Below are 72,089 nucleotides of genomic sequence, written 5' to 3'. Positions count from 1 at the left end.
AGAACAGTAAAGGCACAACTTACAGTTTAAATGGTTGTGAAACAATCGTGGTGCACCCACAGGACTTGAAAGTTGCGTGAAATCTTTCACGGTCCTATATTTGTACTATGAATTGTTTCAGAGGAAGTGAGATTGCAAAGAGGAAGGAACCCTTATATATCATACTTTCGGCTCAGCAGTCACTGATGAACCACAAACCTTGTCTCGCACTTGAATAACAATGTCAGAAAATGTTGATGCCTTAACTCACAGGCCCCACACATAGAGAAAATTTCAGTTTCACCCACAGGCGCATATATGGATATTTAGTGAAGTTAGACAATCCTTGTTTGCAAAGAATCAACCAATTACACGGCAAGGTGGCATCGATTCCCAGCTTGGTTCACTGTTTGCATGGAGTCTGCACATTCTCCCCGTGTCTGCATGGGTTTCCTCTGGGTGCTCTGGTTTCCTCCCACAGTCCGAAAGACGTGCTGGTTAGGTACATTGGCCATGCTACATTCTTCTACAGTGTACCCGAGCAGTCGCTGGAGTTCTCCTGAACTTCTTCTTGTTTGACATCACCGTTCTCTAGGGGAGGTAGCTTGTGAGGCAGATTTTGAATTCTGCAGCCACCCATCATCTTTGCCATTTGGTCATTAGGGCCTTTTTCCAGGTGTGGTCCCATGTTGTCATAATCAGTGGGAAGTTCAACTGTGAGAGGCAGCACAGGAATATCTGACATCAGCAGTCAAGCAGCTTCTATGGCTAATGGCGACTCGATCAGGTCTGGCAGTTGGACAGGGAATAATTCAAATTGCACATAGAATCATAGAATCTCGACAGTGCAGAATGGGCCATTTGGCCCATTGAGTCGACACTGACTCTCTGGCAGATTATCTTACCCAGGCTCTCTCTCCTGCCCTATCCCTGTAACCCCTACACATTTACCATTGCTAATCCATCTAACCTCCATATCCTGGGATACTAAGGGACAATTCAGCATGGCCAATCCATCTAACCTGCACATCTTTGGAGTCTGGGAGGAAACCTGAGCACCTGGAGGAAACCCATGCAAACATGGAGAGAGCATGCAAACTCCACACACAGTCACCCCAGGCCGGAATTGAAGCAGGGCTCCTGGCACTGTAAGGCAGCAGTGCTAATCATTGTGTCACGTGCTGCACCACATCCTTGGATTAAATAAGCCACCTCAGTGGGGATCAGAGGGGCACATTTAACCTTGGCTGGAAATGGAAAATGCCAGCAAAGCAAGATTTTATAATCAGCAACTTTGAAGGGTTGTTGTTCACAGCAACTGACTGATTTCACTATTCACATGCAAGGCCAGTCTATGAGTGCTAAGCTCCCAGTCCGAGCCTTCAACTTTGTGCTCACCCATCTCCCCTGTCCAGTATTGACTTTTGAAATGAGTATTTTACCTCAGTATGAATAAAAATTCTGCAGTCCTAATTACAAACTTATTTCACATCAGAAAAAGAGAATAGCTACCATAGTGATTGTCCCTTCTCATCACTGTATACTTTTCACAGATTATAAGACCATAAGACGTCGGAGCAGAAGTAGGCGATTCAGCTCATTGAGTCTGCTGCACCCCATTCAAAGAGATCATGACTGATCTGATGTGACAATCCTCAACTCCACTTTCCTGCCTTATTCCCATAACCCTTTTTTCTCTTATTGGTTAAAATCTATCTCAGCCTTGAACATACTTAATAACTCACAGCTCTCTGTGATAAAGAGTTCCATGTACTCACTACCCTCTGAGAAAAGAAATTCCTTGTAATCTCTGTCTTAACTGGGTGACTCCTTATTCTGAGCTTAAACACCCCACAAGGGGAAACAACTTCTACCCTTTCAAGGCCCCCCAAGAATCCTATATGTCTCAAAAAGGTCGCCTCTCATTCTTCTATTTTCTCCAACTTCCTCAGAGGTTCCAGAATTCAATTTCCTGAAAAAGAGAGAAGAGCTGCTGCTTGTTTTTCAAATTCAAACTGCAACTGCCTGCGTTCTCTCTCTCTCTCTCTCTGTAAGACTAGCTCCACCCACTCATATGACTTTCTTGTCAATCAACCTAATCAAATCCTCCTCTGAAAACCCAGGGAACAACTCTCATAAGAATAACGCATCAGCCCTGATTAAAGCAAACATCCCAATAATTAGGAGCAATTAACTTTCTGCGTGTTCAGCAGTTGGCTCTGTAATCAGAGTTGAAGAGTAAACACAACCTTTACCGGAAACATGATATAAAATACATTTGTTAAAGGCACAGTATCATCACACAAGCAATGGCCATCTTTAACAAGAGATAATCTAACCATCGCCCCATTCACATTCAATGACATTACCATCACTGAACTCCGCATTATCCACATCCTGGGGATTACCATTGACCAGAAACTGAAGTAGACTAGACAAATCAATGGTGATGGGTACAAGAGCAGGTCAGAGGCCAGGTATTCTGTGGTGAATAAAGCACCTCTTGACTCCCAAAATCCTGTCCACCATCAACAAGGCACAATTCAGGAGTGTGATGCAAAATTCTCCAATTCCCTGGATGAGTGCAGCTCCAAACAACACTGAAGAAGCTCAATGCCATCTTGGCCAAAGCAGCCTACTGGATTTTTACCCTTCCACAAACATTAAGTCCCTCCACCACGATGCACGATGGTAGCAGTGTGTACTATCAACAAGATGCAGTGCAAGAACTTACCAACGCTTCTCAGACAGCACCTTCCAAACCCACGACTGCTACCACCTAGAAGGACAAGGGTAGCAGATACCTGGGAACACCATGTAAGGGACTGAGGAAAATCTGTGGGGAAGACAGTTACCAGTGTTCTTTGTCCCTGGTGGGCTTCAGTGTCCTGTTTGCCGGGTGGGTGCTGTGAACAGGATGCTGTTGGTTGAGTGATGTGGGCTGGGCCAATGGGATTGCTCTGGGGGCAGGAGGAAAAAAAGGCGCCAGGAAGTGAAGCAGTGCAGAGAGAGAGGCAGAGCTGGAGAGGCAGAGAGCTGAAGGTGCAGAGCTGAAGGTGCAGAGCTGAAGAGAGAGAGCTTTTTCCAGGCAGGCAGAATTCGGTTTGGAGTGAGAGGCAGCCAGGCGTTCCCCTGCCTGTTCTTTTCATTACTGCCGAGGAGGACAGCATTCAGCGCACTCGACCTACGTTGCTGCATGGATAGCTCGCGGCATCTCTGCCTCCTGCGGCATCATCTTCCACACGGGTGTCTCTCCTGGACTGTGTGTGGGTGTCGTGAGTAACTGATGGGGACTATACAGTCCAACTGGATCAGTATCTACGAATGTGTTACAGAGGATGAGTTTCCCCATATGTGCACCAACGGTTATAGATCAGAGCTCACTGTTTTATGTCTGTTAATGATATGTGTCATTAAATTTATTTTTGATATTCCGACTTACAGTACTGACATTTATGGGTAAACAGGGAATTCGCCAAATCAACATCAACCGCTAGGAATTCGGGATCCTGTTGATTGAATATTTAAATAGTAGCCTCATATAGTGGTCAGCAGGGGGTTACAACCATCACCTGGAGGTTCCCCTCCAATGCAATCACCTTCCTGCTTTGGAAATATATCGCCGTTCCTTCACTGTCGCTGGGTCAACGTCCAAGAACTTCATCCCCAACAGGGGCGGCACGGTAGCACAGTGGTTAGCACTGCTGCTTCACAGTTCCAGGGTCCTGGGTTCGATTCCCGGCTTGGGTCACTGTCTGTATGGAGTTTGCACATTCTCCTAGTGTCTGCGTGGGTTTCCTCCGGGTGCTCCGGTTTCCTCCCACATTCCAAAGATGTGCGGGTTAGGTTGATTGGCCAGGTTTAAAAAATTGCCCCTTAGAGTCCTGGGATGCGTAGGTTAGAGGGATTAGTGGGTAAGATATGTGGGGGTAGGGCCTGGGTGGGATTGTGGTCGGTGCAGACTCGATGGGCCGAATGGCCTCTTTCTGCACTGTAGGGTTTCTATGATTTCTATTCTATGAGTACACAGACTGCATTGGTCCAAGAAGGCAGCTCATCACCACTCGAGGGCAATTAATGATTGGCAATTAATGCTGGCCTAGCCAGCAAAGTCCATATCCCTTAAATGAATTAACCAAAACTCTGGACAGCAACTCACTCAGTCCCTCTCACAGTCTGCAGTAACTAACTCACTTTGATGCCAGGGGTCCCTGCCCCTGCCTCTACTGCCTAATTGCTCCACTCTGAATACCAGGAACCCACGCCCTGGCACTTGCACATCCCCGAGCCACTGCTCTTTGGCCCCAATGCCCTTGCAGCTCCACTCCCTTGGCCTGGCTCCCAGCCCTCTGCCTCTCTAGCCCCATCCGTGGCTCCTTATTCCTCGGTTTATTAGCCATCCGTGCTGCTGACTAGGTTTATTGGTTCCCTGGCTCTCAAATTCTCAGGTGCTGAACTGACTGGCACTGGTGTCTGCTGCTTCCCCAATCACAGGCATATTCTTTTGCTGCTGATAGGCTTTTGAGCTGATCAACAGCAACTGTGAGAGAGAAACTATTTGTGGGCCGCATCGGCCTTTGCTGGTCTAAACGTTGGTCTAAACTGGTCTAGACATCTCATTCCCACTGCTGAAGCCAGTTTGTTTACTTGGGTTATGGTTAGAATTGGGTTTGTGGTTGGGAAACTGGTTGGGGATGGTTAGCACCGCTGCCTCACCGTGCCAGAGGTGTGGGTTCAATTCCAGCCTGGCTGACTACGGAGTTTGCACATTTTCCCTGTGTCTGCACAGCTTTCCTCTGCATGCTCTGGTTTCCTCCCACGGTCCAAAGATGTGCAGGTTGTGGATTAGCCAGGCTTGAATTATCCCGGTGTGTCCCAAGATGTGTAGGATAGGGGTATAAATATGGGGTTACGGAGATAGGGCCTTCATATGGTGCTCTGTCGAAGCGCTGGTGCAGGCTCAGTGGCACAGTAGTTAGCACTGCTGCCTCACAGCTCCAGGGACATAGATTAGATTCCCGGCTTGGGTCACTGTCTGTGTGGAGTTTGCACATTCTCCCCGTGTCTGCTTGGATTTTCACCGGGTGCTCTGGTTTCCTCCCACAGCCCAAGGATGTGCAAGTTTGGTGGATTAGCCATGCTAAATTGCCCCTTACTAACCTGGGATGCATAGGCTAGAGGGATTAGTGGGGTAAATGTATAGGATGACGGGGATAAGGCCGAGGTGGGATTGTTGTTGGTGCGGACTTGATGGGCCGAATGGCCTCCTTCTGCACTATAGAGTTTCTATGACTCTATTCTGTATTGCAGGGATTGAGGATTGCAGTGGGATCTTGATCAATTTGGCCAGTGGGCTGACGAATGGCAGATGGAGTTTAATTTAGATAAATGCATTTTGGTAGATCGAACCAGGGCAGGACTTACTCAGTTAATGGCAGGGTGTTGGGGGGAGTTATGGAACCAAAGATATTGAGGGGTACAGGTTCATAGCTCCTTGAAAGTGGAGTCACAGGTGGACAGAGTGGTGAAGAAGGCATTCGGCATGCTTGATTTCATTGGTAGCATGAGCTTTCGGAGCGCTGCTCCTTCATCAGGTGACGGAGCAGCGCTCCGAAAGCTCGTGCTACCAAATAAACCCGTTGGACTTTAACCTGGTGTTGTGAGACTACTTACTGTGCCTATCCCAGTCCAACACCGGCAACTCCACATCTTGGTTTCATTGGTCAGAACATTGAATAGAGGAGTTGGGACGTCTTGTTGAAATTGTACAAGACATTGATAAGGCCACTCTTGGAATACTGTGTACAGTTCTGGTCACCCTATTAAAGAAAGGATATTATTAAACTCGAAAGAGTGCAGAAAAGATTTACTAGAATGCTACTGAGACTTGAGTTATGAGGAGAAGCTGGATAGACTGGGACATTTTTTTCTGGAGCGTTGGAGGCTGAGGGTGATCTTATAGAGGTCTATAAAATTATGAGGGCATAGATCAGCTAAATAGTCAATATATTTTCCCAAAGGTAGGGGAGTCTAAAACCAGAGGGTATAGTTTTAAGGTGAGAGGGGAGAGAGACAAAAGGGACCAGAGGGGCAATTGTTTCACACAGTGTGGTGTCTGTGTTGGCCCAGAGGGTAGGATAAGTTCCACCCCCCTTTTCTCATCTGTTTAATGAATTTGTTCCTCTCAGTCATACACTCATTTATCAGGGATTCCGGTAGTCCCCACTGTCCTTGTGCTTGTGATCCCACCATAATACAGATCAGTTTTATACTCACCACTTGGAGCCTTCGATTCTCCCTTCTCGCTCTCCCACTCCTAGGTCGCTCTTATCAGAGTCCGGTGTTACCTGTCAGGGGTGATCAAATCCCTCCGTACCACCGCTTACACTATTAAGCTTACACTATTCCAGTGATCACTCAGACAGTTTCTCTCTCACACAAACAGTTTCTTTCTCACTCACGTCTGAACATCACATATCAGGCAACTTTTCTCCAGTCTTTACACTCACTTGAGAATCCATAACAGACTAATGCCTCCTTGTCCGCATGTGTTCAGCTCAGATGTCTTTCACTCTCACACACACTCACCACATATGCTCAGCCCACTGTAGTTTGACTCACCCTACTAGGTTCAGAACTCTATTCCAGTGCACAGGTTGTGGCCATTCAACCTGGGCCAGCAAACAGAGTCCCACAAACAGATCCGGGGTTTTTCCCGGGTTTCGGCACCAAAATGAAGTCGGAAAATATACCTCTATAGGCTGGTATGAGTCAAAATACAGTCATGCTTTATTCTCATAAGCTTATGGGAGAACTTGACCCCTTGAAAGCGGAAGCCAAAGTTCTCTCTGGACACAAGAAACGTGGATATTTATACATCAGGGTTCCCAATACAAGCCATAAAGCAAAGTCCAGTTAACAGTCCTTGATCGTAAATTATAGTTCCTTTAACAGCTTCTGATAGTCTCTGGATCATGGTTAGAGACCATCTGGTATCCTTGGGTCATAAAGAACAATTCTCCTGGTCGTTGCAGTCAAGGTGTCACCTCTGGTCCCCTGCTCTTCCCGCAGCGTTTCCTTTGAAGTGACTGAGTGACTGAGTGCAACTGTCCCAGTGGGAGTCCTCCTTCAAACGGCCATTCTCGCACTCTACCATTTGGTCGCTGCTTCCTCTGCTTAAATCACAGACAAGCCTCCGGGAAAGAAAGACTAACATCTATATTCAACTGTCTGTTTTATCAGAATGATATAAACAAGCGAGGGAACCATGAACAAATGGCTTTTACTAAAGCAAAAGATGAAAGACATGAACAAATGGCTTGTGCTACTACCAGGAGCAATATAAAAAAGGGATGACTCGCCACAAGGAAACGTTAGGTTTGTGATACATTCCAGGTACAAAGTTCAACCTTTTAGGTACAAAATACATTGAGTACAAAAAACATTAACCCTTTCCCTTCTTCAGTCTGGAACAAGCTGCCAGATGTAGTAGTAGAGATGGGTACAATTGCGTCTTTAAAAAAGCGTTTCGACAGTTCTATGGGTAAGTTGGGTATAGAGGGATATGGGCCAAATGTGTGCAATTGAGACTAGCTTAGTGGTTAAAAATAAAAATGGGCAGCACGGACAAATTGGGCTGAAAGGCCTGTTTCCATGCTGTAAACCTCTATGACTATGATTCTGTGATTCTATGAAAGTGTCAGGGTTACAGTGTTAAATTTGTGATTATGATGTAGCAAAGGAAAGCAGTGTTTACAATGTCACCAAACCTTTCCTTTCTCATTTCATATTTATTTCTTGCTTTGTTTATTCACAAACCTGGTTCATCAAGGAACCTGACTCATTCATGGAACTTTCCTCTCGTCTGATCCCAATTTCCATCCTTTGTTCATATTTCCACATTTCTCACAGAAACACACATCCAGGATCTTAGATCTTAGGATATTTTCACAGGAAAGTTGTTCTGGTTATATTTAGCTATTGAGCTGCCTGCCTTTATGATGATATCCCATCTCCAGGTTCCAGTGCGAGATACTTATCCATTCCCCTCCCTCAAGTCTTCATTGGAGCTGGTTTCAGGAGGGTGACCAGTCCTTGGATTGAATGGCTCTGATTCTCAATGTACAAACGCATTGCAAGTGCTCCCCGGATTGGGTTGGACAGGAATCTCACTCCATTTGTCTTGTTTCTATGACCTTTATCAGTCTCTCCTGAGATCCCACCTATCACTGACCTTCCATTTTGCTCCACTCCCTCGCTTCAACAATAGAAAACCCATCATATTTCTACCTCTCCAGCTCTGATGATGATTCATTAAATTCAAAACATTAATTCTGTTTCTCTCTCCACAGACAATGTCAGACCTGCTGAGGTTTTCCAGTATTTTCTGTTTTCATTTAAATTTAAGGTTATCACTGCCGACCATATCAATCTTCATAGCTGGCAAAAGTTCTGAAATGCAGCAGTTCTCTTACCTTTCCACATTGTGGAATTGTACATTTATTACATATTGCTATGCATAAATATCTGCGCTGTCGTTGCAATGGGAGGGACAAAACTTCCCCCAGATTCAATGAGGCTGCCATTGGTTCCCTCCTGTGTGCAGTAAAGGATAGACCTGGCCAGCGCATGCCAATTGCTTGGAAGAGGAGGAAGCCCAGGCAGATGTGGGAGGAGGGGGTCGCTGAGGTCAACAGGTGTTACCACAGTGAGGAGGATTTAGTCCCAGTGCCACAACAGGTTTAGTAGCCTCATAAGGTTAGTTTCAGGTAGCCGAATCTTTGCCTCTTTACCCATGAGGCAGCATCAATTCATCCGGTGCTTCACTGAAGGTGTCTGGGTTCCCCTGACTCTCGAGGTCTGGCACTGATCTGTCTTCTTCCTGTGGAACCACAGCAGCATGATCCTCTCTGCATCCCCTTCTTCTGCTCACCCTCCTCCTCCACCACCACCTAATTCTTCTTTCCTCCTCACTGGAGGTTGTGTCTCCAACTGAGGCAGCAATCCTTAACTGCCTCAGGCAATTTTCATGCTCACCTCTGTGGAACGGACTGGGATATATTTGATGAAAAGATCCCTCTGAGACAGAGCAGAGTCCTCCTCATGGAAAATGTCCAATAGTTTCCTCTGTCCACTTAAGTGAGCAGTTCCTGTACTCAATAGAGCTTTAACTTCAAAGCTGAGACTCTGTTCTCAGCTACCATTTTCAAATCCTTAAAAACGGAATTCCCAACCTTCCCAAGCTTCACTCGGAAGGTATATTATTGCCTCTGATGGCATTGTTGCAATGTGATGGTTACTTAATAGCCTTTTAGATTGATATTTACATGACAAGGGTGAGTACCCCAACTATATATTAATAATCTAACTAGATTTTGGTGTGTAAGAGAAGGTTTCAAAGTTACAAGCATTGTAAACCGTGAAGACAACAGCGTTGAAATTCAAAAAGATGTACCAAGTTGATGGACAGATGGCTGGCAGATGAAGTTCAAAATGGTTTGAACATAACAGTTTTGACAGAATGAATTTTGGTCGCAAGAATTTAGAGAGAGAGAATATAAAATAAGGGGTGAAATTTTTAAAAGGGTGCAGGAACAAAGGGACCTGCATGTATATGTACATAGATCATTGAAGGTGAAGGTGGAGAGAGGAATTAATAAAGCAGGTATTATTCTTGGCTTTGTTAACAGGGGCATAGACTACAAGAGCAAGAAGGTTAAGCTAAACTTATGCAAGACATTAGTTAGACTCCAGCTATAAGATTGTGTACAGTTCTGTGTGCCTCACTATAGGAAAGATGTGAACACATTGGAGAACGCGCAGAAGAAGTTTCCCAATAATGGTTCCAGGAATGAGAAACTTCAATTATGATGATAGATTGGCGAGGTTGGAACTTTTCTCCTTGGAGAGAAGAAGGCCAAGAGGAGATTTAATAGAAACGTTCCAAATCATGAGGAGGCTGAACAGAGTAGAAAGGAAGAAGCTGTCCCGCTCATAAAAGGATCAAGAATGAGAGGGCATAAATTGAAAGTGATTTGTAAAAGAAGCAAATTTGATGTGAGGAAAAACATTTTCACAGGAGTGGTTCGAGTCTAGAATACGCTGTCTGGAAGTGTGATGGAGGCAGGTTCAATCGAAGCATTGAAGAGCGCATTAGATGATTATTTGAATAGAAACAATGTGCAGGGATATGGAGAAAAGTCAGGAGAATGGCATTAAGTCATGGTGGTTATCTGGAGAGTTGGTGCAGACACGATGGGCCAAATGGCCATCAATTCTGTGATTCTATTTTTTGGAAATTGGTGTGGTGGTGTCATCAATTGCATTGCACCACATAATATGCTCCACAAAGCGAGGAACACTCCCAATCTTGGAGTGTATTATTTAACACTTTTTCTATCTGTGTCAGTTAATGGGAATGATTTTTCTTTATCGACCTTATCTAAACCTGTCATAATATTGTACACCTCTATTAAGTCTTCCCTCAGAAGCCGCTCCAAGCAGAATAACAACATATTCTCCATTCTAACATATTAGCCAAAGTCCTTAATTCCTGGAACACTGAGTAAATCTGCTTTTCACCCTCTCAAAATACCATCACATCCTTCCCAGTGTGGTGACCAAAACTGGATGCTCCAATCATTTTAAATTATTTTATGAAATGTGGGCATCATTGACAAAACCTGTGTTCATTGTTCATTCTTAATTGCCCCTGAGAAGGTGGTGTTGATCTGTCTTCTTTGAACTTCTGCAGTCCCTGTGGTATAGGTACGCCCATGGTGCTGTTCGAGAGGGAGTTCTAGGATCCTGACCCAGCGAAAGTGATGGAACGGCCGATATATTTCCAAGTCAGTGTGGTGAGTGACTTGTCGTGAAATTTCCAGGCGGTGGTGTTACCAGGTATCTGCTGCCCTTGTCCAATCTAGATGGTAGTGAACAAAGAACAAAGAAAATTACAGCACAGGAACAGGCCCTTCGGCCCTCCAAGCCTGCACCGACCATGCTACCCGACTTAACTAAAACCCTCTACCCTTCCGGGGACCATATCCCTTTATTCCCATCCTATTCATATATTTGTCCAGATGCCCCTTAATACACACTATCGCATCCGCTTCCACTACCTCCCCCGGCAACGAGTTCCAGGCACTCACCACGCTCTGTAAAAAACCTGCCTCGTACATCTCCTTTAAACCTTGCCCCTCACACCTTAAAACTATGGCCCCTAGTAATTGACTCTTCCACCCTGGGAAAAAGCTTCGACTAGCCACTCTCCATGCCTCTCATAAATCATAGAATCTCTACAGTGCAGAAACAGGCCATTTGGCCCATCAAGTCTGCACCGACCACAATCCCACCCAGGCCCTATCCCCATATCCCTACACATTTACCCGCTAATCCACGCATCTCAGGACACTAAGGGGCAATTTTAGCATGGCCAATCAACCTAACCCGCACATCTTTGGACTGTGGGAGGAAACCGGAGCACCCGGAGGAAACCCACGCAGACACGAGGAGAATGTGCAAACTCCACACAGACAGTGACCCAAGCTGGGAATCGAACCCAGGTCCCTGGAGCTGTGAAGCAGCAGTGCTAACCATTGTGCTACCGTGCTGCCCTTGTAATCTTGCCGCCCTTGAAATCTTGTAGACTTCTAGCAGGACACCCCACAAACTCCGTCATTCAAGTGAGAACAAACCAAGTTTCTCCAACCTCTCCTCATAGCTAATGCCCTCCATACCAGGCAACATCCTGGTAAATCTTTTCTGTACCTTCTCCAAAGCCTCCACATCCTTCTGGTAGTGCAGCGACCAGAATTGAACACTATATTCCAAGTACGGCCTAACTAAGGTTCTACAAAGCGTCAACATGACTTGCCAATTTTTAAACTCAATGCCCCAGCTGATGAAGGCAAGCATACCATATGTCTTCTTGACTGCCTTCTCTACCTGCGTTGCCACTTTCAGTGACCTATGTATCTGTACACCCAGATCCCTCTGCCTATCAATACTCTTAAGGGTTCTGCCATTGACTGTATATTTCCTGTTTATATTAGACCTTCCAAAATGCATTAGCTCACATTTGTCCGGGCGGCACGGTAGCACAGTGGTTAGCACTGCTGCTTCACAGCTCCAGGGACCTGGTTTCGGTTCCCGGCTTGGGTCACTGTCTGTGTGGAGTTTGCACATTCTCCTCGTGTCTGCATGGGTTTCTTCCGGGTGCTCCGGTTTCCTCCCACAGTCCAAAGATGTGTGGGTTAGGTTGATTGGCCGTGCTAAAATTGCTCCTCAGTGTCCTGAGATGCGTAGGTTAGAGGGATTAGTGGGTAAAATATGTAGGGATATGGGAGTAGGGTCTGGGTGGGATTGTGGTCGGTGCAGACTCGATGGGCCGAATGGCCTCTTTCTGTACTGTGGGGTTTCTATTATTTCTTTCTATGATTAAACTCCATCTGCCACCTCTCCGCCCAATTCTCCAACTGGTCTATATCCTGCTGTATCCTCTGATGGTCCTCATCACTATCTGCAAATCTACCAACCTTTGTGTCGTCCGCAAACTTACTAATCAAACCACTTACATTTTCCTCCAAATCATTTATATATATTACAAACAGCAAAGGTCCCAGCACTGATCCCTGAGGAACGCCACTTGTCACAGCCCTCCATTCCGAAATGCACCCTTCTATTGCTACCCTCTGTTTTCTTTGACTGAGCCAGTTTTGTATCCACCTTGCCAGCTCACCTCTGATCCAATGCAACTTCACCTTCTGCACCAGTCTGCCATGAGGGACTTTGTCAAAGGCCTTACTGAAGTCTATGTAGCCAACATCCACTGCCCTACCCTCATCAATCATCTTCATCACTTCCTCGAAAAACTCAATCAAGTTAGTGAGTCACGACCTCCCCTTCACAAAACCATGTTGCCTCTCACTAATACGTCCACTTATTTCCAAGTGGGAATGAATCCTGTCTGAAGGAATCCTCTCCAATAATTTCCCTACCACTGATGCAAGGCTTACCAGCCTGTAATTACCTGGATTATTCTTGCTACCCTTCTTAAACAAAGGAACAACATTAGCTATTCTCCTCTGGGACCTCCCCTGTAGCCAGTGAGGATACAAAGATTTATCTCAAGGCCCCAGCAATTTCCTCCCTTGCCCCTCTCAGTATTCTGGGGTACATCCCATCAGGCCCTGGGGACTTGTCTACCTTAATGTTTCTCAAGAACCCCAATACCTCCTCCTTTTTGATCTCAACATGACTCAAACTATCTACACACCCTATCCCAGATTCATCATCTACCAAGTCATTCTATTTGGTGAATACTGACGCAAAGTACTCATTTAATACCTTTCCCATTTCCTCTGGCTCCACGCATAGATTCCCTCCATTGTCCTTGAGTGGGCCAACCCTCTCCCTGGCTACCCTCTTGCTCTTTATACATGTATAAAAAGCCTTGGGATTTTCCTTCATCCTGCTGGTCAATGCTTTTTCATAACCCCTTTTAGCCCTCCTTACTCCTTGCTTAAGTTTCTTTCTACTTTCCTTGTATTTCACACGTGCTTTGTGTGTTCTCAGCTTCCTAGTTTTGACAAAGCTTCCTTTTTCTCTTTGACTAGGCTCACAATATCTCTCGTTATCCAAGGTTCCCCAAACTTGCCATACTTATCCTTCATCCTGACAGGAATGTGCTGGTCCTGAATACCTATCAACTTACACTTGAAAGCCTCCCACCTGCCAGATGCTGATTTGCCCTCAAACATCTGCCCCCAATCAACATTCTTCAGTTCCTGCCTAATATTGTTGCAATTAGCCTTCCCCCAATTTAGCACCTTCACTTGAGGACTACACTTATCTTTATCCATCAGTACCTTAAAGCTTACTGAATTGTGGTCACTGTTCCTGAACTGCTCCCCTACTGAAACATCGACCACCTGGCCGGGCTCATTCCCCAATACCAGGTCCAGTATGATAGTCCTAGTTGGACTATCCACATACTCTTTCAAGAAGCCCTCCTGGATGCTCCTTATAAACGCTGCCCCATTCAGGTCCCTAGCACTAAGTGAGTCCCAGTCAATAAAGGGGAAGTAAAAATCTCCCACCACTACAACCCTGTTACTTTTACACCTTGCCAAAATCTGCCTAAATATCTGTTTCTCTATCTCCTGCTGGCAATGGTTGTGGGTTTGAAAGCTGTTGCCTCTCTGTGGTTCAGTCTAACTTCCTGGCTTTTGCATTCAATTGCTGTAGTTGAAGCCCAAGATTCCACATATTTTGCTAAACACTCTTCAAAATGTCAATGATCGATGCAGCTGCACTTCCAGGTTATTCAGTACTTGTGCACTATTTACAACTGTATTCTTTAGAACTGTTATTTTTTAAATCAGCAAGTATTCATGAAGGCCCACCTACTCATCCTTGCCCCTCGCCTGGGGTGTGCTAATCCTCAGGTTAAATCACCACCAGTCAGCTCTCCCCCTTAAAGGGGACAGCAGCCTATGGTGGTCATAGAATCATATAATCCCTACAGTGCAGAAGGAGGTCATTCGGCCCATTGAGTCTGCACTGACCACAGTCCCACCTAGATCCTATTCCCAGAACGCCACATATTTACCCTGCTAATTCTCCGAACACTGAGGTCACTTTAGCATGGCCAATCAACCTAACCCACACATCTTTGGACTGTGACTTTGGACTGGATCTGGGGTTTTATTTTTTTTCTGTTTAACTTTGAAATTGTTGGGTTAATTTTTTGGATTGGGTTAAAATTTCCCCATGCGGGTGAGAATTGCCATGATTTGAAATCCAGTTGCTCTTGTGTATTAATAGAATCCCGACAGTATAGAAGGGGCCATTAGACCCATCTAGTCTGCACCGATTCTCTGACAGAATATCTTTCCCAGGGCCTCTCCCTTCCCCTTATCCCCGCACATTTGCCATGACTACCCCCTGCCCCCCCCCCCCCCCCAGCCCCCGCGTAACCTACACATCTTGGGACACTAAGGGACAATTTAGCATGGCGAATCCACCTAATATGCACATCTTTGGAGTGTGGGAGGAACCCGGAGAATCCTGAGGTATTGTGTTGATCATAATATTACTCATGATCCTTGAAAAAACTATTTTACACACCTATCGCCGGCCCGACAAGCAGACTTTGGACTGTGAGCCAGTCAGCGAGAGAACCACTTGCTAACCAGTGACGGCTCCGCAATTTCTGACTGCGATTGGACGGGAGGGACTCTCACTCACCACTTGTGAGTGAAGCTCAGCTCGCCTTTTTTCACGGAGTCCCAATCTTACCCAGTCGGTCGCTGAGAGGAATGGCAGGCGGAGTGCAAGGAGTGTTTCTGTCGCTTGCGCTGTGTTTCTATCGGGTACAAACAGTTGGTAAGTACCCTGTTCCGGCTGCTTCATTGAATGTCGACCCCGCTGGCTTACCGGGATCATCGACTGCAAGAGGCTTGTGGATCACATCTGATGTTTTCAGGATGGGGGACGGAATAGTCTGTGCTGAACTGAGCTGTGTAACTGAGCGATTTCTGTCAGACTGGTCTGTTGTACACTTGCAGCATTTTCTGTTATTTATCCCAGATTCCGTGTGTGTGTACCTGCTGCCTTTGAGAAAGAATCATTTGGATTCGAAACGTCAGCTCTTTTCTCCCCTTACAGATGCTGCCAGACCTGCTGAGATTTTCCAGCATTTTCTCTCTTGGTTTCAGATTCCAGCATCCGCAGTAATTTGCTTTTATTATGTGTGTACCTGTGCCTGTGTGTGTCCCTGTGTCAGTGTGTGTATGTGTTTATCCTTGCTCCAGGCGTAACACTTGCATTTACTTTTCGCCGACGTCCCAAAGTATTTTACAACTCCATCCCATAAACATTCTTCAGAAAATGTGAAAACGTACCTTACAGGACGGTACAGGTCCTCTGTTGAGTGATTTGCTCTAAACTTCGGGTTCTTTTGGCACACTGGCTTCCGCACCACACTTGCCATTTCATGCTATATTTACAATCTATATTTACATTTCGTGTCAGACATTCTGTGGTGCATGGCGCTGGAAGGGGGTTAAATGCTTTCTCCCTCCTTGTTGTGCGATGGTGGGCGGATCCATTTCGAAGCTTTTTGCAGCCAAAAGCGTGTTATTAAAACTCACTCGTTGTTGTAATGTGAATAAAAACTCAGCAACTAATTGGCTCACCAGAACCGATGACTAACAATTAACCAACAGCCAGATTTGAATGGCGCCGGCTGACACTCGTGTGTTTATATATATATACTTTTCAATGCCTGGGCAAAGTTTTTTGAACAGTTTTGGTCATCCTTGAAGTGTTAAGACACTTCTCAATCTTCTCCAAATGTATTGCTGACGCTCGTGTGTTTTTATATTTGGGGGTGCGAATGGCCCAGAACCATAGAAAAGTTACAGCACAGAAGAGGCCATTCGTCCCATCTTGTCCATACCAGCCCGAATACACCCAGGTGCCCTTTCTAACACCACCTTCCCGCACCTGGCCAAAGTTTATAGCACTTAAAAAGTTAGTTGGATCCTCACCTGAAGATCTTAAGGTTTCTCCCTCCATTCCCAATTCGGGCAACAAATTCCAGAACTCACCACCCTCTGTGTAAAAACGTTCTTCCCCATGTCCCCTCGACACCTACTGCCACAGATCTTGAATCTATGTTCCTGGTCCTAGAATTCTTGACAAAGGCAAACAATTTTATCCTAGCCACTCTATTTCTTCCCCTCATAATTTTGTACACCTCTATCAAGTCTTTGTTCCAAGGGAAACGACTCCAACCTCTCCAGTCTCTCCTTATAGCTAGCCCTGGCAACATTCTTGTAAACTGTGTCATATTAAATACCAGTGTATCACCAGTTCCAGTGACTGGGGTGAGGGAGGAGGGGTTACATGTGGTGAAGGTGATATTAAAGGACCCGCGCAGCACAAGGGCTCCCTCTCCTTCACACCTGGGTGGGAGAGACACGGTAACCACTTTGAAATGCACGATTTCCTAGAAACATAAGGGCAGCACAGTGCACAGTGGTTAGCATTGCTGCCTCATAGCACCAGGGTCCCGGGTTCAATTCCAGCCTTGGATCACTGACTGTGCAGAGTTTGCACATTCTCCTCGTGTCTGCGTGGGTTTCCTCCGGGTGCTCCGGTTTCCTCCCACAGTCCAAAGATGTGCGGGTTAGGTGTATTGGCCATGCTAAATTGACCCTAGTGTCAGGGGGATTAGCAGGGTAAATATGTATGGTGACGTGAATAGGACTTGAGTGTGATTGTGATCTGTACAGACGCGATGGGCCGAATGGCCTCCTTCTGCCCTGTAGGGATTCTATAGAAGATAGGAGAAGGAAGAGGCCATTTGGCCCTGCTGCGCCATTCATCACGATCATGGATGATCGTCCAACTCAATAGCCTAATCTTGCTTTCTCCCCATAACGTTTGATTCCATTTGCCCCAAGTGCTATATCTAGCCCGCCTCTTGAATACATTCAACTACTTCCTGTGGTAATGAATTGCACAGGCTCACTACTCTTTGGGTGAGGAAATTTCTCCTCATCTCCGTCCTAAATGGTCAATCCCGGATCTTCAGACTGTGAGCCCTGGATCTGGACAGAACCACCATCGGAAACATCCTCCCTGCATCTACCATGTCTAGTCCTGTTAGAATTTTATAAGTCTCTATGAGATTCCCCCCTCATTCATCTGAACTCCAAAGAAAACAATCCTAACCAAGTCAATCTCTCATCATACATCAGTCCTGCCATCCCAGAATCAGCCTGGTAAAACGAAGCTGCACTTCCTTGACAGCAAGAACATCTTTCCTCAGAAAAGGAGACCAAAACTGCACACAATATTCTTGGTATTTCCAACAGCTTCACAAACTAGGGGCTTTGGAAAACCCATGCATTCCAGTTAAAATTAATCAGTAATAATTTTCAGTTCAACTCAAGACACTGCATTATTTTAAGCAGGGAATGTTATCTCCATGGGGCTGTTTGCATTTCATATAATTCTAACTTTGAAACTACCCAAATGTTTTCGTCGACTGTGGTCTCATTGACTGGGATTAAGAATTAGCATGATTTTATTTCTCTCTCAAAGGGTGAATCGACCCTAAACCCACTCCCACCTTCCCACCTATGTAGCACATCTTGAAGAATTATTACTTCCCCAGGGTAGTATTGAACCTGAAACTTTTCAATGCCTGTGCAATGTTTTTTGAACACAGTTTTGGTCATCCTTTAAGTGTTAAGACACTTCTCAATCTTCTCCAAATGTAATGTGGGTGTGATCCGTGGCTAGCCTCAAATGCAAGTTTCCATTGTTCTGTGATTCTGATAAAATAATCATCTTTAGCAGAGATGCACATTCATCCCACAAGCTGTCGTCTAATCATTCATTGGTCACATAGACATAAGTAGCCAGGCATAAGAGGAGACGAGCAGCATGGGCTTGAATAACAGCAGCTGTGACACAGTAGCTTCGAGGGAAAGCTGTACTGAATTGCAGCAATTTCGCTGGATCCGTGGCAGTGAACAGAATGCACCCAGTGAGACCCCATTATCTAGAGGGGCGATTTTTGCATTATCTGGGTGGTTTCCAGCAAGCATAATGAGAGAGAAGTGCAATTTACAAAGAGAAGGATTTCCGGTAACACATGGGTGGCTGACAGCAAGCATACATATAGCAGATCGACTGACAGAAAGTTCAATCAGAAGTGTCTGAGGTTCGCTTAACTTTCACTGTCACCAGAGTGTCACCCTGACTGTTGGTCACTAAGCCGGAGGCACAGATTAAATATGAAGTTTACATGGAGCCTCGACTGGGGAATTTGCAGAATACACAAAAAATGGCCGTGTTGAGGATAGCTGTCGACACCAGAATGATATCAATCAGAAATACTCTCTTCGACCTTCTTCTGCCGGGAAAACAAGATACAAAAGTTTGAAAACAGATAAACGAACAGCTTTTTCCCTCCTATCATCAGACTTTTGAGCTGATCTTTCTCTTCACCCTACCTGTAACTGCAACACTATATTCTGTACCCCATCCTTTTCCCTTTCCCCCCATGTACTTTATGAGCAGAATATTTTGACTGAATAGCGCACACGAAACAATACTTATAGAATCATAGAAACCCTACAGTGCAGAAGGAGGCCGTTCGGCCCATCGAGTCTGCACCGACCACAATCTCACCTAGGCCCTACCCCCACATATTTTACCCGCTAATCCCTCTAACCTACGCATCCCAGGACTCTAAGGGGCAATTTATAACCTGGCCAATCAACCTAACCCGCACATCTTTGGACTGTGGGAGGAAACCGGAGCACCCGGAGGAAACCCACGCAGACACGAGGAGAATGTGCAAACTCCACACAGACAGTGACCCGAGCCAGGAATCGAACCCGGGACCCTGGAGCTGTGAAGCAGCAGTGCTAACCACTGTGCTACCGTGCCGCCGGTACTTTTCACTGTATTCAAGTACATTTGACAACAGTAAATCAAATCAAATCAATCAGTGGTTTGATTGAATGGGCAGGGGAGTAGCAAATAGAATTCAATTTGGAAAAGTGTGAGCTTATGCAGCTAACAAGGACAAACAGAGCAAGGGAATGCTCAATAAATGGAGGAATATTGAGGATGGGGTGGGGCAGAAGAAGTGAGAGACCTTGGACTGCATGTCTGCAGGTTGCTGAAGGTGACAGGACAGGTGGACAAGTTGGTCAAGAAAACATAATGTTTTACTTCATGGAGCGAGGTATTGAATACAAAAGCAGGAATGCCATGATAGCACTTTATAAAACTTGTTAGGTCACAGCTAAAGTATTGTGAACAGTTCTGGTCACCAGAACACAGCAAAGTAGTAATTGCTCTGGAGAGAGTGCAGGGGAGATATACAAGAATGTTGTCGTGGCATAACAAGTGCAGCTATGAGGAGAGATTGGCTGGGCTAGCATAGTTTTTATTGGAACATAGGAGCTAAGGGGTGACCTAATTGAGGTGGATGAGGTTATGAAGGGTTTTTATAGGGGAGGCAGGAAAAACTAGTCCCCTAGTTTAGGGGTCACTTGGGGGCATAGATTTAAGGTGATTGGTAGAAGGATTAGAATCGCCATGTGGAGCAACTTTTTCACCCAGAAGGCACAGATTATAAAAGCAGGGAGGTCATGCTGGAGTTGTATAGGACTTTGCTGAGGCCACAGCAAGTGTGCTGTGTGCATTTCTGGTCGACACATTATCAGAACGATGTGATTGCATTTGGAGGGTGTGAAGAGGAGATGCTGCTTGGGATGAAACATTTAAGTTATGAAGAGAAGTTAGATAGGATTGCATTGTTTTCATTGGAACAGAGAATACTGAGGGCTGACCTGATTGAAGTGTACAAGATTATGAGCGGCATGGACAGAGGAGAAATACAGAAACATAAAAACTAGAAGGAGGAGAAGGGCTTTCAGCCCTTCGAGCCTGCTCCACCATTCATCCTGATCAACAAATTCAATATCCTGATCCTCCCTTCCCACCATATCCCTTGATCCCTTTGTCTTCTAGAACTATATCTAATTTCTTCTTGAAGTCAGGTGAAGTTTTGGCCTCAACTACTTTCTGTGATAGTGATTTCCAGAGATTCATCACCCTCTGGATGAAGAAACTTCTCCTCACCTCAGTTTTAAAATGTTTACTTCTCATTCTCAAACTACAACACCTAGTTCTGGACTCCCTACCATTGGTAACAGCCTGGTAAACCTTCTCTGCACTCCCTCTACAGTAAGGACATCCTTCCTCAGATAAGGACACCAAAACTGCACACAAAACTCCAGGTGTCACCTCACCAAAGCCCTATATAATTGCAGTAAAAGCAGAAAATGAATGGATAAGGAGTAGCTGTATCCCTTAGTTGAAGGGTCAGTCATGAGGGGACACAAGTTCAAGGTGAGGGGCAGGAGCTTTAGGAAGGATGTGAGAAAAAACATTTTTACACTGAGAGTGGTGACAGTCTGGGATGTGCTGCCTGGGAGTGGGTAGAGGCGGGTTGCCTCATGTACTTTAAAAAGTACCTGGATGATCACTTGACATGTGGGTAGGTCAGAGGGATTAGTGGGTAAAATATGTAGGGATATGGGGGTAGGGCCTGGGTGGGATTGTGGTCGGTGCAGACTCAATGGGCTGAATGGCCTCTTTCTGTACTGTAGGGTTTCTATGATTCTATGATTCTATGTCATAACATTCAAGGCAATGGGCCAAGTGCTGGTAAATGGGCTTCGGAGGTAAGGTGTTTCACATGTGTCAGTGCAGACTCAATGGACAGTAGGGCCTTTTACACACTGTGTGATTCCATGATTCTAAAGTGGTGCACATTTGAAATTCAGTGCCTATGTTTGCAGTCGAGGCCGAAACCCTCTCAACTCATTTAAAATACACTTGGATCTGTATCTGAAGTGTTGTAAACTGCAACGTTATGGATTTGGTGTTGGAAAGTAGGATTAAAATGAGTGGCTAGTTCTTTTCCTTCCTCTTTTCTGGCCGGTGCAGACACGATGGGCTGAATGGCCTCTTTATAAATTCTCAAATATATTTTTTATGCTTCCATGATACACTATGCTGGAGACCTGTCGTTTTATGGTACATGGCGTTAATGACCAATTGTATCTGTGAATTTTCGCAAAAGCCAAATTCTGCTGTACAGTTTCTGGTCATTGAAAAGGTGGTCATGATGTGGAGATGCCGGCGTTGGACTGGGGTAAGCACAGTAAGAAGTCTCATAACACCAGGTTAAAGTCCAACAGGTTTATTTGGTAGCAAATACCATAAGCTTTCGGAGCTTGCTGCTCCTTCGTCAGATGGAGTGGTCTCTGTTCTCCAACAGTGCACAGACACAGAGTCGCTGAGCAGAAACTGATAGCCAAGTTCCGCACACATGAGGACGGCCTAAACCGGGATGTTGGATTTATGTCACATTATCAGCAACCCCCACAGCTCGCCCTGGTCTTGCATAATCTCACCAGCTGTTCTGTCTGGAGACAATACACATCTCTTTAACCTGTGTTTAATGTTCCCTCCAAACACATTATCTGTACCTTTTAAGACCTGGCTGGCTGTAGAGATTTGCATTCTAATTAGTATTCTGTAACTTGATTTCTGAGTCTGTGCACTGTTGGAGAACAGAGACCACTCCATCTGACGAAGGAGCAGCAAGCTCTGAAAGCTTATGGTATTTGCTACCAAATAAACCTGTTGGACTTTAACCTGGTGTTGTGAGACTTCTTACATTGAAAAGGTGGACATACAGACACAAACTGCACAGTGTGGCTGCTAATACACCACTGCTACCAGTCTCAGATTTGTACAATGTGATTGTGACAGGCAGTGTCGGTTGTGTGATGCCCATGTTGAGTTAAAGGGAACCTTCGCAATTCGAATAATTAGAAACAGCTCTTCACTAACCCGGGCATAAATAACACCTACAGGGGAGTTCAGGACACATCTCTTTATGACTGACATCAATGTATATTTTTCAATTCATTTTGGGACATGGGCATCGCTAGCAGGCATTTATTGCCCATTCCTAGTTGCCCCGGGCGGGGGGGGGGGGGGGGGGGGGGGGAGGGGGGGCACAGTTGAGGGGCATCACAGCACATTTCTGTGGTTCTGGATTCACATGTAGACCTGACCAAGTAAGGACTGCAGATTTCCTTCCCTAAAGGACATTAGTGAATCAGTTGGGTTTTTTCTCGACAATCAACAATGGTTTCATGGTCATCAGTAGATTCTTAATTACAGAATTTTTTGATGAATTCAAATTCCACTATCTGCCATGGCAGGATTAAAACCTGGGTCCCAAAAACATTAGTTCAGTTCCTGGATTAATAGTCTAGTGATAATATCACTAGGCCATGTCCCTAATAGACGCCCAATGTTCAGTTATCAGAGATCAAGCTGGGAGAGTTCTAAATTCTGTCTTGGCATACACAGAAATGTAGAAAATATGAGCAGGAGTGGGGCAATCGGCCCATCTTGCCTCCTCTGCCTTCTGTTATGATCATCCAACTCAATATCCTCCACAAATGGAAACATAGAATTATGGATTAAACCAGACCCCAAGTGCCTCCTAACACATATATATTCAAAGCCAGTCACAAAATATTTGTAAACAAGGAGGTGGCCTGATTAAGCGTGCAATCATATACCATTTTCCCTTATGGAATATTTTATTTCAGGTAACAAGGGACAATACTGGCAATTTACATTAAATAAATGCACTGTGGAAAGTACACACAGAGAACCGGTGATATTGAGAAATTTAAATCAAATGGGCTCCTGTTTCCTTTTCTCTCCTTGTTATCTACAGTTTTGCATTTTAGTTGAGATCTTAACTCTGGTTGGCACTCCCTCCATTCTCACCACTGAGGAGAACTCACCCACCTGAAACTTTAAAACTTTCCCCCTCTACAGATATTGCCAGACCTTCTGAGCCTTTCCAGCATTTTGCTGTTTAGATTTCTGCTTTGTTGCCTTCTGCTGTAATGCCCCCCCCATTTAATTTACAAAAAATATCTATTGATTTTACCTTCATGTCAAAGGATAAGTTCCCTTCTTATGGGCACATCTTGGGCACTTTGAAGGAGATTGTGTCTATTTATGATGTTTTTGGAATAGCTCCAAGACATTGAACAATGACAGGCTAATCGCATGTATGATGAATGATTAAGTTTTACCTTTGTTTATTCATGTCAGAAGTGGGCTTATATCAACATTGCAATGAAGTTACTGTGAAAATCCCCTAATCACCATACTCTGGCACTTGTTCAGGTATACTGAGGGAGAATTTAGCATGGCCAATGCCCCCAACCAGGGCACCTTTCGGACTATGGGACGAAACCCACACAGGTAAGGGAAAACAAGCAGACTCCACACAGACAGTGAGTGACCCAACCAGGAATTAAACCCAGGTCCTTGGCACTGTGAGGCAACAATGCTAACCACTATACCACCGTGCGATTACATGTTGAGATGTGCTTCTGCTGGGGCAGAAGGTGGACTGAGCTCGTCCTCCTATTAAAGCAGAGATTGATAGATTTCTGATTAACAGTAACGTAAAGGGTTGGTGGGATGCTGGATGTCTCAGGCATTGAAGTGTCCGATCGAGCTATGATCATATTAAGTGTTGGAGCAGGGTCGACGGACAGAATGGCCTCATCTTGTTCCATGTTGCTGACAAGCGTTCGCAAACACACGGCTTGCTTAAGGGAGCACCTGTACATTGTTGGGGGCTCTTTGTTCGATGGGCTGTGTTAGTTCAGTCGTCGTGTTACTGAACGAGTGACCCTTTCCCAAATTTTGGATTAATAATCCAGGCACCGGGAGATGGTATAGCATTTTGAGAATTTGAATGTAGAAACACACACACACACACACACACACTCATCCTGACATAAACGTTTGAAGTGCTGGCGGATTTCAAAAAATAAACGGCTCAACTATCTACTGCTGCAATTGAGACTGGCTGATCTGTGACTCTGGCCCCACAACTGGGCTCTTAGCTGCCGACTCCAGAGTGGCCAAATAGCTCACAAATGGACAATAAATGGCGACCTCGCCAGCAGCACCCACAGAAAGAAATGTCCCACAAGCTATGTTATTTCCATGAAACTTATGAAAGGCTGAATTTGAATCAGGGGCATTTTTCTGACGCATACCCCATTCGGTGAGTGAAAAAAAGAGTCATGTCCTTGCATAGAGAGTCATGGAAAAAAATCCCAGTAAATTTGACCATAGTTTCGGGTTTTTGTTGTCACAAAACTCGAATAAATGCAGCTTTGCAATAGCGGCTCACACACATTCTGGAGTCCTCAAAGAGGCAGTGCACTTTGCAACATGGTTACATTTTCACATAACACCAGCTCAGCTTCAGGTGTTCGGCCTGTTCAGATGAACTGTCAATAACCCAACACGGGACATCAGCCTAACCACAAGATAGACCCATTCCCACCTCCACCGCCGCCCCCACCCCCCACCCCCACGCCCCCCCTTCCTTTCATAGACCCTGGCTTGTGATTAATCGTTGGAATGCGCGCTCCAAGCAACTCTATTGTTCGTTTCCTCAGTGAAAAATGAGAGGAATTTCCCCAATCCTGAATCACATCCAAACTGCAGATTAGCGAATTCGGAGGAAAGAACACCACAGCGGGGGAGGGAGCGGGGGCGGGGCGCGGGGGGCGGTCTATAGGGATCAAATACAGTGACCGACAAGGGACGAAAGACAGTCTGTCTCTCAGACGGAGACGATTTTTGATTTGATTTATTATTGTCACATGTATTAGCATACAGTGAAAAGTAATTAGAGACAACGAAATAAATACCCAGGAGTGTCACTGAGGAGAGAGGTAGAGTGGGGCTTGATCGATGGAAAGAGACGATAAAAACTGTAAGTTAGAGAGACAGAGAAATGAGCAAGGAGCACAGTGAAAGTCATAGTGAAAGAGAAAACAGAAGAGAAAGACATACACAGAGAATGAAACACAAGGTGAAGCTATACGAAGCCTTGTTTCGGCCGCATTTGGGGTATTGCGTGCAGTTCTGGTCACCACAGTCAGAAGGAAGTGGAACATTTGGAGAGAGTGCAAAGAAGGTTCACCAGAATGTTGCCTGGTCTTGAGGTTGTTGACTATGATGATGGATTGTTGACTATGATGACGGATCTGGGCGTGCAAGTCCACAGATCCGTAAAAGGTGGCAGCACAGGTGGAAAAGGTGGTGAAGAAGACATATGGCATGCTTGCCTTTATTTGACGGGGCATAGAGTATAAAAGTTGGCATATGATGTTGCAGTTATATAGAACGTTGGTTAGGCCACATTTGGAATACTGCGTCCAGTTCTGGTCGCCACACTACCAGAAGGACGTGGAGGCTTTGGAGAGAGTGCAGAAAAGGTTTACCAGGATGTTGCCTGGTATGGAGGGTATTAGCTAAGAGGTGAGATTGAGTAAACTAGGGGAGGTTGAGGGGTGACCTAATAGAAGTTTATAAAATTATGAAGGGCACAGATAGGGTGAACATTTGGAAGGTTTTTCCCAGGTCAGAAATGACAAACATAAGGGGTCACAAGTTCAAGGTAAGGGGGCAAGGCTCATTACAGATATGCGGGGGATGTTTTTTACACAGAGGGTGGTGGGGGCCTGGAACGCACTACCAAGCAAGGTGGTCAAGGCAGACACACTAGGATCATTTAAGACTTATCTAGATAGCCACATGAACACACTGGGAAGAGAGAGATACAAACGGATGGTCTAGTTAGGAACACATGATCGGTGCAGGCTTGGAGGGCCAAAGGGCCTGTTCCTGTGCTGTATTGTTCTTTGTATGAGAGGTTGAATAAACTAGGATTGTTTTCACTGGAAATACGGAGGCTTGAGCGGAAATCTGATAGAGGTCTACAAAATTATGAGAAGCATAGGCAGGATGGATAGTTAAAGGCTTTTTCCAAGGGTGGAATTGTCAGTTCCAAGGGGGCACAGGTTCAAGGTGAGAGGGGGAAAGTGTAAGGGCGATGTGTGGGATAATTTTTTCTCACAGAGTGGTGGGTGCCGGTAATGCTCTGCCAGGGAAGGTGGCGGTAGCAGGCACATTTACAACATTTAAGAGGCATCTGGGGGTGGGTACATGAATCGGGAGGCAGATGAAGGGATTTTTTTTAGTTTAGTTTTTAAAATTTAGTTGGGTCATCATGATCGGAACAGGCTTCGAGGGCTGAAGGGCTTTTTCATGTGCTGTACTTTTCTTTGTTCTTTGTTTTGTTCTTTCATGAAACGTAGAAAGGGCTCGATCAGGAGAAAGGACACTACAGAGCGATAAGCGGAGTAATTTACTTTGCCCTCTTAGGGATGTGGGCATTGTTGGTTAGGTCAGCACTTATTGCCCATCCCTAGTTGCCCTTGAGACAGTGGTGGTGAGCTGCCTTCTTGAACCACAGTCATGTAGGTACACTCCCAGTGCTGTTTGGGATGGATTCCAGGATTTTGACCCAGCGACTGTAGGAACAGTGATATATTTCCAAGTGAAGATGGTGAATGACTTGGAGGCAAACATCCAGTTGGTGATGTTCCAACATTTCTGCTGTCTAAGTGGTAGAGTCATGGGTTTGGAAGGTAGTGTTGAAGGAGCCTTGGTTATTTGCTGCAGTACATCTTTTATATGGTATACAATGCATCGGTGTTGAAGGGTGTGAATGTTTAAGCATGCAGTCATGGCTTTTTCTGGACGGTGTTGCACTTGAGTGTTGTTGGAGCTGCACTCATCCAGCCAAGTGGAGAGTATTCTGTTGCTCTCCTGATTTGTGCCTTGTCCAATGGTGGAAAGGTTTTGGGGAGTCAGGAGGTGAGTTACTCATCGCAGGATTCCTAGCCTCTGATCTGCTCTGGCAGCCACAGTATTTTGTTTGGTTAGTCCAGTTCAGTTTCTGGACAATGGTTACAACTAATTATTGATCGTGAGCAACTTAGTAATGGGAATTGTGTTGAATATGAAAGAGAGATTTTTTAATTCTTTCTTGCTGGAGAGGGTGATTGCCTGGATCTTGGGTATGGCGTGAATCTTACTTACCAGTTATCAGCCCATGCCTAAAAATGTGTAGGTCTTGCTATATATGGATATTGGCTGTTCTGAATCGCAGAGGCAAGAATGCAGACACAAAGAGAGAGAGAGAGAGATGGAGGTACAGAGTGAGAGAAGCGTGACAGAGGCACAGCAAGGTACAGTGTCAGAGAGGTAAAAGGAGTGAGAATGAGATAGATTGTCCGAGAGTTGGGTGCAGGCAGAGACACATCTACACATTGATAGACGAACAGAGAGGATGCAGGCGACACACGCACGCGCACAGGCACGCACGCACACAAAAACAGGAAAGAGACCCGATATCAGTGTTGCTATACGCAATATACTCTATAAACTAAGGAATCGGGGACACTTTCCAAGGCCTGGTCTGAGATATCCTGTGTCTTTTACAGGGTTCATTAAACCAGGAATTGATTCCTGGGTAAAACACGACAAGTAATGCACTGCAGGGATTCTATGTATTCCAATGTGGTTACCCCAATCTCTGGAAGATGAGAAGTAGTGATCCACCGGGATCTTTGCTAACCACCTTTGAAACAAACATTTCGTGCAATTTCAGCAGTTGCAGATGGCACCAAATTGGGGTTCAGGGTGTTACTGAGGAAGAATGTGAAACATGATTACACGTCAAGCAGCTGGAGCACAAACATCGATTTTTCAAGATAAGCTAAATAAGTGAATGATGAATGCAGGATTAGGAAGATAATGCTGACAAGGTTTGATGAAGTTGCTCTCTATGTTTTTAAGTGCCTCATTGAATTTTGTGGGGGTGAACTTCAAGGAATGTGAAGGGAATGAAAGACTCACAGAGGCAGCATCCCACATTCTCACAATACATTGTGTGAACAAGTTATTCCTCGATTGAAATTGAACTGATCTTGATTCAAATTCTGCATTTATGAAAATCTATTTCATTTAGCTTGGGGACATAGTTTACTGTGTAAGGAAACGCAAAAAAAAAAGCCTATTGCAAGGAAAAATTTCACTGGTGCTAAGTTCTCTGGGTGCAAGTTCAACAACCAAAACAGGCCAATCAACATCAAAACAGTCTAATGACTGACGACGCTACATCATAAAGTAGTTCACGAGATTCATGACTGTTCAAAGTTCTGTTCATAATTGGCATTTACTGTGCCACTTTACAGTTCTTTTCCAAGATATGCTGTTTTATGATTTTTTAGCACAGAATGGATATAACCTTGATAGGTATGTCCCTGTCAGGCAGGGAGGAAATGGCCGAGTGAGGGAACCATGGTTCACGAAAGAGGTGGAATGTCTTGTGAAAAAGAAGAGGGAAGCTTATGTAGGGATGAGGAAACAAGGTTCAGATGGCTCGATTGAGGGTTACAAGTTAGCAAGGAATGAGCTGAAAAAGGGGCTTAGGAGAGCTAGGAGGGGACATGAGAAGTCCTTGGTGGGTCGGATCAAGGAAAACGGCAAGGCCTTTTACTCTTATGTGAGGAATAAAAGAATGACCAGGGTGAGGTTAGGGCCGGCCAAGGACAGGAGTGGGAACTTGGGTATGGAGTCAGTAGAGATAGGCGAGGTGATGAATGAATACTTTTCTTCAGTGTTCATCAAGGAGAGGGGCCATGTTTTTGAGGAAGAGAAGGTGTTACAGGCTAATAGGCTGGAGGAAATAGATGGAACATAGAACAGTACAGCACAGAACAGGCTCTTCGGCCCATGATGTTGTGCCGAGCTTTATCTGAAACCAAGATCAAGCTATCCCACTCCCTATCATCCTGGTGTGCTCCATGTGCCTATCCAATAACTGTTTAAATGTTCCTAAAGTGTCTGACTCCACGATCACTGCAGGCAGTCCATTCTACACCCCAACCACTCTCTGCATAAAGAACCTACCTCTGATATCCTTTCTGTATCTCCCACCACGAACCCTATAGTTATGCCCCTTTGTAATAGCTCCATCCACCCGAGGAAATAGTCTTTGAACGTTCACTCTATCTATCCCCTTCATCATTTTATAAACCTCTATTAACCTCAGCCTCCTCCGCTCCAGAGAGAACAGCCCTAGCTCCCTCAACCTTTCCTCATAAGACCTACCCTCCAAACCAGGCAGCATCCTGCTAAACCTCCTCTGCACTCTTTCCAGCGCTTCCACATCCTTCTTATAGTGAGGTGACCAGAACTGCACACAATATTCCAAATGTGGTCTCACCAAGGTCCTGTACAGTTGCAGCATAACCCCACGGCTCTTAAACCCTGTTAATAAAAGCTAACACACTACAGGCCTTCTTCACAGCTCTATCCACTTGAGTGGCAATCTTTAGAGATCTGTGGATATGAACCCCAAGATCTTTCTGTTCCTCCACAATCTTTAGAACCCTACCTTGGACCCTGTAATCCACATTTAAATTAGTCCTACCAAAATGAATCACCTCACATTTATCAGGGTTAAACTCCATTTGCCATTTTCCAGCCCAGCTTTGCATCCTATCTATGTCTCTTTGCAGCCTACAACACCCCTCCACCTCATCCACTACTCCACCAATCTTGGTGTCATCAGCAAATTTACTGATCCACCCTTCAGCCCCCTCCTCTAAGTCATTGATAAAAATCACAAAGAGCAGAGGACCAAGCACTGATCCCTGCGGCACTCCGCTAGCAACCTGCCTCCAATCCGAAAATTTTCCATCGACCACCACCCTCTGTCTTCGATCAGACAGCCAGTTACCTATCCAATCGGCCAACTTTCCCGCTATCCCACACCTCCTCAGTTTCATCATAAGCCGACCATGGGGGACCTTATCAAACGCCTTACTAAAATCCATGTATATGACATCAATGTTTTATGATGTTCGGAGGGAGGATGTACTGGCAGTTTTGAATAAACTGAAGGTCGATAAGTCCACTGGGCCTGATGAAATATATCCTAGGATTCTTTGGGAGGCAAGGGATGAGATTGCAGAGCCTTTGGCTTTGATCTTTGGGTCCTCACTGTCCACGGGGATGGTGCCAGAGGACTGGAGAGTGGCGAATGTTGTTCCTCTGTTTAAGAAAGGGAATAGAAATGACCCTGGTAATTATTGACCGGTTAGTCTTACTTCGGTGGTTGGTAAATTGATGGAAAAAGTCCTTAGGGATGGGATTTATGACCATTTAGAAAGATGCGGATTAATCCGGGATCGTCAGCACGGATTCGTGAAGGGCAAGTCATGCCTCACAAATTTGATTGAATTTTTTGAGGAGGTAACTAAGTGTGTTGATGAAGGTAGGGCAGTTGATGTCATATACATGTATTTTAGTAAGGCGTTTGATAAGGTCCCCCATGGTCGGCTTATGATGAAAGTAAGGAGGTGTGGGATCGAGGGAAAGTTGGCCGATTGGATAGGTAACTGGCTGTCTGATCGAAGACAGAAGGTGGTGGTGGATGGAAAATTTTCAGACTGGAGGCAGGTTGCTCGCAGAGTGCTACAGGGATCAGTGCTTGGTCCTCTGCTCTTTGTGATTTTTATTAATGACTTAGAGGAGGGGGCTGAAGGGTGGATCAGTAAATTTGCTGATGACACCAAGATTGGTGAAGTAGTGGAAGAGGTGGAGGGCTGTTGTAGGCTGCAAAGAGACATAGATAAGATGCAAAGCTGGGCTGAAAAATGGCAAATGGAGTTTAACCCTGATAAATGTGAGGTGATTCATTTTGGTAGGACTAATTTAAATGTGGATTACAGGGTCAAAGGTAGGGTTCTGAAGACTGTGGAGGAACAGAGAGATCTTAGGGTCCATATCCACAGATCTCTAAAGGTTGCCACTCAAGTGGATAGAGCTGTGAAGAAGGCCTATAGTGTGTTAGCTTTTATTAACAGGGGGTTGGAGTTTAAGAGCCGTGGGGTTATGCTGCAACTGTACAGGACCTTGGTGAGACCACATTTGGAATATTGTGTGCAGTTCTGGTCACCTCACTATAAGAAGGATGTGGAAGCATTGGCGATAATGCAGAGGAGATTTAGCAGGATGCTGCCTGGTTTGGAGGGTAGGTCTTATGAGGAAAGGTTGAGGGAGCTAGGGCTATTCTCTCTGGAGTGGAGGAGGCTGAGGGGAGAATGAATTTATAAAATGATGAAGGGGATAGATAGAGTGAATGTTCAAAGACTATTTCCTCGGGTGGATGGAACTATTACAAGGGGGCATGACTATAGGGTTCATGGTGGGAGATATAGGAAGGATATCAGAGGTAGGTTCTTTACGCAGAGAGTGGTTGGGATGTGGAATGGACTGCCTGCAGTGATAGTGGAGTCAGACACTTTAGGAACATTTAAGCGGTTATTGGATAGCACATGGAGCACACCAGGATGATAGGGAGTGGGATAGCTTGATCTTGGTTTCAGATAAAGCTCGGCACAACATCATGGGCCGAAGGTCCTGTTCTGTGCTGTACTGTTCTATGTTCTATGTTCTACAGCTAGAAAATTGAAATCCGTGTGTGCAGGGCACAGTCAACCCTCCATATTCCATTGATATCCAATTCAGATAAATGGAATGATAGTCACAGTTCACTCCATGAGTCCCATTTTATGCCTAAATTATGTTCCCCCATTAAACACCCATTCCTCAAAACATTGCAGAGTTGAAGCTGACAAAATTCCTATCCTTTTCCAGGGGTTCTCATGGAGGTACCATTGCCCACCCTCTGAAGGGTACAACCCATTGGGTGCAATGTTGTGACATTAGGCTGCTTAGAGACCATGTTCAGGATATATGTCCCTCTGCAACAATTGTTTCTTTATTCTGCTGTTAACATGGACTTTGAACCAATGCTTTGTGATATTAATGCTATCGTTGCCACTCCCATTGCCGTATTGTCCATCAGATCTTTATTAATTTGTTGACCCATATGACCGGAAGCCATGTTCCTGTCACAATGAGCCCAGCAGCTTATTGAAGGGGAAGAGAGCCATGTCGCATGAAAGAATAACTAATTGTAACATGTTATGGTTCAGGTCAGAAACTCAAAAGTGTTTTATGGAGCCTGCCTTGATCATGAGTTTTGCATTTTGAATTTGGCCAGGATAAGCATGATCGGTTTCACTTCAGGTATGATTCAAATGACCCACTTATCAAACAAAGTTTGTTTAAGAATATCGTTGTCATGTATGGAAGGAAAATTAGCAATATCTTTAATCAATTACAAACAAAAACAAAACAACCGCAATAATGTATAACCCTCAACAAATAGATCTAAGATGTTCCAATGAAAACCAATCCCATAAACATCCCTTTAAACAGGTTCAACACAGCAAAGGCTAATGCTCATGTGATAGTGGAATTGTGTCCTTTGGATGTATTCTGCAGTTCTCTTGACAGACTCAGAACAGTTTGAAGTCAGAATAGCTTCCCAAAACACCAGGGAGAGAGGGGAGTCAAGCCACCAACAGCACAATCTTTCCTTCAGGAAGAGAAGATGCATTGCTTTCAGCTATGCAGCAGAACTTCAAAAACCGGGAGAGGGAGAGACTTTTTTTCAGCTTCATGCCGCTTCTCAGACTAAATGCTGCAGCTCAAGACTTAAAAAGAAAGAGCTACTGTCACCTGACCTGCAAACACACTTCCCCCTAACAATGCAGGGTAATAAAACTAATTCCATTGTAAAAATTAACAACCCCCATTAAGCCACTTAAGGAGCAATGAAAGGACCTCTCCAGCCAACTTGGCATCAATGACATCAGCTGAGAGCTACAGAGAATATGATTTTTAAAAAAACTCTTAAAGGTACACTAACGTCACAAACACAAAACACAGGAATTGTGGGCTAACAACAAGGAAAATCCTCAGCCTGTCAGCATCCAGTGCTCCCAGAGACCTTGTCCTGATTGGGCGATTTGATTTTTCTAATTACTTTAAAACTTTGCTCCTTTGAACCTGCGTTTGGTGGTCACATGGCGGCCGTCAGCTTTGTGGACCCCCTTGGAGACCCTTCAAGGAGACCCAGTTTGGGAACTCCTGCTCTATGGCTTTGTAATGCTGGGCGCAGTGCCTCACTAAGTTGACAGAAACTTCCCATTGCTGAGCGATTAAGTTAAAAGTTGAGTAGATAAATTAGATGATTGAAGTAATTTATTCAAATCATCTTTATCTTGAAAATGGAAATAAACATGGAAGTGGATAGAATTTGCTCATTTTGCCGTCACCGCATTGATGTCTTCGCTCACGATTTACATTTTCCTGTGTAAAATATTTGGGATTGTCCTCTCATTTCAAACTCTTTCCCAAGTTGTTCCGCCAGCTGATGTTCCTAATGTTTGATTTGTCAATGAGAATGTTCTCTCTTTTAAAATTTGTCCTAGCGTCTCACTCTCTGCTCTATCAGTACATCCTGAGCCACGGGCTTGCGGATCTCCCACAGTACAGTGTTATAGGGCTTTTGGATGGCTGCGAGACAGATTATTATGACAACACTATCAGCACAATTGTTCCAAGGCAAAAATGGATGGCGGAAGCATTTAACAAGAACTACTGGGAACATTGCACCATCACTGAAGCTGGTTTCCACGGAATCATCAAGGGACAGTTTGACAGTTGGTTGCGGGAGGAAAACCAAACAGCAAGTGAGTTAATTAATTTCAGGTCAATGGAGTGACCGACAGGGGCATTTTTATTAACTTTGGGGGTTAGTGAGTCACCCATTATACTACCTGCCTGAATTTCCATGCGGTTGACATTCTCACACTCTCGTTTGCTTCTCATGGAATCACAGAATGGTTATTGCACAGAAGGTGGTCCTTTGGCCTATCGTTTCAGCAACGGCACTCCGATTAAGTAACTCATCTGGCACCAATCCCCCTGAAACACTTCTCTCCAGAACCCTGCGCTTGCTTCCTTTTCAGAAAGTAGTCTCATTCCTCTTTGAATGCTTCAGTTGAACCCACCTTCACCATGCTCTCAGACAGAGCATTGCAACGCCTAACAACTCATTCCATGAAAAAGTTTCTCCTTGCTTCTTTATTAATTACATTAAATCTGTGCCCTTTCCTTTTGGATCCTTCCAGCAGCGAGAAGAGCTTCTCCCTATCTATTCTGTCCAGACCTCTTGTGATTTGGAATTTCCTCTCAACCATTTTCCCAGATTAAACTGTTCAAACTTATCCAATTTATCTTCATAATTGAATCTCTTCATCCCTCGAATCATTCTTGTAATATTTTCTGCACCATCTCGAATGTATTCAAAGTATTGTGCCAGAGCTGGAAACTGAGGCCAAAATGGTTACATCAGCAAATTTAGTGTAACCTCTTGTATATTATCCTCCCATCAATAAAACCCAAGATACCATCTGCGTTATTTACTGCTCCCATGATGGACGGCACGGTGGCATAATAGTTAGTACTGCTACCTTACAGTGCTAGGGACCCGACTTCAGTGACTTTCTGTGTACAGTTTGCATGTTCTCCCTGTGTGGATTTCCTGTGGGTGCTCTGGTTTCCTCCCACGCTTCAAAGTTGGGTGGGTTAGGTTGATTGGCTGTGTTCAATTGGCCCTTGAGTGTCAGGGGTATTAGCAGGGTAAATACGTGAGGTAAAAGAAAAATACTATGGATGCTGGAATCTGAAACTAAAACAGAAAATGCTGCAAAATCTCAGCAGGTCTAACAGCATCTGTGAGGAGAGAATAGAGCCAATGTTTCGAGTCTGGATGACCCTTCATCAGAACGGTTTTCTTTCTTCAGAACAGTTCTGACAAAGGGCCATCTATACATGAAGCGTTGGCTCTATTCTCTTCCCACAGATGCTGTCAGACCGACTGAGATTTTTCAGTTACATGGTATTGTGGGGATAGTGCCTGGGTTGTTGTTGGTGTAGGCTCGATGGACTGAATGGACTCCATTTGCACTGTAGGGATACTATGAATCTATGTAACCTGTCCTGCCACTTTCATAACTAATGGACAAAACACCCAGGTCCTTCTGATTCTAGTTTACGTTGATTTATTAATTTCACAAGTAGGATTACGTTAACACTGCAATGAAGTTACTGTGAAAGTCCCCAAGTCGTCACACTCCGGGACCTGTCTGGGCACACTGAGGGAGAATTCAACATGGCCAGTTCATTTGACCAGGATGTCTGTCAGGCTGTAGGAGGAAAGCGGAGCACCCACAGGAAACCCACGCAGACATGGGGAGAACGTGCAGACTCTATACAGCAAGTGATCCAAGCTGGAATTTGAACCCAGGTCCCTGGCACTGTGAGGCAGCAGTGCTAACCATTGTGCCACCGTGCACTTCTGCACCCCCATTAGAGTGAATCCTTTATCTTACAATGTCTTTCCATAGTTTTCCTCCGAAAATGGATCACTTCACACTTCTCTCCATTTGCGCTCATCTTTATTTGAATCCAATTCTAGATATACTGGACCTGGGGACAGTGTTGTATTGCATAAGGGTTTGTGTACCTATTACAGCTTTAATAACCATCGAAAGACAATGCACATTGAGTGAAGGAGAAATTCTCACATTTGATGTAAATAACTGTGAGAAAGATTTAAGCATCCATCGACTGAATTGCCATTTCAGGTATCCATTACGTACAAGGACTGTTTGGCTGTGAGCTGAATGGTAACAAAGCGAGCAGTGGGATTTTGAAGTTCGCTTTCGATGGGAGGTACATCTTGAGCTTTGATATAAACACCTTGGTTTGGACTGCACATGATCCAGTCGCTGAGGAATTAAAAGCGAAGTGGGATAAACTGAAAGACATGAGCCTTTATTTCAAGAGCCTGCTCGAAAAGGATTGTGTGAATCTGTGGTGGACATACTATGCTTTTGGAAACACATCCCTCACCAGAAAAGGTAAGTTGAGGGCAGCATGGTGGTCAGTTATAAGCCGGCTGTTTGAATACAATAGATGAGGCAATGATTACAAAAGCAGCAAAGTCATGTTAGAGTTGTATAGAACTTTGGTGAGGATGCCACTAGAGGACTGTGTGTAGTTCTGGATGCTACATTACAGGAAGGATGTGATTGCACTGGAAGGCGTGCAGAGGAGATTCACCAGGATGTTGCCCAGAATGGAACATTTAGGTTGTGACGAGAGGCCGGATAGGCTTGGGTTGTTGGAGCAGAGAGACTGAGCTGCGACCTGATTGAGTATACAAGATTACGAGTGGCTAAGGAGCAGCTATTCCCCTTAGCTGAAGAGTAAGTCACAAGAGGACACAAGTTCAAGGTGAGGGGCAGAAGGTTTAGTGGGAAGGTGAGGATACACCTTTTAGCCAGGGGATTGTGAGGGTCTGGAATGTACTGCCTGGGAGGGTGGGAGAGCGAGTTGCCGCACATCCTTTAGAAAATATCTGATGAGCACATGACACGGCGTAACATTCAAGGCTATGGGCCAAGTTATGGTAAATGGGATTAGGTGGGAGGTCAGGTGCTTCACACGTGTCGATGCACATTTGATGGGTCGAAGAGCCTTTTCTGCACCCTATGATTCTATGACATTGGAGACGTTCTCTGCGTCTTATAACAGATGGCTGATTCGATGTTGCCTGTTTCACATTGGAAGCAAAAAGCTAAGCTTCCCACTCGATTTCATAGTACAATGTCCGGTTTGCACATTACTTGAAAGTAATTCTCAGTCTCTCATCCAGTTATTCCCCAGGTTTCAGTCACTGCCAGGGAAGGGCCTGGTTGGTTCCTACACTGCGCCGTGCGTGGATTTCACCCACAGTCCATCAATGTGACCTGGCTGAAGAATGGATTACAAGTCCCCGAGACCAAATCTACCGGCTTGCTGCCCAATGAAGACGGAACCTACCAACTGACTACAACCCTCCAGTTTGACCCGTATGATGGGAAGCAGTATTGCTGTCACATTGAACACAGCAGCTTGCCGGGTGGGAAGACTGTTGCTTGGGGTGAGGACACATTTCCTGATGATGTTGTAGTCCAGCATGTGCGGACCCAACCATTTTCTTTTCGATAACTCACATTATTTCTTTGTCATACAAGCTTTATCACCAAATAGACAAAAACAGGGAGCTGTCCAGTCCCCTGAGATTTTACCGCTTAACGGTTTGACGGAGGGGGGGGGGGGGGAGGCTTTGGAAGAAACATCGAGTTAGGTATGTTCGAGAGCTGAGTTCCTTCTTGGGCAAGGTAGTTTTGCAGATTTCGTAGGCAGCGTAGACTTCACCCTCCATAGTGAGGCCCATGGTTAGCCTGTGGAGCACTACATTCACCACATGTACTGGTATCCCACTGTCTGCCTCGGATATCTTTTGGTTCTCGGAAACATTATTCTCCACTGTCTGCAGTTGGCTGTGAAAGTTGCTGAAAGGCCCCCCCCCCCCCCCCCCCCATTCCCAGGGGACAATGCTTTGAATCGTGCGATCACATTGACCAGCTCATAAGACCATAAGATATAAGAACAGAATTAGGCCGTTCGGCACATCACGTGTGCTCCGCCTTTTGATCATGGCTGATATGTTTCTCAATCCCATTCTCCCGCCTTTTCCCCGTAACCTTTGATCCCCTTACCAACCAAGAAACTATCTATCTCCATCTTAAATGCATTCATGACGAGCTGCTCATTTCGCTGCATTTTACACACTTCCATCTTTGTTTCTACCCGTCTGTCTGTCAGCTAACTTTGAAACTGCTGAGAGCTGTCAAGGTTTCAAAGTTTCTGCACCAATTTGTGAACGTGTCACTTTGATGATAGATTCATAGAATAGAATCATAGAATTCCTACAGTGCAGGAGGCGGCTATTTGGTCCAATGAGCCTGCACCGGAAACAATCCCACCCAATCTTTATCCCTGTAATCCCATATATTTACCCTGTTAAACCCTCTGGCATTAAGGGGCAACCCTGGCACTGTGAAGCAGCAGTACTAACCACTGTGCCACCGTGCCGCCGATTGGCAGTGAGCGGGTCGCACCTAATGTTATATCATAGCACATGGGAATGTTTAGCATTGTGTTGATTGTCAGTTCAGTACTGAACAAAAACAAAGACTGACCAGCCTCCTGCATATATCCCTCCCTCTCTTTGTCTTCCACTATGTTGCTGGGTAACTCGCAGGGTAACTCACCTTGTCACCCTTCGAATGCCATGAACATTTCAAGCTGTGGATCTGCACATAATGCGCAGAGTTGTGGATGGATTTCGGATGATAATATTCCAACATTAAATAGAGAAACATCCTGGCCAGTTGAATCTTACCTTTCCTAGCTACCTCCCTTCCAGCCATCAGCTCCTACCCCCACCTATACATTTATAGATATTTACAGCACAGAATGAGGCTATTTGGCCCATCGTGTCCATGCTGGTCAACAAAGAGCTCACTGCACTACACCCATTTTCTAGCGCTTGGCCCAAGGCCCTGGAGGTTATGGTAGCGTAAGTGAATATCGAATAATTTGTTAAATGTTAGGAGAGTTTCTGACCCAACTACCCTTTAAGGCAATGAGTTCCAGACTCCCAGCTTCCTCTGTTTCTCCTCAACTCCACTCTTCTACTTCTGACCTTAAATCTATGCCTCTTTGTTATTGACCCTTCTACTAATGGAAAAAGTACCTCCCTACCTACCATATCAGTGTCTGTCATAATGTTATACACTTCTATCTGGTCCCCTCTGAATCTTCACTGTACTAAGGAAAACAACGCCAGCCTATCCAATCTTTCCTCATAGGTCAGACCCTCCAGCCCAGACTGCATCCTGGTGAATCTTCTCTGCACCCTCTCTAGTGCAATCACATCCTTCCTATAATGTGGCACTTACTCATTCCTATTTTCTCTCTCTGACTTGCTTACTCTTTTGCCAGTCCTTTCTTTTCCCTCCTTCCTCTCCTCACAAATCCCAATTCTTACTCATTGCTCTCGAATTTGGGTCAACTGATGCTGTGGACAAAGACACTCAATCTCTCAAAGTATTGCACAACAAATCTCCTATGACTTTACCATGTTACCACAAAAGTATCAAACTGTACTACAAAACTTTAGCATGCCAGGCATCTAACTTCATTAGATACACATTATTCAACCTCTGCCTTTACTTCATTATGCACAAAACGTCTAAACTCTGACTTCGTTAATTACAAAGTAACTAACCGCTGACCTACTTCATTCTCCACAAGGTATTCAAAGGGTATGAAAGCTTCACAAAATATCCAAACTCACGACTTGGAATTAGAAATCCTATGTGAGGTGAGGCCAACTGATTGGATTCCCCTACTGATGGGCTTTGTTCTGATGTCCCAGAGTCCCAAACTTGGTGTCTTGCTGCTTGTTCTGCAGTGGGTGATCCCGGGTCACTGTTGTCAATGTCTCTGAATCTCTTCTTCTCATACAGATGTTGCTGCCACAGACCATGCTTCCAGTAACATATTCACAGGACAGACACTAATCAATTACTGTGGTCTTGGTCATGAGTGCTCAAGTGTTATGCCTCTGTCACGGATCGTAATTCTCTCAGGAATACGACACGCAAGGGCCACTGTCCAATCGATTCCTGTATTTATTCTTTGCTGCTCTCACAGTACTTAGCTTCATATAGAGTTAGCTCTTTTAACCAGCAGGCTTTGCTGACGTCTTCAGTTTGCCTTTATGAATACCCATCAGGCTACATACTCTTCCTCCATGTCCTACCTCCTAAATACAATAATATATGATGAACTAAATGGTAATGGGATACTATTCACATTAAAACCTCTATCATCATATAACATGAACAGTGTCAGAAGTGTAATATAGGATTGCCTATTTGCATAGAAAATTATATTTAATAAATCCTTTCAATATATTTCAGAAGGAAAGATGAAGAAAGACAAACACATAGGACTGATTGTCGCAGTAGTGGTGGTGTTACTGGCAGTCATTGTTTTCATATATATAAAATGGAGAAGGCGAAGAGGTAAGGCATGGACATGTAAAAAAAAAGCAGACATTTTGCAGATCATCGTTTCTCACCCAGAAGTGTGATTAAATTTAGAGTGAAAATATCAGTTATGACGGGGTCAAATGTCCCATGGCTTAACTTGCCTAAAGACTGTACTTTCATCGAGGAATTAGTTTCGAATGGAAGTAGTAATGATAAGGTTAAATCTATTCTCAATACAGCATCAGTTAGAGCACTGTGTGCAGTGTTGAGCTTCCCATCATACGGTCTCATTCAGCATTAGGAAAGCTACAGACCAGATTCACTAAGATGCTGCCTACCTCAGGTGTGCACTGTCGCAAGTAGTGGGTGTCTCAATAACGAGAGCTATCCAGACAGTTTAAGCTATTAAGATAAGGAGTGATAGAACTTGAGAGAAACATTCTGCCAATATTTACAGGAATGGTTCCAGCCATGAGAAATTTCAGGTAGGAGGATAGGTTGGAGAGGATGGAAATGTTTTCCTCGGAGATGAGAAGGCAAAAAGGAGATTTGATAAAGATATTCAAAACTATCAAATCAGAGAATCACAGAAAGGATATAGCACATAAGGGGGCCTTTCATTCCATCTGGTCCATAGCAACCAGACAGGTGCCCTTTCTAATCCCATCTTCGTACAGGAGGGGAGTGGATGGAGTAGATAGGGCAAAATTGATTCAATTCCTATCAGGATCAAGAGTTAATGTTATTTAGAGTGATAGTCATAGAGTCATAGAGGTTGACAGCATGGAAACAGGCCCTTTGGCCCAACTTGCCCATGCTGCCCTTTTTATTAACCCCTAAGCTAGTCCCAATTGCTCATGTTTGGCCCATATCCCTCTGTACCCATCTTACCCATGTAACTGTCTGAAGGCTTTCTAAAAGACAAAATTGTACCCGCTTGTACTACTACCTCTGGCAGCTTGTTCCAGACACTTACCACCCTCTGTGAAAAAATTGCCCCTCTGGACCCTTTTGTATCTCTCCCCTCTCACCTCAAACCTATGACCTCGAGTTTTAGACTCTCCTCCCTTTGGGAAAAGATATTGATGATCTAGCTGATCTATACCCCTCATAATTTTATAGACCTCTATAAGATCACTCCTAAGCCTCCTATGCTCCAGAGAAAAATGACCCAGTCTATCCAGCCTCTCCTTATAACTCAAACCATCAAGTCCCAGTAGCATCCTAGTAAATCTTTTCTGCACTCTTTCTAGTTTAATAATATCCTTTCTATAATAGGGTGACCAGAACTGTACACAGTATTCCAAGTGTGGCCTTACCAATGTCTTGTACAATTTCAACAAGACGTCCCAACTCCCGTCTTCAATGTTCTGACCAATGAAACCAAGCATGCCAAAAGCCTTCTTCATTATCCTGTCCACCTGTGACTCCACTTTCAAGGAGCTATGAACCTGCACCCCCAGATCTCTTTGTTCTGTAACTCTCCCCAGCACCCTACCATTAACTAAGTAAGTCCTGCCCTGGTTCAATCTACCAAAATCCATCACCTTGCATTTATCTAAATTAAACTCCATCTGCATTCGTCAGCCCACTGGCCCAATTGATCAAGATCCCGTTGCAATCCTAGATAACCTTCTTCACTGTTCACTATGGCACCAATCTTGGTGTCATCTGCAAACTTACTAGCCATTCCTACTAAATTGTCATCCAAATCATTAATATAAATGACAAATAACAGTGGACCCAACACTGAGGCACACCACCGGTCGTAGGCATTCAGTTTGAAAAACAACCCTCTACAACCACTCTCTATCTTCTATCATCAAGTCAATTTTGTATCCATTTAGCTACCTCACCCTGGATCCTGTGAGATTTAACCTTATGCAACAACCTACCATGTGGTACTTGTCAAAGGCCTTGCTAAAGTCCATGTAGAGAACATCAACTGCACTGCCCTCTTGGTTACCCTTCAAAAAACTCAATCTAATTTGTGAGAAATGATTTTCCACTCACAAAGCTATGCTAATGTCCCTAATCAGTCTCTGCGTCTCTAAATGCCTGTAGATCCTATCTCTCAAAATACCTTCTGACAACTTACCCACTACAGCTGTGAGGCTCACCGCCCTGTCGTTCCCAGGCTTTTCCCTGCAGCTACTCTTAAACAAAGGCACAAAATTTGCCACCTTCCAATCTTCAGGCACCTCACCTGTGACTATTGATGATTCAAATATCTCTGCTAGGGAACCCGCAATTTCCTCCCTGGCCTCCCACAGTGTCCTGGGATAGACTTCATCAGGTCCTGGGGATTTATCTACCTTGATGCGCTTTAAGACTTCCAGCACCTCCTTCTCTGTTATATGTACGCTCCTCAAGACATCACTATTTGCTTCCAAAAGTTCCCTAAGATCCATGCTTTTCTCAACAGTGAATACTGATGAGAAATACTCATTTAGGATCTCACCCATCTCTTGTGGGTTTGCGGAAGAAGCAAGTGTGACATGAGAAAATCATCTTTATCAGACACAGAATGGTTGGGGTCTGGAATGCACTGCCTGGAAATGCGGTGGAGGTCGGTTCAATTGCAACATTCAAGATCGCATTAGATGATTACCTGAGGTCCAAAGATCAGGGGCATGGGAATGGAACTAAGTCATGATGCTCGTTTGGAGAGCCTTTGCAGACACAATGGGCTGAATGGTCTCCTTCTATACCGTAAGAATGTGATTTAAGATTAGATTGGTCAAGATGATGAAGGAAAAGGGAGTTAAGGGAACCTTGGATCAGGGCAGGTCGATTAGGAATATTTGTTCATCTGAAGAAGACATGACTGTGCAAACTGAATGGACTGAAGAACCTGTATCCCATGTTTTAAGCGGGTGTTTTGAAATCTTTGTGACCTCTTTAGAGTGACTCTGGATTAGAATTTTCTTTCAATGGATTACGGACGTGAAGTAGGTCTTGGTGAATAACACAACATGCTCGCCAAGCGATCTGTCACTAGTTTATCAACCGACCCGAACGGGAGCAGGGAAATCTGTAAAAGTGGCTGTTGGGGAGTGGCATGGGGACATTTCAGTATTTGATAGTGTAAGATGAATGAATGATTTTTTTTCACCGGCTGTCTCGAATACATCTCATCCAACTACCTTTTTGTGACTATTAGGGCAGGCAGGTATAGGGGAACCAACAGAGGGGCGAGGTGAGCTAGGGTGGGGATTTGGGGCAGCATATAAAGAACAAAGAACAGTACAGCACAGGAAAAGGAGCTTCGGGCCTCCAAGCCTGTGCCAATCACATTGTCCTATCTAGACCAACCGCTTATATTCCTCTATTCCCTGTCTGTTTATGTGTCTATCCAGATAAATCTTAAATGTCGTATTTGCCTCAACCACCTCAATTGGCAGTGCAATCCAGGCCCCCACCACCCTCCGTGTAAAAAAAACTTCCCCCGCACATCTCCACTGAACCTTTCCCCCCTTATCTTTAACTCGTACTCCCTTGAAATTGTCATTTCTGCCCTGGGAAAAAGCTTCCAAACGTTCATCTGATCTATTCCCCTCATAATTTTGTAAAATTCTATCAGGCCACCCCTCAGCCTCCGTCTTTCCAGGGAGAACAATCCCAGTTTATTCAATCTCTCCTCATAGCGAATACGCTCCATACCAGGCACCATCCTGGTAAACATTTTCTGTATTCTCTCCAAAGCCTCCACGTCCTTCTGGTAATGTGATGACCAGAATTGGACACAGTATTGCAAATGTGGCCTAACCAATGTTTTATATAACTGTAACATAATTTGCTAACGTTTGTATTCCATACTCTGTCCAATGAAGGCAAGCATGCCATATGCTTTCTTCACCACCTTTTCCACCCATGCTGCCACTTTTAAGGGTCTGTGGACATGTACTCCCAGATCTCTGTGTGACTAGGGCAAAGCACAAATTGTGGTGCTGCTATGTGTGTGTGTGTGGTGGGGGGAGGGACAGTGAGGGGTGGGGAGGCTGGAGAGGAGGGTATTATCTTGGACGGTGCCTTCGATACACACAAGGCACTTCAGAATGATGTGTTTCCCTTCCTTACTGACCTTTCAATAATTATTTGAACTAACGACTTTCTTAATCTCACGAGCCTGCCTCTGCAATGGGCTGTGTTGCCTTTCGGTTTGCTAACAAGATAGTTGCTCGTGGATTTATTTTCAAATATCGGTGGCTGGACTGTTGATTTTGGCATCTGCCTGCCTTTGCAGAAACATTGGCACATACTTATCTGGTGGTGGTATGGCCTAATGGATAAGGGGCCTATTTTTGGTGATCAAGTGATTCCATCAGAAAATTGTAGGCTTGAGTGCTGCTGTGATTGTTTAGGGGGAGATGGCAGTGTACCAGTAATATCATGAGAATAATATTCCAGAGTTGCAGGGTAATGTTCCGGGGACATGGGTTCAAATCGCATCATTCCCAATGCTGGGGATGAGGCACAGTCTCATGAAAGGGAAAAATTGCCCTTTTATGGGGACAGGGTCAGTAATGGGTCTGAAGGCAGTTAGGTAGCCACCTGGCATGTGCATCTCTCAAAAGGCATCCCAGTAAGCACGTGCTGAAGCAGGCTGTTTCTCATGATATAGAGATTTCTGTTCCCAGGGAGAAGGCCCAGTTGTTCATCTGGTTCAGGCTGTGTACATAGACTTTCCAAAGACTTTTGGTGATGCACCATTGAGAAGCACTGAAGCCCATTGAAAACAAGAGGGATTGCCAGTATGGGTACAGAGTTAGCTGAGCAGCAGGCATCAGAGTGTATTAGTGCAGGCCTGTGTTATTCAGACTGGAGGAATAGGTTTCGGTTTCCCTGGAGGTGACTGGTAGGTCCTTATTACAGAATTTGCGAATGCCATAAAGCTCAGACATAATGTGAAGTGCAGTGGTGGTTAGGATAAACTTTAAAAGGTTGTGAAGAAGCCTCTCGAATAGGCAAACCAGAGGCAAATGAATTGTAATGCAGTGAAGTGGAAATTAAATATATTTTTGTCAGAAGAATGTGAATGGCAATATTAAATAAGCCGTAAAATGTTAAAAGGAGTGCTGGAATCGAGAAACTTTGGAGTACATAAAGTTTATTTATTAGTCACAAGTAACGCTGACATTAACACTGCAATGAAGTGACTGCGAAATTCCCCTGGTCACAACAACCCGGTGCCTGTTCGGGTCAATGAACCTAACCAGCACGTCTTTCAGAATGTGGGAGGGAACTGGAGCACCCAGAGGAAACCTACTCAGACACAGGGAGAATGTGCAAACTCCACACAGACAGTGACCCAAGCCGGGAATCGAACCTGGCTCCCTGGCATTGTGAGACAGTAGTGCTAACCACTGTGCCAGCCAAACATGTGCCTCACATATGCACAAGATATTGAATGTGACATGGCAGATTGAAAATAAACGCAGAGTTGTGCAGGGTGGCAGCGAAGTGGTGTCATCATTGGGTATTAGACCCACGGCAATGCTCCAAGGGCCTAGATTCGAATCCCACTGGATGGTGAAGTTTGAATTTAAGAGAAACCTAATGGTGACCGTGATGCTATTGATTGTAATGCAAACCTATTTGGCTCACCAATGCTGTTTAGGGAAATAAATCTCTGTGGATCAGACCAGGTAATGTGGTAAAATTTTAACTGCCCTTTTAAATGGCTACATAATTCAAGAGCAATTAGGCATGGGCAACATATCCCCTGAAAAAAAATAAGAAAAAGAGTTATGATTGAACATTGTGGGTGGCAGGGTGGCACAGTGGTTAACACTGCTGCCTCAGAGTGCCAGGGACCCAGTTTCGATTCACAGTCTGTGTGGAGTTTGTTTGTTTCCCTGTGCCTGTGTGGGTTTCCTCTGGGTGCTCCGGTTTCTTCCTACAGTCCAAAGATGCTGGGCTTGCGGATAGCGATGAGTAATGTCGGGCAATAAAGCAGGATATAGATAGGCTGGAAAATTGGGCGGAGAGGTGGCAGATGGAATTTAATCCAGATAAATGCAAAGTGATGCATTTTGGAAGAAATAATGTAGGGAGGAGTTATACAATAAATGGCAGAGCCATCAAGAGTATAGAAACACAGAGGGACTTAGGTGTGCAAGTCCACAAATCCTTGAAGGTGGCAACACAGGTGGAGAAGGTGGTGAAGAAGGCATATGGTATGCTTGCCTTTATAGGACGGGTATAGAGTATAAAAACTGGAGTCTGATGATGCAGCTGTATAGAACGCAGGTTAGGCCACATTTGGAGTACTGTGTCCAATTCTGGTCGCCGCACTACCAGAAGGATGTGGAGGCATTAGAGAGAGTGCAGAGAAGGTTTACCAGGATGTTGCCTGGTATGCTGGGTCTTAGCTATGAGGAGAAATTGGGTAAACTGGGTTTGTTCTCCCTGGAAAGACGGAGAATGAGGGGAGATCAAATAGAGGTGTACAAGATTATGAAGGGGATAGATAGGGTGAATGGTGGGAAGCTTTTTCCCAGATCAGAAGTGACGGTCACGCAGGGTCACGGGCTCAAGGTGAGAGGGGCGATGTATAACTCAGATATTAGAGGGATGTTTTTTTTTTTTACACAGGGTGGTGGGGGCCTGGAATGCGCTGCCAAGTAGGGTGGTGGAGGCGGACACGCTGACATCGTTTAAGACTTACCTGGATAGTCACATGAGCAGCCTGGGAATTGAGGGATACAAACGATTGGTCTAGTTGGACGAAGGAGCGGCACAGGCTTGGAGGGCCGAAGGGCCTTTTTCCTGTGCTGTACTGTTTGTTCAGGTTAGGAGGATTGGCTATGATAAATTTGGCCCTAGTGTCAGGGGGATTAGCGAGGGTAAATGCATGTGGTTCTGGAAATAGGGCTTGGTTGGGTTGTGGTCGGTGAAGACTCGATGGGCGGAATGGCCTCCTTCTGCACAAGATTCTATGATTTATATATATAAAAAAACCTTGTTCGCCTGCAGCTGGAGTACTTTAACCAGTTCTAAGCACCGCACTTTAGGATGGATGTCACAGCTTAAGCGAGAGTTGCAAGCATGGTTCCAAGATTGATGCACTGCCGCTATGTTGATAGCTTGGAGAAACTATCTTGTTCCAAATGAAGAATGAAGAGGCCGTTTCGTAGAAATGTTCAAACACATGCTGTATCCAGACAGTTTGATCGGGAGAAACTGTTCCCATTATGAATGGGTTGAAAACCAGAGGACACCAATGTAAGGTTAAATAAACGAACGGCAACACAAGGAAACATTTTCAATCATTTTAAGATTGGAATGCACGAGCGGAAAGTGTGGTGGAGGTATATTTCAAGGCGCCCCCAGGAGGGGGAACAGTGCAGTGCAGGGCCACTGAATTAGGTGGGATGCAGCCTTTGAATTTCTGGACTTTGACTTAATCCCTGCAAATTACCCCAATGGACGTGTTGGGCCCTATGCCACCGTGTGGCGGGTTTGCACTGGTATTAGATTTGTATGCCGTGACTATTCATTCAAGTTGAACTTTAAAAAGAAAACGTACTCCTGCGAGGTAAAGCGAGTGGCCGATGAAAATCCCTTGGCATCTGACTCATGCTCACTTCAATGCGGCATGCACCTTGAAATGATAAAAAAGTCTGTCCAACTCTGTTTCCGTTAACATAAGCTTTATTGAGGAAAGAAAGGTGACGAGGCTCATCTTCAAATTTGTGCAGTTGTGTCTCAGCCCAAGGGTTTTCCGTATCGAAATCTGTGCGGGGCAGCAGCCAAATGGGTTGGGGGAGTCCGGGACTAGGGGCCATAGCTTGAGGTTAAGGGATAAACCTTTTAGAAGTGAGGTGAGGAGATATTTCTTCACCCAGAGGGTGGTGAATATGTGGAATTCACTACCACCGAATGTAGGTGAGATCAAAACATTCTGATTTCAAGAAGAAATTCGATATAGTTCCCCCTAGGAGCGAAAGGGATCGCGGGATATGGAGGGGGGAGGGGGGAGGGGGGGGGGAGGGGGGAGGGGGGGGAGGGGAAGATCAGGATATTCAATATGATCAGCCATGATCAAAACTAATGGCCAAGTAGGCTCGAATGGCCAAATGGCCTAGTCCTGCTTCTAGTTTCTATCTGTAAGTGGCACTTTGCATGGAAAGAAGTTATAGACTCAATTTACATGAATAATGGTTGGAATGCGAATACTTACAACTAATCAAGTCTTTAAGAAACGAAACAATGGGAGTGGAGAGAGCATCAAGACAGGCTAAAAAGATGTGTATTGTCTCCAGACAAGACAGCCAGTGAAACTCTGCAGGTCCACGCAACTGTGGGAGTTACAAATAGTGTGACATGAACCCAATATCCCGGTTGAGTCTGTGTCTTTATAAGCTCTGTTTGTGAACAGAATTCCCACTCACCTGAAGAAGGGGCTAAGAGCTCCGAAAGCTTGTGTGGCTTTTGCTACCAAATAAACCTGTTGGACTTTAACCTGGTGTTGTTAAACTTCTTACTGTGTTTACCCCAGTCCAACACCGGCATCTCCACATCATGACTTTGCATGGAGACATGTAACTGGAAAGGGCGAGTCAGGGTTGTGGGCGATAGTTAGGGACTCGGTTGATGGAGGAGTGGACAAGTGTTCCAAATGATGACTGACATTGGGGTTGATGGCATAGACAATGGAAGTGGGAAGGGCCTGATGTTCTGGTTGTGGTGGGGAGAATTATGATCAACATTGCCGGGTCCAAAAGGGGTAGAGTATCAACTTGTTCGCAAATGTGCGGCCACCTCAGGGTGTTAGCTGACAGAGTCTTCACAGGGCATTATGTTCGCCTACGTTTCAGTTATCCCCACTTAGCACGATCTCAGACATATTCTCACAGAAGAATGTGCTAAACTGAACAGCTTGATCGAATTGACTGAAAGATTGGGAAGCGACCACTTTGGTAATCACACTGGTGCAGTTAACTAAAGAGCTATCTCGCTGAACCATCAAAAATTGGAAATAGACATGACTTCATTCATTACACTGCTCCGCGCAATCACCCCGATACTGTCTAACACTTATTTTTCATTTTCTAGAGTACAATGCTGTCTAAGCAATACCTGCGAGAGGATTAAACGGCAGAGTTGAATTGGAACCAAGGACACATTGAAAGTAATCAGAAAATCAATCGTTTTATGACATAATCGAGGGCACTTGTATAAACACGTAGCACACGCTTTATGCTTCCATCATTTTATTAACGATTATTCCTTCCCTTAATATTGAAGGAAACATTGCAAATTCAAATCTACAATTGTATAAACTGCTGCTACATATTACATGAGCACAATGCGGAATTAATGCATTTCTGGTGAAGGAGGAAATTTTCCAGAAAACCATATTTGTATCATCAAACATATTTTTATTGGACTAATTGGCACCACTCATAACGGGCCAACAATGCAGAGGGGCACCCCCGGATGGATATTCGATCGGGTCTCCCCCTGCACAGCTGAGAGACTCACGAATTTCAGAAACTACGGAAGATCCCTAATCTGCCTAGCAACAGCGCATAGCTGCATTTTAAACTGGCCAAGGACGATCAAGATCCCTATGAAACGAGACAGAGAGTGGGTTATCAAAACCAAGCTATCACTGAAATATTACCAATTCGGCCAAGGCAGACATAAAAATCTGATAAACTAAGAGATAAGGATAAAAGGTTAAGAATGAAATACCCCAGACACCCAACAGGACAGGATGACATTAACACTCAATCTCACAAGCAGGAAACACAGACACGGAACAATAGGATCAATTTAAATAAGAGGACACATAGAGATGGTAATGGGAAACGCATTTAGACACCGGGGCAGGACCAAGTAATCCCATTAACACGAACACACACCATACAAATGCTAATCCATGAAACTTCCTAGGGACTTTTTGAAACTGACAGACCACTTTATACATTGTGTAAAAAAAGGCATAATCAAATGTTCCCGCGCGAATTTTGGATCCCTATAAAGATCCAGAGCTGATGTGATTTAATTGAGATCAACGTGGCCAAGCCACTGTTTCTGAGCTGGCTACGGGGGTCTCCCTGGGATCCCAGTAATTGTACAATAAAGACACGCTTTGAACCTTGATTTGCGACTCAACTTCTATTCTGCACTGGTAAAGGGATATTTCCCTACAACACTGGCAATTAAAATATGTTTTGTGAATATTGATACATTCCTTATTAGCAGAAGCTTGAACATTGGTCTGATATAACAGTCTTCTCTTGCGTGCTGGAACATTGGATATGGGAATTCTATTAAATCATTGGATGTACAGCGGGGATATCATCCTTTCCACAGACTCAGTTCACCAGCTGCGTCCACAATACCCGAAGATCAATTCAGCCCTATAACTGAGAGGGGGCAATGCCAATGTGACACTTCTATGGACGGCACGGTAGCAGTGGTTATCACTACTGCTTCATAGCTCCAGGGACCCGAGTTCGATTCCCAGCTTGGATCACTGTGTGGAGTTTGCACATTCTCCCGGCGCTCCGGTTTCCTCCCACAGTCCAAAGATGCACCGGTTAGGTTGATTGGCCATGCTAAAAATTGCCCCTTCGTGTCCTGAGATGCATAGGTTAGAGGGTAAATATGTAGGGACATGGGGGTAGGGCCGGGTGGGATTGTGGTCGGTGTAGACTCGATGGGCCAAATGGCCTCTTTCTGCACTGTAGGGTTTCTATGGTTCTACTGCTAACTCTACGATTACAATGGGAATTAGTACAATACGCGTGGCTTAACTTCTGGCCACTATGCAAAATGTGTTTGAGACACCAGGCAAGTGAGCAAAGGCATCTCCAGAAAGTCAAGTGGAACTGTTAAAATGTTGCAAGCTGCGAATGGATTCAGGGAACACTTGAAGTGAAAATGTTAAACATCAGAGTGGGGCATAACTGCAAACTTTCGGTCCATTGATTCCACGTTTTCCAGAGAGGAATGTTCCACTCGATCGGGGTCAACAGATTGGTCGCTTATTAGGCATTCCACCCGACTTTGCACGTCATGAAAACGAGAATTACGTGGAGTAGCATATCTGATCCGCTCTTGTCTATTTTGCACAATTAAAGTGGAAGTATGTGTCACTTTAATTAGACAGCTATTGTTAAACTCAGAGCATAACATCATTTCTCTTAATAATTAGAGTTACTGGATATTTAAACAGGTTCTTTAACTCCTCTCTGAATTTAGTCTGGGACACTGCGTAAATAATGGTATTTGAGCAGGAACTCAAATGCTGCAGCATATATCCTGTTTGCTCCATAATGGTGAAAGGATTACTATAGTCTGTGTGCAGGTATTGAATTTCCATAATCTGTACACAGATATAATGAATAAAAGTTACCAACCATAATAGTATAAAGCTGCCAGATATGGCCAACAGTAAAACAATGGATTTCCTCCGGTTGTCCATTTCTGGGTCGTTGTCACTGTTCCGGAGACTTCTTCTAATCTTGCTTGTCAGCACAATGTGCCTGATGGTCAGGCCATTGAGCATCAGAATCAAGAGGAAGGGAATAAAAGGCATTAAAGCGATGTCAACCCACAAAAATGTAACCCATATAGGTTCAGTATAGAGGCTTAACTTTACATTGCAGAACCATAATACATTGTCGATTATTATGCTAGGTTTAAACGTAAAGTAAATCGGGAAGTTTTCCAGAATGCTCAGCCCACATATTGTCGCTACAACCACTCCCGCAGTTTTTTCAGTGCAATATTGTGTTCTTAATTTTTGCCAACAAATGGCAACAAATCGGTCAAAGGTGAAAGCTACAGTTAGCCAGACGGAACATTCAATAGAAGCAAAAATTAAGAAGAAATTCAGACTGCAGACAGGAGTGATGTCCAGGAAGGAATCTGGAAAATAGATTTCATTCATCTCATACAGGATCACGTCAACAATCAGGACAAGTAGATCTGTCGCTGCCATGGAAACCAAGTAAACAGTGATGCATTTGGAGAGGCCACATTTCCCCCGGGAAAGGATCACAATGGTTAAAAGGTTGGCTGAAATTGCAGAAGCAGTGAAATAAATCAGCAATATAGATTTGAAAAAATAAATTGCACATGATAAATTGCAACAATTAGTCTGGAGTTTTTCTTCACTCAAAACATTTACCCTCTGCCTAGTTAAAAGGAGAAATTCTGAGGGAACATAACTATTTAACCATTCGCGAAACATTTAGTGCTGGAATTACCACGAAAAAAAATCTAAAAAGGTGTCCTGATACTGAAATCGAGCTCTCATTTATTATCTTTTCCCTTCAGGCAACTTTAGACAAATCAATGAATTCATATTTTATTGCAGTATCTTCATAAAATTAACAACTTGTTTACAAATTCTCTCAAGCTCTATTTGTCAATATTTCAAAAACAACACTTCTAGAGCCAGAAATCTTTACAGTACAGAGATACTTTAGCCCATCAAGTTCCTGTTAGTTCCCTGAAGTACAATCCAGTCAATCCCCAAAGACTTGAAGGATCAGTTCTAAGCCTAGTCTGTCTAACTTTCCTACAAAGGAAAAGTGTCCATTCTCGATGTCAGTCTCATAAAACCTCTGAACTGATTTTGTTTACACCTTTCCTTGAAGAAGGTGACCAATATTGTACATAATACTCCAAATGCTGTCTCACAATAGCCTGTACAACTGAAGCATAACCTGCTTACATTCATATTAAATTCTACTCACAATAAAGCACAGCATCCTATTAGTTTTCTCAATTATTTGCAATATTTGCACGTTAAGCTTTCATGATTTATATGCTAGCACACCCAAATCCCTCTGCAATCTCTCATTTAAGTAACTTGCTCCTTTTATATTTCTCCTGCCAAAATGGACAATTTCACATTTTTCTACATGATACTCTAATTGCCTACTCTTTGCCAACCCAGTTAACAACTTTACATCCCTTTGTAGCCTGCTATGTCCCCTTTGCAATTCACTTTCCTACCTTTTTGTTTTACCAGCAAGTTTAGCAACCGTACCTTTGGTTCCTTCATCCAAGCAATTTACTTAAATTGTGGAAGTTTGAGGCCCAGTATTGATCGCTATGGCACACCAATCGTTCCATCTTGTCAATCAGAAAATGATACGTTGGTAGTATGCCTACAGTACAGAAGGTGGTCATTTGGACTATGAGTCTGCACCAACTCTGACAGAGGATCCCACCTGGGCCCTGCCCTCGTACCCCATTTATTTACCCCACTAATCCCTGTAATGTATGCATCTTGGGTTGCTAAGTGGCAATTTAACATGGCCAATCCATCTAAACCACACATCTTTGGACTGTGGGAGGAAATCAGCACACCAGGAGGAAACCCATGCAGACACAGGGAGAATGTGCAAACACCACACAGACAGTCATCCAAGGCCGGAATTGAATTTGGGTCCCTGGCACTGTGAGGCAGCAGTGCTAACCACTGTGCCACCATGCCACCCAAACGCACTGATTCCTGTCAGCTAGCTAATTTTCTATGCATGCCCATATGTTACTACCTACCCCATGAGTTTTTATTTCCATAATAATCTTTGATATGGCAACTTGTCAAATTATTTCTGGAAATTTAAGAACTGCACATCGACTGGCTCCCCTTGATCCACAACACATGCTATTCTTTCCAAGAACTCCAATAAATTGGTCAAATTGATTTCCTTCTCACAAAACCATGTTGACTCTCAGATAATCTAGCACTTTAAGTGCTCTGCAAGATGACTTCAATAATTTGTTCTAACAGTTTCCTTCTGTACTGTAGAAAAATAGATAATCAGCCATGGATATCAAAGGAAATAAAGCAGGGTGTCAAATTGAAGGAAAATGCATACAAAGTGGCAAAGATTAGTGGGAACCTAGAGGATTGGGAAATCTTTAAAGGTCAGCAGAAAGCAACGAAAAAAGCTATAAAGAAAGGTCAGATGGATTATGAGTGTAAACTAGCTAAGAATATAACAGATAGCAAATTTTCTACAACTATATAAAAAAAAGAGTGGCGAAAGTAAACATTGGTCCTTTAAAGGACAAGAAGGGGATGTAATAACTGGAAATGAGAAAATGGCTGAGGCATTGAACAGGTATTTTGTGTCAGTCTTCAGTGGAAGACACAAATAACATGCCAAAACCTGATGACAGGAAGGCTATGGCAGGTGAGAACCTAGAAACTATCATTATCACGAAAGAGGTAGTGTTAATGGGGCTAAAGGTAGACAAGTCTCCTGGTCCTGATGGAATGCATCCCAGGGTACTGAAAGAGATGGCGGGAGAAATAGCAAATGCACTAGTGGTAATTTATCAAAATTCGCTGGACTCTGGGGTGGTTCCAGCAGACTGGAAAACAGCAAATGTGACGCCACTGTTTAAAAAAGGGGGAAGACAAAAGGCAGGTAACTATAGGCCGGTTAGCTTAACTTCTGTAGCAGGGAAAATGCTTGAATCTATCATCAAGGAAGTAATACCAAGACATCTGGATACAAATTGTCCCATTGGTAAGACGGAGCATGGATTCATAAAGGGCCGGTCATGTTTGACTAATTTGGTGGAATTCTTTGAGAACATTACATGTGCAGTTGGGACCGCAATTGTTTATGATTTACATAGATGATTTGGAGTTGGGGACCAAGTTTAATGTGCCAAAATTCGCAGATGACACTAAGATGGGTGGAAGAGCAAAGTGTGTAGAGGACGCTGAAAGTCTGCAAAAGGATATAGATAATCTAAGTGAATGGACGAGGGTCTGGCAGATGGAGTACAATGTTGGTAAATGTGAGGTCATCCATTTTGGTAGGAACAGCAGCAAAATGGACTATTATTTAAATGGTAAAAAATTGCAACATGTTGCTGTGCAGAGGTGTCCTTATGCAGGAATCTCAAGGAGTCGGTTTGCAGGTAATTAAGGCGGCAAATGTAATTTTATCCTTCATTGCTAGAGGGATGGAGTTTAAAAACAGCGAGATTATGTTGCAGCTGTATAAGGTGCTGGTGAGGCCACACCTGGAGTACTGTGCACAAATTTGGTCTCCTTACTTGAGAAAGGATATACTGGCACTGGAGGGGGTGCAGAGGAGATTCATTAGGTTGAATCCGGAGTTGAGAGGGTTGGCTTATGAGGAGAGACTGAGTAGACTGAGGATATACTCATTGGAATTCAGAAGAATGAGGGGAGGTCTTATAGAAATATAAGATTATGAAGGGAATAGATAAGATAGAAGCAAGGAAGTTGTTTCCACTGGCAGATGAAACTAAAACTAGGGGGCATAGCCTCAAAATAAGGGGAAGCAGATTTAGGACTGAGTTGAGGAGGAACTTCACACAAAGGGTTGTGAATCTGTGGAATTCCCTGCCCAGTGAAGCAGTTGAGGCTACCTCATTGAATGTTTTTAAGGCAAGGATAGATAAATTTTTGAACAGTAAAGGAATCAAGGGTTATGATGAGCGGGCGGGTAAGTGGAGCTGAGTCCACGAAAAGATCAGCCATGATCTTATTGAATGGCGGAGCAGGCTCGAGGGGCCAGATGGCCCACTCCTGCTCCTAGTTCTTATGTTCTTATAACTTCTGTGATGACAACTGTATTACAGATTTTTCTTTGTCACCCTGCCCTTTAGATGAAAAGGTGTTACATTGGCTATTTTCCAATCTAATGCTACCTTCCACAAATCTAGGGAATTTGAAAAGCTAAAATCAATGCATCAACTATCTCATCGTCACTTCCTTTAAGACATTAGGATGAAATCCGCCAGCATCTGGGAAATCATCATGCTGCAGCTCCAACAGCTTGCTCAGCGCACAATTGTAATCTTCTTCACTTCCTCCCTCCCATTTTCGGATTGACAGCTATCCCTGGGATGTTACTTGTATCCTCGACAGTGAAGGCCGATGCCAAATACATCTGCCATCTCTTTATTTTCCATTATCAGTTCCCACACTATTTATTGGACCACTTTTCTTATTATTTAAATATAAAAAGACAAGATCTTACTATCTTTTCATATTTCAAGCTCTTCTACTAATATCCCTTATTAAAATTCAGTCATAATTTACCTTTTTTAATATTTAGTCCAATCTTCCTCCTGCCCCTGATCTTTGTGTAATTCTATGCTTTTCTCTAACTTTCATACTTGCTTTATTTCTTTTTGGTTAGCAGTCCGTCACTTCGAATTTCTCTTTGTCATTGGATTGTATCTATTCCGTGTAGTCTGAAATATCCCCTTAAATGTCCACCACTGCATCTCTGTTGACTTAGCCCTTCACCTGATTTGCCAGTTCAGTCCTGTTCTGAAATATAGGTCCCATGTGCCTTGATGTTCACTCTGAGTATATTTTCCACCTTCAAAGATCAATGTCAATTGGCACTCTTAAGAACTGCACCACCAAGTCTATATCACGTCACAGCATCCATTCTGCCAAATTGCATCATTGCACACTTTTCAGTATTTAGTTAGATATTTGGCTGCCCACTCTGCCGTCCTATCTATGCTATGTTTCAGGCATCTTTCTCATTATATGCTACTCTTACACGTTTGGTATAATTGGCAAAGTTTATAATTTGTCTCCATATTCCACCATCTAAGTCATTTATAAATAGCAAAACAACAGCAGTGGTTCCAGCACTGGCACTTTGGAAACACTACGATCGACGAGATTCAAAGATGAAAAAAATCTCCATCGACTCACTGTTTTCTGTCTAATTATCTCTCTTTTTTAAATCCTCCTATTCCATCGGCCTCAATTTTGTAAACCACCCTTTAATGTGTCACTTTGTCAAACTTCTTTAAAAAGTTGACAACATCCACAACAGTCTTTTCACCAACACAGTGGCACACCCTGCCTCACAAAGCCAGGGAGCCGTGTTCGTTTCCCAGCTTGGATCACTGTCTGTGTGCAGTCTGCAGATTCTCCTTGTTTGCGTGGGTTTCCTCCGGATGCTCCAGTTTCCTCCCAGATTCCAAAAGACGTGCTGGTTCGGTGCGCTGGCCATGTTAAATTCTCCCTCAGCGGACCCGGACAGGCGACCATGGGATTTTCACAGAAACTTCATTGCAGTGTTAATGTAAGCCTACTTGTGACACGAATACTTTAAAAAAAAATATTTGTTAACTCAAACAAATCTTCACTTTACCGTGTAGTGTCAACTTTAGTTTGAGTTGATCCTGTCCTTTAAGCAAATGCAGTTAGAGAACCCGGTAGAGATTCTAATGTTTGACCCCAATGCAAGTCCAAAAGTGCTAAAGGTTCTGGGTTAGAGTAATTTAAATTAATTCAAACTGAATTGTCGGGCACCTCCACGTACCCAAAGACTTAAAACGCGCCACCCCTCGGCAGCTTTAAGTATCCGATTTGCCCTTCATTGGAGCACATTGCAATTACTGCAGAAGTCTTGTATTCAAAAATGTCTGACTACTTCAATCACCTTTCGACACGTGCAATGCAGCAGCCAATCAAGGAAGATGTAGGGATTTCCAAAACGTACTTGTGATTCGGCACGAATTGCACAGGCTGCATCGATTTTCACCTTCCGAAATAAAACAAAACACAGAAGATGCAGGAAATGCTGAGCGGGACTGGCGACATCGTTTCAGGTCGCAACATTTCATCTGATGTCAACTCTATTCCCAGTTCGATCTAATACTCTTATGTTATAGGAATGATGAAATAGAACAGCCAATTTGGAAACTCTGATTAATATGAATCAATTGGAATGGACGAGATCTGTTATATGCGCCATTACACACTGGTCACAAGTTAAGGTTAAATTGCTTGCAGGTCAAATACAAGTGAATTTTAAAAAAAATCAGGCCATGTATGCTCCCACTCATTTTACATTATGAAATATCAAGTTGACTCGCTACTGGTGGAATGACCACTGAACGACCATTGCAAGATGCAGTGACAATAAGGTCGCTACCTCGCAACAAGGATCCACGGCGCCAACTTAATAAATACACAATTCTGTAGAAACTTGCAGGAGAAGTAATTTGACGAGTTTGCTAATTTAGAAAGTTTATGGAATATTAGTTTAATGCAACTCACTCATAGAACTTCTACATTGCAGAAGGAGGCTATTCGGCCTATCTATTCTGCACGGACTCTCTGACTGAATCCCTGTAACCCCACATAATTACATCATTAATTCCATCTAACCTGCACATCTTTGGACTTTGGGAGGAAACAGGAGCATCAAGAGAAAACACACGCAGACACTGGGAGAATGTGTAAACTCCACACAGTCATCCAAAGGTGGAATTGAGCCCGGGTCTCTGGCACTGTGAGGCAGCAATATTTCATTAATTTTAATGAACAGGCAATTTGATACTATGTCATAATTACACAAGCAGAAAATGCTCGTACAGTAAAATACTGGTAAAGCTAAATGCTTACTGAGAATATAACTTACCAGGAACACCAAGTAGTGCAAGGATAGGGTAATAAATTTCTTGTACCTGAGTAAGTATTGCACGTTCCATACTCGCGGAACAGTGGCAAAACTGTTGGGAGACACAGCTGAGATGCGTTCAGGTCACGCTCTCGTTTATAATCCAAAAGTCTCGTGACACAGTTAAGTTTCGAAACAATTGTCACGTGGAATACTTTTCATCCCACGAGAGATGCAAATCTCACAGCAAAAACAGCTGAAGTGCCACGTGTACATTTTCAAACCTTTTTCTTTTAATATCCTAATTAATTGGTAGGATTCCTCTGGGAGTTGGCATCACAGCTATTGCTTCCGTTCAATAAAACAGTCACATCACACACTAATGGACAAGCGTAATTCTGAAGTGGCCTTCATAGAAGATTAAGAGGCGATTTGATAAAATTATATACGATCCTGAAAGCTTTTGACAGGATGGGTGTAGAGAGGATGTTTCTTCCTATGGGAGAAATTGGGACGAGGGTCGTTGTTAAAATTTAAGGGCCACCCATTTAAAACAGAAATTAGGCGATTGTTTTTCTCTGAGAACCGTGAGTTTTGGAACTGTTCCTGAAAGGGTGGTGGAAGCAGAGTGTTGGAATACTTTAAAGGCAATGTTGGATTGGTTCTCGATATGTAAAGGGAGTGATAGGTTATCTGGGTTAGATGGGATGAAGATTTAAGTTTGCTACCGGATCAGCCATAACCTTGTTGAATAGCAGAGCAGGCTTGAGGGACGGGGTGACCTATTCCTGTTCCTTGTTCTCAGTTAGGTACTTTTGACACGTTAAATCCCCAACTTTTATTTTCTGGTATATCTATTCTTGCTTTTAATGAAATTTTCTTGACCATTAATATTGAACACATGTTAAAACCGACAGTGTATGTTATAGTTTTCATTCTTTCTTCTTCATCAACAACAAGTTGAACGTTATGTCAGCTCGGAATTTCTCATTTCACACACATATAGTCAGCCACAGCACTTCCATGTCAGATTTATACAGATTTAATCACGGTGTTGCACACACACATACGCAGATGCACACATACATACACGAACACAAACACACATACATACACAAACACACACATACTCAGGTCAAACAGAAATATACGCTGAAGGTGCCAGTGATATGTTTCTTTTTCCAAGACCAATTATCAGGAATAGAATAGTTGATGAATTGGCCACAGGTTTGTAGTGTATTCCTTCTCGCAAGAGGAGCTCAATTGATTCATTTTATCTGGAACGCGAACACTTCAGATGCACATGAGGACACTTTCACCAAATTGGACACGGTTGATTTCACTCCATTTAATCCCATCAATTTAGAAGTAACAGGCAAGGGGGCTAAACCACTAAAAGAGTCCACGTTTTGCAATTGTATGCCATCTCCTTATCATTCATTACCAATAGTGACAATTACAAATGCAATAAAAGCTTACAGAATAATAGGGGAGGATGCTGGAAATAAGGTCGGTAGGTTTGGCAGCATATGTAAGAAGACAAAGCAGAGTATTGGCCAGAATTTTACCTCGCAGAACGGCATTCTCCGTTTGGTAAAATTCCAACAAACGTTTCGAGTCTTTTGGCTCTTCAGCAGAGGGTGGTGCCCCACTCTCCTCTCCAAGTATATAATTCATCAATTTCTATCCCTCTTCAGTTCTGTCAAAGGTTCATATCGACTCAAAATATTAACACCTGCACAGATGCTGTCGGACGACTGAATTTATCCAGAATTTTCTATTCTTATTTCATATTTCCAGCATCCGCAGTATTTTGTTTATGGCTGGGATCATTGCTAGGCCCATTGAAAAAAAAATCAACCTTGTTCACAATTAGTTGTGGGATTTCTTTGGCTCTATTTAAAGCAATTTGATTCTGGTATCTGACACATAACCTTGTGCTGCAGGATCGCCTGGTTGGAAACTCATTGTTAGGTCCATCTGGTGCTGTTCATTCTAATCTCCTCCATACTTCACATTAACCAGGGATCCTCCTCTGTCTTCATGATATACCGAGACATGAGGTTGTTTTTGAATACAATGTTGATGCTGCTGATTGCCAACAGAGCCTAATGGACACCCACTTTTTGAGTCGTTAGATCTTGATTGATTCTATCCTATTTTGCACAGTGGTAGTGCTATGCAACACGATGGAAGGTGGTCCGATTGTAAAGGTGGGACTTTATTTCCACAAGGTCTGGCAGTCACTACATATTGGCATAGACAGACATAAGGCCACCATTAGATTGTTGAGAACAAGGGTCAGGTAAATTTTCTCATTTCAGTTCCTTCATGAGCTGCTGCAGGCCCAGTTTATCAGCTATATGCTTCAGGATTTGTCCACCTTGCTAAGTACTTCCCTATAGGTAAATGCCCCTGTTGACATACCTATGCTGTTGAAGATTGACGGCCTCAGCAGTTGTACATTCTGTGTCATGCTGCCTTCATTGTTTCCTTCAAATGTTCGACAACATGGAGGAGAACTAATTCATTTCGCTACGGAGGAGCGGTTGCTCCACAACAAGCTGCAATCTTCCTTGCTCACGTTTGACCTGACTCCTGGAAACTTCATGACTATGGAATCAACCTTGAGGACTCACAGGGCTTCTCCATCCCAACTGAAGAACATAGTGCTGTCAGTTTGTCCTGCTGGTGAGGCAGGGCATAGAATCATAGAAACTCCACATTGCAGAAGGAGGGCATTTGGCCCATCGTGTCTGCACCGACCACAATCCCACCTAGGCCCTATCCCCGTAACCCCACTTATTTACTCTGACAAGAAATTTAGCATGGCCAATCAACCTAACCCACACATCTTTGGATTGTGGGAGGAAACCGGAGCGCCCTGAGGAAACCCACGTAGACACAGGGAGAATGTGCAAACTTCACACAGACAGTGACCCAAGGATGGAATTGAACCCAGGTCCCTGGCGCTGTGAGGCAGCAGTGTTAACCACTGTGCCGCCCCGTGCTGAGGGCATCAATCTTCAAGTGTGTAAGTACTTCGACAGGGGCATTTACCTACAGGCAAGTAATTAGGAAGGTGGACATACCCACGGGTCGTGCCAAAGGAGATTTGGATATAAGATATGATTGGATGTGCCTGACTATAGTAGGCTGCTGCGTGACAAGTTTGATTCACTTTGTCCCTTTACACACCTGCCTGTTCACAGCGTCTTGCTATGACATTCCAAAGGGAATTTAAACCGTCAACTGCATTGCCTTCCCTAACCAATAGTCATCAAGTAGCTATATCCAGAAACGGGCCATAATTCAGTCATGTTGATGCAGTTGTACTTGCCTTGCCTGGTACATTCCAGGGCCAAGGGCACATGTACTGCAAATTTCCAAGTGATCAGTTTTAAATGGTAATGATCTCTGCATTTCCAGGAAAACAACACCCTCTAAGTGTCATGTGATCTTGCGTTTCTATGGTCACAGACCAGAGGCCTGAGGAGGTCCCCTGGGATTCGGGACAGCATTTGACTGCGGAATCCTCAATGGAGGATATCTGCTGCATGCTGCATCTTTTTTCTCAAACGCTCCAACCGCAAGACCCGAAAGCGGCTGAGGACAACGCCTTCCCACAGTGTGAAACACCGGAAGGAAGTTAAAGAGAGAGACACGGCCTCTCGAAGTATGCATGAAATAACACACTGATGGAGAAGTGGCTTTTAACTGCAGTATTCATCAATTCCGGCACACGTACAACAATTAAGCAACAAACAACTATGCCCGGAGCACGAGTACACTGAACATCTTCAAACATTTAGTTTTAAAAAATTTATTGCCAGCCATGTTCTACTTTGTTCACCTCTCGAATTTATTTTCCAACATCCCCCGCCCCCGCCAACAGCCAACCGCCCCCCCTCTCCGCCACCCCCAGCTTGATATCTGAGTGAAGCAGTGAATCTGATCTTATGATTAGTACAAGGGAATTAGCCGGGAAGGGGGGGGGGGGGGGGTGTTGGCGGCAGTGGACGGACTATAAAATCAAAGAGGCGTTGCTGTAAATGTATAAGGTACAAGTGAGGCCACATTTAGAATGTTGTGTACAGTTTCGTCCTCGTAATAAAGGAAAGATATATCATCATTGGAGGCAGTACAAGGGAGGTTTACGGAGATGATCCCGGGTATGAATGCCATAAGAGGAAGGATTAAGCAGATTCGATCTGTGCCCTTTGGAGTTCAGAGAAATGAGAGGTGATATGATTGAAACATATAGGATTCTTAGACAGGGTTAATGTTGGGAGGATGTTTCCACTCATGGGAGAATATAGGACCACAAGACATAGTCGGAAAATAAGGGGTTGATCATTTAACACGGATTTAAGGAATAATTTCTTCTCTCAAAGAGTGGTGACTCTTTGGAATTCTTTACCACAGGAAGTAATGAAGGCCAAGCCTTGAACATTTGCAAGGCTGAGATCAATCGAGTTTTTAAATCAATAGGGGAATTAGTTTGTATGGAGTCAAAGCAGGGAAGTGGACCTAGTGAGTGTTAGATCTGCCATGATCTTATTAAATAGTGGAGCATTCTCGAGGGCTGAATGCCTCTCCCGATTTCTATTTCTTATGGTCTTATGTCAGATTAGTGATCTCCATCGATTTCTTAATTCTAAGGCCCCGTTGCGGTTGCAATGTTTGTCTAAACATTCGAGGTGAATCCAAAATCTAGATGTGTTGGAACAAAGAACGCATTAATCATTGATTAGGCACAATGGATCCCTATGTTGAATAATGCAGCACCATCCTGGAATGTTTGCGAGAGCGGTTGGGGAGGGTTTGGACTAATATTCCAGGGGGATGGGAACCTATGTAAGGAGTCAGAGAAGGAGGGAACAAGGACAGAAACAAAAGGTAGAAAAGGGAATGAGAAAAGTGATTGGCAGAGAAACCAAGGATAACAGGGCTATAGAGGAAAATATTGGGAGTGAGACAAACAATGTTAAAACGACAAGCTAAAAGGCTCTGTGCCTTCATGTGTAGAGCATTTGCAATAAAATGGATGTACTAATCGCTCAGCTAGATGTAAACAGGTACAATATCATTGTGATTACGGAGACATGGCTGCAAGGTGACCAGGGATGGGAACTGAATGTCTCGGGGTATTCAGTATTTAGGAAGGTCAGGCATAAATGAAAAGATGATGGAGTTGCACTGCAGGTTAAAGAGAAAATTAACACAATAGTGAGAAAGAATATTAGCTCTGACAATGTGGAGTCTGTCCGGGTAGATTTGAGAAATAACAAAGGGCAAAAAAAAATCACTGGTTGTCATATATAGACCCCAAATTACAGTGGTGATGTTCGGAATGGCATTAAACACGAAATTAGAGATGCATGTCACAAGGGAATATCAGTGATCATGGGCGATTTTAATCTGCACATAGGTTGGGAAAATCAAGTTAGTCACAATGCCGAGAGGAAGAATTCCTGGAGTGCATACGGGATGGTTTTCTTGAACAATTTGTGGAGAAACCAACTAGAGAGCAGGCCATCTTAGACTGAGTACTGTGTAATGAAAAAGGAATCATTGCCAATCTAGTTTGCGAGACGCCTTGGGGATGAGCAATCATAGCATGATATAATTTTTTTTATCAAGATGGAGGGTGAAGTAGTTGATTCAGAGACTAGGTTGCTAAATCTTAATAAAGGAAACTATGAAAATATGAGGCATGAGATAGCCTTGATAGATTGGGGAGAGTTACTTAAAGGGATGACAGTGGATAGGTAATGGGGAACATTCAAGGAATGCATGGGGGAACTGCAGCAACTGTTTATTCCTGTCTGGCACAAAAACAAAATGGTAAGAGGACCAATCCATAGCTTACAAAGGAAATTAGAGATAGTATCCAATCCAAGGAAGAAGCATACAGATTGGCCAAGAAAAATAATAGGTCTGAGGTTTGGGAGCAGTTTAGAATTCAGCAAAGAAGGACCAAGGGGTTGGTTAAGAAGGAGAAAATACAGCGTTAAAGTAAGCTTGCAGGGAACATTAAGACTGATATGAAGGGTTTCTATCAATACGTGAAGAGAAAGAGGTTGGTGAAGACAAATATAGGTCCCCTACAGACAGAAGTGGGGGAATATATAATAGGCGACAAAGAAATGGCTGAGGAACTGAATACTTACTTTGGTTCTGTCTTCACAGAAGAGGGTGCAAATCAGATACCAAAAATGTCGGGGAATGCAAGATTTAGTGAGAGGGAAGAACTGAGGCAGATCAACATTAGTAGAGAAATGGTACTGGTGCTATACTCAGCAGTTTATTTTTTCTCTTGTTCGGCCAGCGCCGACACAATGGGCCAAATAACCTCTTTCTGCACCGTGATCTTTTTATTGTTCTGTTCAAATACTGCCCATCAACTGGCTGTGTCCACGAATCTGCCATACACACTTCATACTGAGTTGGTGACCTCTATGCCTATACATGCAACCCTCAATTCTTGGATCCAGTGTTACTCACATCAGCAATTATTAATGATCCCTGTGCAGTTCCAAAGAAGATTTTATTATTGTTCTTCTTTCATGGGTGTCAGTGTCACTGTTACATCAGCACATGATGCCCATCCCTAATTCTCCTTGTAGTGACTGACTTGCTCAGCCATTAACGAGTTAGTTACATTGCTGTGGATTTGGAGACACGTGTCCATCACGTCCAATAAGGATGGCAGATTTCATCCTAAAAGTACATTAATGAGCCAGATGTTTTTATTGCGACAATCTACAGCAATTGCCACAATCACCATCACAGAAAAAAGCTTCAAATTCCAGCCTTAGTATTTGACTATGATTTCCAAAAGCTTTTTTGTTGGGATTCGAACCATTAGCCTCGATCCGTGAATTACCAGCCCAGTGGCATTACCATTAAGTGAGGTGATCCCCCCTCACCCACCAGAGCTGCCCTAAAAATGAAACCTGAATGAGAAAGGTGTCACTTTCCATGTTAATATTGATCTGACTCTCATCATTCTAATGTCAGATGTCAAATATCTGGAGAAGTCCTTTGCAAAGCTGGAATGGATTTGGTTGTGGACTTCTGAAAAGTGGCTGCGTGCTGTACTGTTTACAAGTGGCCTGAGTTGGAGTGGCACAATTGAAGTAATTGCGATAGTTAATTCTTACTGAATTTCAGGAATTACAACATTCAATCCTTTAGACTGAGAACAGCAAGGCGACAACAGCATTATCCAGATCAAGTTTAAAAAAGATAGCTTCTGCAATAAGGTAGCAGTTATCCACTCACTTAAACATGATATTAATTCCCCAATCAACTCATCCTTAATCCGCACTGAACGCATATAGCTCCGTTGACTGATCTCTGCACATGCACTTTATCAACACTGACAATGTATGAAACATTAGCTCGCTGAAATTCGCCACATATATAGTAAGTCGTTGTTTGTTATGTTTTCTGTCCGAGTAATAATTGCTGCTTTGTGCAACTCTCGAAATTATTTTCCAGCTTCTTCTCGCTTTATCCAATTTAACTTTCAAGTTCCAAATTGGCGAATTGTATTGTTTATTTTTCATTTGTGTCATGGGTTATCAGGAAAGGGCGGGAGGGTTGGCCTCGGTACATATTGCGTTAGTGCAGGTTTGATGGGCCAAATGGCGTCATCTGCACTCTAGGGATTCTATACTACTTTTTTAATTCACTCATGGAACATGGACATCGCTGGCTGGACAGCATTCATTGCCAATTCCTAAAATCATTACTCCAGCAGTTCTTTTGGAATGATAGTACATACTCATCAAACACTCTTACAGATCATTGTCCCTTTCCTTCATCTGCAGCTAGAAAATGCTTCTGCCTTCATCAGTTTTACACTGGATTCATCTGCCTCCATTCCTGTTCTCATGATCTGAGATTTGCAAATATCCACCAACCATTTGTAATGTTCGATTCAGTCTTTTGGCTGCTGAATCTCAGACTCACCAAATGTCAGCTTCTCTTTCAGAACATGTGTAAATTGACTGGAGTAAGTCCAAAAGGGAAGTTGAATTGGACGAACATTTCCTACATCTACATCATGCACAATTGCTTTAGAATATGCCAGTTTATTCCCACATATAGCTCCATGTGATTGTAATAAGTCTTTCAGATTATTTTGATTCTTCACTGGAAGGTAACTCAGTAATTTATTCCAATTTCTGATTACTTTCTCATTATCCAATCTATTTTGAGGAATGCAGCGCACCAAATCATCAGTATTTGCTTCTCCGCTCTGAGTTGTTGCAACTAACACGTCTTCCTTTGTTTTGCTTCCCTATGAAAATACCATTTGACCATGTTAACATGGTTGTGAGTTGTCCTTCCACCTGCCGCTATTATGAAATAATTCATCTCACTAAGTTTTCTTTTGATTTCATAAGATCCACTAAATTTTGTTTCTGATGGTTCAACTACCATTGCTCATGGTATTAATACTTTATGCCCACTAGCAAAACTACAAATTCTTAATTTCCATCAGTTTCTTTTTTCATCACGTGTTGTGTCTCTTTTAAATGCTGTCTCGCCAGTTTACGAGTCCTGGTTAATCTTTCATAAGAACATAAGAACATAAGAAATAGGAGCAGGAGTAGGCCATCTAGCCCCTCAAGCCTGCCCCGCCATTCAATAAGATCATGGCTAATCTGAAGTGGATCAGTTCCACTTACCCGCCTGATCCCTATAACCCCTAATTTCCTTACCGATCAGGAATCCATCCATCCGTGATTTAAACATGTTCAATAAGGTAGCCTCCACCACTTCAGTGGGCAGAGAATTCCAGAGATTCACCACCCTCTGAGAGAAGAAGTTCCTCCTCAACTCTGTCCTAAACTTACCCCCCTTTATTTTGAGGCTGTGCCCTCTAGTTCTAGCTTCCTTTCTAAGTGGAAATAATCTCTCCACATCTACCCTATCCAGCCCCTTCATTATCTTATAGGTCTCTGTAAGATCCCCCCTCAGCCTTCTAAATTCCAACGAGTACAAACCCAATCTGCTCAGTCTCTCCTCATAATCAACACCCCTCATCTCTGGTATCAACCTGGTGAACCTTCTTTGTACTCCCTCCAAGGCCAATATATCCTTCCGCAAATAAGGGGACCAATACTGCACACAGTATTCCAGCTGCGGCCTCACCAATGCCCTATACAGATGCAGCAAGACATCTCTGCTTTTATATTCGATCCCCCTTGCGATATAGGCCAATATCCCATTTGCCTTCTTGATCACCTGTTGCACCTGCAGACTGGGTTTTTGCGTCTCATGCACAAGGACCCCCAGGTCCGTTTGCAGAGTAGCATGTTGTAATTTCTTTCCATTTAGATAATAATCCAATTTGCTCTTATTTCCTCCAAAGTGAATAACCTCGCATTTGTCAACGTTATACTCCATCTACCAAATCCTCGCCCACTCACTCAGCCTGTCCAAATCTCTCTGCAGACCTTCTACGCCCTCCACACGATTCGCTTTTCCACTTATCTTTGTGTTGTCTGCAAACTTTGTTACCCTACACTCAGTCCCCTCCTCTATATAAATGGTAAATAGTTGAGGCCCTAAAGTTTGACACATAGTCAAACAATGTAGTCTAAGAACGTTGCTTCGGCAATTCCTCCTTGATCAATTTAAGTGGTCCTCCTACCTGGTGAACAAACATCAATTCAAATGGATTGAATTTAGTTGGTTCGTTGGGTGCATCCCTAATTGCAAAAAGTACAAATTGAATGCCTTTATCCCAATCCTCTGGATAATCCTGACTATAGGCCCTCGTAATCGTTTTAAAGTTTGCTGTCACTGTTCCAAACTTCCCTGTAGTTCTGGATGGTACACAGTTGAATTATATTATTTTACTCCTAGGCAATCGATAACTTCCCTGTTTAACTTCAACATAAGATATTATCCCCGATCTGATTGGATTTCTGCGGATAGTTTGTATCTGCAAGAAACAAATGAAATAACTCCTCTATAATCCATTTAGCTGTAATATTACAAAATGGAATGGTCTTCAGAAATGTAGTAGACACATCCATTATGGCCAACAAATATTGATTCCTATTTTTCATTTTCACACAATCAATTAGGATCAACTTAAAAAGTTCCTCAAATGCTGAAATGAGTATTAAGGGTGCTGGTTCTATTACTGCTTTATGTTTTCATATTACCTGAAATGTGTGATATGTCTGGCAAATTTCTACAACATCTTTATGCAATCCCAGCCAATAAACATGTTTTTGTATTTTTGCTTGAGTTTTCCATAGAACCATAGAACACTACAGCACAGAAACAGGCCTTTTGGCTCTTCTTGGCTGTGCCAAACCATTTTTCTGCCTAGTCCCATTGACCTGCACCTGGACCATATCCCTCCACACCTCTTTCATCCATGTATCTGTCCAAGTTTTTCTTAAATGTTAAAAGTGAGCCCGCATTCAGCACTTCATCTGGCAGCTCATTCCACACTCCCACCACTCTCTGTGTGAAGAAGCCCCCCCTAATATTCTCTTTCAACTTTTCCCCCTTCACCCTTAATCCATGTCCTCCAGTTTTTTTCTCCCCTACTCCTAAATAAGCTTCCACTGGTCCATGATGCACTTCCCACAACATCTCCTTTCACAACTCTCTGCGTGTACAACTTAATGTACCGTTGGACATTTTTCATCTGTGTGAGTATGAAATGTCAACGCTTCCTCATTAAGACGTACTTTTTAATGTAGTAACACTCTGGTGTACATTCAGAATCCTCTTCTGTGTATGCGTTCTAATACAACTGTTTGAGCTCTGCATTTTCTGTGTTATTCTACCAACTTTCCTGACCTATAGTTTTCCGCTTTGTCCTCCGCTTGTTCTTGTTCTTTCTCAGCCATCTAGTCAAAAATGGTTTCTGATAACTGAACCTCAGCCTCCTTATGTTTACTCTTTGAATTCTTCTCCTGTCTCAACCTGTGGCTTTGTGATCTTGTTACTACAGTCAGGAAAAATCCCCAGATATGCTTCCCACAACACCTCAGTTATTTGGTGCTTCACTGGCTTCTTAATGACAGTATGCATCACTTCCACCTGGGATCCAGTTACTTTGTTACCCAGTCTAAGCTATACCACTGAAAAAGGCAATTTCACTATTCCTCATACCACCACTTCACCACTTTTCACTGGACACTCCAAGCTTTCCTGACAAAGTATGCACATGTCTTTTCACCATGAATTCCACAAACTATCATCTTTTCTGACAATACTCGATCTGAACTACATTTGCCCTCATCACTCACAATTGAAGATTGGCTTGCCCCTATATCTCTTAAAATTTTAACTTCTTTACCAACTCCTTCAGGTACAAATGTGTTAACTTTATCCACACAAGTGAATTATTTAAAGAGACTGGAACTTTCAGATCAAACAACCCTGACCAGGCTGCACACTCCGGCTTCAGCCATGGTGTCCTTTGCTATTTTAATAAACCACACCGGTTTCTTATGATTTACCACGTCTGTCTTCACTGTGCTTTTCTAAGCCACCTAAATTGCGACTTTCTGTGTCCAACTTTATTACAATGAAAACATCTGAGGCTTTTGATTCTCTTCCATATTCATAGGTTTCCTTTTTAACCTGTGGTAAACTTTCCTTACTATCTCTAATGAGATCTCCTTTGCCTTTGCCACCTGCGAATTTCTCTTTTCCCCAGTTTATATCCCTCATTGATGTCGAGATCCAAACCTTGATTTAAGAATTATCTCAAAATCACCTGCCATTTCTGTCGATCCCGTAGTTTTAACCCTCTGCTTTTCCACACGACTCTCTACTCTCGGAAGGGAATTTTTAACTCCTCGAAGATAAACATCGCCCTAAGTATCTTGCATATTTTCAATGCCCTTCTCCATCTGTCAAAGTTACTTCTTTGATTCTTTCAAAACCTATATACGTTTGATCTGGATTCTTCATTAGATTTCAAAGCTATTATCTGTAGGCTTCTGGAACTAGTTCATATTACTAGTTCATAGAAATCTTCTGCCCCTCCTCCCCCAAATTATACTTTTCCCACCTCCCCCAGAACCAGTCACAGTATCCTAGAAATTTGAAATCATCCCCCTCACACCATCTCTTCAGATGATGTATCCTGCTGTTTCTGCTCTGACTAAAGCAAAGTGACGTTTATTTATTTGTCACGAGTAAGGCTTACATTAACACTGCAATGGAGTTACTGTGAAATTCCCCTAGTCGTCACACTCAGGCGACGGTTCGGCTCACCAGCACGTCTTTCAGACTGAGAAGAAACCAGAGCACCCGGAGGAAACCCACGCAGACACGGGGAGACTGTGCAAACTCCACACAGACAGTGACCCAAGCCGGGAATTGAACCCGGGTCCCTGGCACTGTGAAGCAGCAGTGCTAACCACTGTGCCACCCGTGCTGCCCCATAGCACATGGCATTGGCGGTAATATTGAGATCAGTACCTGTAAGGTCCTGTTTTTCAAATAACTTCCTAATTCGCTATATTCTGCTTTTAGGACATCATTTTCTAAGCATATGCCTTTTGTAGCAATATTTACCACAACAACTGATTGTTTACTTCCCACACCTTAGATAAAAGTCTCGTTTGGCGAAAGAGAAACCCTTATCTAGTGTATTTACAATTAAATACCCCATAACTATTGCATTCCCGCACTTTTTGTTCTTCCCGTGTGCAGCAGAGCCAATCATTATGCAATGCATTTGGTTGATTGTTGCTTCTTTCACCAGAGGGGGCCATCCATCCCACTCTCTGGCCCTCCAATGTCTCCAACGCGGTATGTGTGTTTTGCAGGGGACTGGCCACAGGGGATCCCTGCACTGTCTGCTTAGTCGCGGAGAACTCTTGTGCCGCCTATGGTCACCCATTCTCTGTATGCCTGGGGAGTCCTAGCCTGCAGTGTGTTGACCTCACTTTTCATGCTATCCATGATACCTTCCACCTTGTGGATGCCCCACAGTGCCGCCGGCCACTGCTCGAGCTCGGAAACCCAGATTCAATTGGAAACATTTCCAGCACATGTGCTGGACAGGTACCCAAATTCCCACATAGAACATAAATGGTGCGCACCCTCTGTGTATGCACATAAGTATTAGGAGAAGGATCAGTCGGCCCCTCGAGCCTACATGGCTGATTTGATCTGCATGAAATAATTCTGCTTCAATCTCACCCAAACTGACTGCAGCTTACCCTACATCGATACCCTATTGTGATGGACACCTCTACCCAGAGGATTA

At 43.8% G+C, this 72,089-nt stretch overlaps 1 protein-coding gene across 1 annotated transcript; it reads left to right on the top strand.

Annotated features, from left to right (window-relative positions):
• The first annotated feature begins 15,296 nt into the window (after positions 1 to 15,296).
• LOC144496972 (class I histocompatibility antigen, F10 alpha chain-like) lies at positions 15,297 to 50,539 on the top strand. The gene is made up of 6 exons (XM_078217631.1): positions 15,297 to 15,366; positions 33,903 to 34,163; positions 36,123 to 36,398; positions 37,196 to 37,462; positions 40,356 to 40,460; positions 49,488 to 50,539. The coding sequence occupies exons 1-6, from the start codon at positions 15,300 to 15,302 to the stop codon at positions 49,502 to 49,504; spliced, it is 993 nt and encodes a 330-aa protein (XP_078073757.1). The 5' UTR covers positions 15,297 to 15,299; the 3' UTR covers positions 49,505 to 50,539.
• The last annotated feature ends 21,550 nt before the right edge of the window (positions 50,540 to 72,089 follow it).

The sequence above is a fragment of the Mustelus asterias genome, chromosome 8, assembly GCF_964213995.1.
Source record: "Mustelus asterias chromosome 8, sMusAst1.hap1.1, whole genome shotgun sequence".
Taxonomy (NCBI): domain Eukaryota; kingdom Metazoa; phylum Chordata; class Chondrichthyes; order Carcharhiniformes; family Triakidae; genus Mustelus; species Mustelus asterias.
Note: the sequence above shows the minus strand (reverse complement) of the source record. Positions and strands in the feature narration are given on the sequence as shown.

Bases quoted from the DNA above. Each gene is read 5' to 3' on its own strand.
- LOC144496972 (XM_078217631.1), top strand. From the start codon at position 15,300: ATGGCAGGCGGAGTGCAAGGAGTGTTTCTGTCGCTTGCGCTGTGTTTC. The intron at 15,367-33,902 runs GTAAGTACCCTG...AATTTGTCCTAG, and splicing joins CTATCGGGTACAAACAGTTG to CGTCTCACTCTCTGCTCTAT. The intron at 36,399-37,195 runs GTAAGTTGAGGG...TCTCTCATCCAG, and splicing joins CACATCCCTCACCAGAAAAG to TTATTCCCCAGGTTTCAGTC.